Raw genomic sequence first — 72,089 nt, 5'->3', positions numbered from 1 at the left:
ATTCGCAAGCGAGACCTCCCCCCCTTTTTTTTGGGCGGAACCAGATCAGATGGGAGATGGGCCACATGTTTGTCGATATGGCCTCGTGCTTCCCCGCTATGGCGGCGTGGTCTCATCGGGTCGTGGTGATCGTGACTTGACAACATGATGTCAGCTTCGTGCATTTTGCCCCACGACGCATCGTGGCCGTGGTTTTCGAACCCGGCCGTTAGATCAAGTCGTGAGTTTTGGTTCGGGTTTAGGGCTTTGACCGGCCCGTTCCCTTTTCCAGTGGCTCTTCCGCAACTGTAGAACGAGTTGCGAAGGACAATCTGGGCCGTCGATTTCGATCGCGGCCACGTCTCTTGAACGCGAGTGTCTTGCTTTGCCGGTGCCATCGGGGTTACGCAAGCCCTTTCGCCTTTAAATAGGTTTCGTCCTTTCCCTCTTTTTGAAAGCTACTGTGTGCGAAAATCTCCCAAAAGAGAAATAATTCCCACTTCGTATCAATGGCGCCGAAATCCAAGAGGTGTAAAGTGAGGGGAAAGGGTCCCGGACGCTACTCCGACCGCCTGTCCGCCGGTGCGACCGCCGACGTGCCTGAGGCGCGCTCGGGTAAGTTGAGAAAGTTTGCTTTAACGTTCTCGTGTTGGTCACCACTGTCGTGCCAGGAAGATGAGCACTGCTCATTTTGCCTTGGTGGGTTAGGTCGTCTTTTAGCAATCCCCGTGATTTTGGTAAAACTGCCCCTTTTTGGGCGGATTTTACCTTCATCCGCGTTGGGCGATTCCAACCTTTATAGGCGAGATTGGCCTTTATCAGGCGAAGGTGAACTCGTTTTTTGACAGGCGAGTTCGACTTTCATCTTGTAAAGGCGAATGTGGCTTATGAAAGCGGATCTCGTCATGTCGGGCGAATTTCGCTCCCTGACAGGCGGGTCTGTATCTGCCTCCTGATTTTTCTTGACTTTGTTTTGCAGCGACCTTTTTCGACCAAGCCCTCCCAAAGGGTGTGGCCACCGGCCTTGCCGGGGGTGCGGGTAATCCAGCGCCTCCCCGATTTCCTTCCTTGGGTCCGGTGCCCGTGTTCTCCGCCGATAAGCCGGTCGGCTCGACAAGGAGAGTCACCGATGGGTATCACTTAACGCTGCGCGAGTTGATTACTGATGCGGTGTTGACAGACGAGGACAGGGTGGAACTGCCGAAGCCCCAGTTTTTGTTTGGCGATTCTGTCACTGATCCTTCCGCTCTGTTGCTCAAGGAGAGCAGGTGGTTGCGTATAGTGGAGGGGACTCGCTATTACCTTCCCGTCATGCCAAGGGGGTTCTCAATCGTCGAGCTACAGCCTCTCGTGGTCCCTCGAGTGATGAACTGGGACCTGACCCCCACTCAGGACGGGGTCACCTGTGGCGTCTTTACAGGCTCCACGGCGGGATATGGGGTGGAGGGCTCGTGTAAGCGCGTGACGGGTCTGCGCCCTGGCCTATTGTCTAATGAGCCGCCTGTAGGGGAGTCGACGGCAGTAGCAGAGACCTTCCGTCACCGTTTCTTTCAAGTAGGTGGGAGTTTTCCCCCAAAGGACTTCAGAGCCCCTGGGTGGGTATACTCTACGCCGGGCAGCGATACTTGGTGGTCCAAAATTACCGACTACATCCTGGCCGAGAATTCTGACCTCAAGGATTCGGAGTTGTATGTGGCCATTCAAGCCACTCGACATGGTTTGAGGATTAATGCCTCTCAGTTCCACAGCATCCTGGAACTGTACTGTGCGGAAAGCGGCACCTTCTTCACCCCCAACGGTGAACTCGGTATGTCTCCCCACGAGATGTACGACGTGTCAGGGCTGCCCCTGGGGGACTTTCCTTACGAGGAGTACGTCCCAGACCAAGACGAGATCGACCAGCTTTCCGACTGTTCCCCCTTGGTAGTGGAAACTCTGTGGGAGTTGCTCTGCCATTATCACATCTGCCTCAACACTTTGGGGGCTAGGGATCACAAGGGAAAGAAGAAGAGGACTCCGGGAATCAGTCACAAGAATTGGGCGGACTATCTGTTCCCTGGGAACGATGTCAAAGGGAATCCTGCTCTTCCTCTAGGCGGGTGCGACCAGGCCGAAGTGGAAAGGAGGATGGCTGAAGAGGAAGCCACCATAGCTCTCGATCATGACGAGGGCGGGTTCAAATCTGGAACGGTCTTCCATTCGTTCCACCACCAGGCCATGTCCCCTATCTCTGGGAAGGCTCTGCTTGCAGGGTATCTCATGTTGTGGCTCAAGAGGTGCGTAATCCCCACTCACTCTTTTGAGGCTATTCCCGTAGAGGTCGTGTATCCTGCGGTTTGTTTAGCCCACGGGAAGTCCTATTCCCTGGTATCGGCGATGATAGCGTGTATTCACCGGGGGCTCCGCACTCTGACGGCCCAATTCTGTCGTGTGTCGACTACCGACGAGGGGAATGGAGAGGTCATCAGGACTCCTAATCCCAGAGTGGGGCTTCCATACACCTACTTGATGGCGTGGTTTGTCTATCACTGCGAGTGTTTGATGAGCGTCCCCGCGACTCTTCAAGGAGATAGGTTCGTTCCGTTCCTTGAGCGTTTGGAGAGGTGCTCCTGGAATTGTAAAGACATTCCCGATGCGCGGAAGACGCTCTCCCATTTTGTCCACTACAATTTTCGTCGTTTCTTTCCTTACTTCAGCGGAGGAAGATACGGCGAGTCTCTTAGGGACGTGCCGACGGCGGACCGCTCCACAGCTCTCTCGCGTGGTGCTTTTCGATGGTTGGTGAATATTCGGCCGGGGTATCACATTCTACGCATAGGCTCTGTGTGCTATCTCGAGCCGTATATCCCCTGCAGGTTCGCCCGTCAGTTTGGGTACGACCAATTGTACGTGGGCAACGCCAATCCCCGCCTACACTTCGAAGGAGGACTGGTGGATGGAGCTCGGGGATGGTTCTGGACCCATGCCAGTGGTACCCAGGCTCGTTTTGAGTTACTCATGAAGGATCGCGATTTGCATCACACGCTTCTATACTGCCGGTGGTATCGGGGCGCCAGTGCTAGCCCTGCTGGTTTCTGGTTCCAGAGCTCATGTCTGGCGGAGCGCGATCGTCCTCTCAGGGGGGCTCTCCGTTCTTCAAGGCGAATGGGCTACCAAACTGCTAGGGAGCTATTCTCAGAGGATCCAGTGGAGGACACCGAGAGTTTTGACGCTGGTTTAGACGAATCTGAGGCTCCCAAGGTTCGAGTTCCTCCTCTTGGTCCTTCGTTGGATGCCCCTGGTGAACCACGAGAATCTGAACAGCCAAGACAGGTCCAGAGTCCGCCAATTGGACAGATGGGGACACCTCTTCTATCTTCGAGTAGCTCGCTTCTCTCGAAGCATCAGCGGGAGGCAGCGACCGAGAGTTCCCGAGCGGAGGCGGCCAAGAAGGCCCGTCGCGATGAGACAGCGGAGACCGTCCGAGCGGCGGAAGGCCAGGATGATGTAAGCGTCCCTGGAGTGGCGACGTCTGGGTCTGGAGCCGTGCTGCCCGCCTCTTCTGCCGTATCGGGGGCAGTTCCGGCGACTTCGAAGGATGCTCCTCCGCAATCTGTCGTGAGCCCACAGGCGGAAATTCCAGCGACTTCTGTGTCCGCATCAGGAGGTAATCTTCGCAACAGTACCCTTGATCGCAATCGTTGGTCTTACACCTTTCTGACACTTGTATTGGGTCTATGCAGGTGCGGTTGAGAAAGTGATCTCCATTCCTTCCGACGAAGAGGAGGAAGTTGGAGATGACGAGGGGACTACAGGCTCAGGTAAGCGTAGGTTTTTAGCATTGCTTATCCTTCCGTGCCCAACTGTCAATAGGGTCCCTTTCGAGGGGCCTTTGTTAATCCTCTTCGTGCATTCGTAGCTGATCGCGCCCCCGAAATTGCTGGCAAAGAGGATCCTCTTTCTTGGGCGGGTCGCTCGTCTGGGGAGACGGGCGAATCTGAGGAGGATGACGACGTCTCGATTCATGAGACGTTATCCAGTGAGGAAGAGGTGTTGGCTCGTGAGGATGCGCCCGGCCAAATAGAGGGATCTCCTGCTCCTGCGGCAGCGTCGGCTGGGGATCTTTCATCAGCGCGAGAGTCTCCGCTTCAAAGGGAGACTCCTACTCTGCAAGTGACCACTTCCTTGTCGGCGGCGGCCGTTGATGCTGTGACCGCTGCTCCGAGGGCGTCATTGGTCACACCGGCTTTGGCGGCGCCAATCCTTGCTTCTACGGTTACGACCATAGGCGCTCCAACTGGGATTTCTTTCACGGTGGAGGAGGCTGCCCTCTCTCCCTTGGAGCGTGAGCGAAGAAGGAGTGCGGCACGGTCTGTGGCTGATTTCTAAGACACTCTAGCCGACTGCATCAAGCTCACTTTAGACGAGAGTTGTCCCTTCGAGAGTTTTGAAGAGGATCTCGACTACATCGTGGGCTTCTTAATCAAGAGGCTTGGCCATACCGTGACGAAACCCTACTTCCAGCGTAAGGAGGAAGTGAAGGAAGCGGTTCAACGGTTGCTCGCTCTTCGCGCGAAGAGCTCCACTCTCGTGGATCTTGCAATCGGCGAAGTCCGAGCAGCGGTGGAAGAACGCGATCGCCGTCTGGACGAGACCATGTCGCTGCCAAGGCTGAGGATGAACGAATGGCCTTCGAGCGACAGAAGGCCGATAACCGCGTTTCTCGCTTGTCTTCAGAGGTAGAGAATCTGAAGTAGGTTATAGCTAAGGCACAAGCTTCATTGGCCGTTCAGGAGAAGGCTTGTGAAAAGGCGGTCAAGGAGTTGGAAAGCATTGAATCTCGCCAGCAACTGACGGCTAATTTTGTCGAGGAAAAGGCTCGAGCCTATAGGGAGGTTAAAGAGACCGTCCAAGACTTGGCCTCACGCACTGAGGAAGATCTTCGCCAGGAGATTCTGAGGAGGCTAGAGCATCGCCATGCTAGGGAGATTCGTGAGGCGGAACTACGGTTGAAAGCCTTGTAATTCGCCCCTTTTGTCTTTGATTGTCAGTTGTACTAGGATTCCTTTCCATGAATGAAATTATCCTTTTGTTTTCGGTTGCCAGTTGTACTAGGATTTCTTTCTATGAATGAAATTATCCTTTTGTTTCTGGTTACCGTTACTTCTGTGCGCGCTCCATTCCTCCTCTAACATGCGTTAGCTAGAGTGTAAATTGCAAGGGCGATCTTCAGCTGTCGGCGAATTTCGGCCGTAAGCTAGTCTCCTCTGCGAGCGAATTTCGTCCACAGGAGGGTTTGGAATTTACTCAAATTCCGGAAGGGTAATCAATTTCGACCTGCGGGAATCCCAGCGGCGAATTCGCCTCTGGATGGGCTCCACTTTCGGTGGGCCACGTATCGGTTCGTGCTTACGTCAGCCGAGAGGACGTGGGCACGTCGCTCCATATTGAATGTGGCGTAGTGGGGCTCTTCGTCCCTCGCGCCCGATTCGGGCCCTTACTGAAGATCGTGCCCTCAACTGTTTTAGCCTTGAACGGTCTAATCAAGTATTGAGTAACCGCCTAGGGTTCTTAGGGTATTTAACACCCTTAATCTCTATCAGGAGGATCTACAGCCTTTTCGTTGTCTTCCCCAGAGTAAACCCAGATTTCATCTTCCTCATACCCCCGATGGCACCGAAGGTGAAGAGGGTCGCTTCTAAGAAAAGGAAAGAATCGTCTTCTTCGGGCGCTGCTGAGGATGCCGCGGCTGAAGGTATCTTTTCGTTCAGACTCTCGTGTGGGCTGAACAGGTACTCTCCCCTTGACTCCTCTCTGTGTTGTTATGTTTTGCAGATCGAGGGGAGGCGCCGGCTGCCAAGGAGCATGCGGCCGAGCCTATCCTGATCTCGGACGACGAATCCGAAGGTTCTGAGAACTCCGCCGCCTCAGATTCTGCCCCCCAGCCGGGACCTGAACCCTGCCTCGAGATCCCGCCCATCATGGCGCTCGCTCCAGGCCAAGAGCCTGCTCCCTCCGAGTCCTTGTCCTGGCAGGCTCGCATCGAAGAGTTCGAGAGCACTGTGAGACAGGTGATTTCCCTTGTCGAACTCGGCATGGGCAGTTTTGACAGCTTCAGGCAGTCTCTCTATGATCGCGTGGCTGATTTGCGGCGATCGGGTGAAAATCGACTCGCTACCCATTACATGCGTGAACTCCGTCTCTTGGAGCCACGCCTGATAGGGTTAGAGACCTTGCTACGGGAAGGTCCAGAAGCCAACATGGAGTCTTGCTTGGCTCATGTCAGGCGTCAGGAAGCCCTGGAGCAGGAGATCCGTTCCAAGGAAATAGCGGATTCGGAGTCCGTCGCCAACTTCTGGGTAGGTCAGCAACATTTGCTAGAGGAGCAAATCATTGACCTCAATCGCACTATGGCTCGCCTGAGGACCGAATTGGGACAGGCGGAGGCGAAGTGGAAGGGGCTCCAGTCCGACGTTGTGAAGGTTAGTAATGCCGAGGCGGAAACTCGACGCCTGCTAGCCTTGCGCCAGGCAGATGCTGCTGCCAAGTCGAACCGCGAGGACCGGATTCAGAAGGCTGCTGAAAACAAGGCTCGGGAAGACCACGCGAGCCAGGTGGAGACGGCCAAGGAAGAGATCTCCACTTTTAGCGTGTTCGACTGAGACTTCTGCCTCATGATTGTGTTAAGACATTTTGTTTATGACTTGTTTGCTTATGCAATCATAACTTTGTTCAAATGTATTGCCTTAAACACTGGGTGCATGTTTCGCTTCTTCAGGCAATATGCCGTATAGGACATAGTCGATGATCGGTAGACGCCAGTCTTCTTGATCAGGCTGATCTGGTGTTTGATGAGTGGCGTTCGCCTCTGGGACGTCTCTTAGTTGAAAAAGTTTTCGGCTGGCGACAGTGACTCGTTGGGTCGTTCCCAAAGGTTGAGCTAAGTTAGCCGCCAAGGATGCGAGAGCATCCGCATGGGTGTTCTTTGAGCGGAGCACGTGCTCAATGCGGAAACTCTCGAATAACTCCACTAGTCTGACAGCCGCTTTGTGGAGTGGGACGAGATCGTCATTCATGACTTCATACTCACCAGTCATTTGTTTAACGATGAGTTGGGAGTCGCCGTAAGCCTCCAGATGCTTGATCCCTAACTCTTTGGCCAACTCGAGCCCTATGAGCAACGCGTTGTACTCAGCCACGTTGTTGGTGCATGGTTCCGTCAAGGAAAAGGCCCGGGGTAACACATGACCATGCGGAGAGGTAAGGACCACCCCCACTCCTGCAGAGATAGAGCCGCTCACACCTACGCGAGACGCGCCGTCGAAGAACATCTGCCACACCTCTGGCGATGAAGTCACATTGGCTTCGGGAGGTTCATCTGGCAGATCTTCGAATAGATCGGTCTTCACCCCCAGCGGGTGACTAGCCATGAGATCGCAGATGGCTTGTCCCTTGACTGATTTCTGCGGCATGAAGTGGGTGTCGTATTGAGAGAGCAGAAGTGCCCACCTGGCCAGGCGCCAGTTTAACGCTGCAGGTTGTGTCATGAAGATCCGAATGGGGTTCATCCGGGAGATGACATGGATGGTTTGGCCAACCAAGTAGTGTCGCATCTTTTGGATGACGAACACCAAGGCTAAGCATTCCTTCTCGACCATTGGGTACCGTTGTTCGGCTCCTTGCAAGGTTCTGCTCAGGTAGTAGATGCCTTGCTCGTGGCCTGCATCGTCGTTTTGAGCCAAGAGGGCACCTAGAGAATGTTCCATGACCCGTATATATATGAGGAATGGCCTCCCTGAGATTGGCGCCGCAAGGACAGGTGGGTTTGAGAGATAAGCTTTGATCTCTTCAAAGGCCTTTTGGCATGGCTCATCCCATACGAAGGAGGTACCTTTCTTCATCAGCTTAGAGAAGGGTTGACATTTGCCCGAGAGATTCGAGATGAATCTTCGGATATAAGCCAGTCGTCCCTGAAGGCCTCTTAGCTCTTTAAGATTTCGGGGCGGTTGGAGCTCTTGAATAGCTCGCACCTTGTCTGGATCAATCCGGATTCCTTTCGTTGTGACGACGAAACCGAGGAATTTACCGCTAGACATCCCCAAGAATGACTTGGTAGGATTCATCTTGAGTTGATGAGCCCTCATGAGTTCGAACATCACCTTCAAGTCTTGGAGGTGATCCTCCTTATGGCGACTCTTCACGACCAGGTCGTCTATATAGCATTCGACCGTCTTTCGCAAATGATCTCGAAAGATTGTGCTCATGGCGCGCTGGTAGGTTGCGCCAGCGTTCTTGAGTCCGAAAGGCATGATAGTGTAACAGTACACCCCCATGGGAGTTCTGAATGCAGTGTGCTTCTCGTCCTCGGGGTGCATTTTGATCTGATTGTACCCCGAGAAGCCATCCATGAAGGACATCCTCTCGAATCCGCACGTGTTGTCGATGATAACATCCGTGATGGGTAGAGGGAATTCGTCTTTAGGGCACGCGGCGTTGAGGTTCCTAAAGTCGATGCAGATCCGGATCTTACCGTTTTTCTTCAGGACCGGAACAATATTTGCCACCCAGTCGGGGTGTTGCTCCTCTCTGATGAAACCGGATTCGATCAGTTTCTTTACTTCGGTTTCGATCGCCTCCATGATTTAGGGGCGAAACCGTCTCTGCTGTTGTTTGATCGGCTTGGCGTCAGGGCTGATGTTGAGGCGATGCGTGGCGACCCACGGGTCCAGACCAGGCATGTCCTCGTAATTCCAGGCGAAGACGTCAATGTATTCCCGTATGAGGGCGATGAGATCCTCTTTTTCCTGAGGAGGTAGACTGCCGCTGATGAATATGGGTTTGGGGTTCGCCTCGGTACCCATGTTCACCTGGAGGACTTCGTCTTCGGTTGGTGGTTCGCGCTGTTCGAAGCGACTGTTCCACTGGGCGTTAACATGGCGATCCCATGTCTCGTCATAGAGCGGGAGTTGTTCGTCCTCCGCCATTTCGGCGGGGTCTATTGTAGCCATGTTGACGCTGACGTCCGAGTCCCATGCTGAGGTCGTCGACGATTGGTCCCCCGAACATGCATAGTCGGAGTCCTCGTTGACGTAAAAACACAAATCCGACGAGGAGGAGGAGTAGCCTAAGCCTCTTCTCGTCCTGTTGAAGTAATTTGACGGCTTCCCTTTGGGAACGTAGGCGGGTTTGATGACCGTCTTACGTCATCGGCCGTAATTTAGGCCCTCTAAACGAGTGAGGTCATACCCCATGTCGCTCATCATTCGTTTCGTAACTCGACTGTACTGCGAAAACTGGGGCGCTGGGTCCTCGTCCTCGGATTCATCCCATAGCGTGCGCAGGGGATGATCGATCCACAAATAAGCAAAGTCGGATTTCTCATTCACGATACATTTTTCCGCCTGAACAGCGTTGGTTACATGGTGACTCTCGTAACCAATTACAATTGACTCAAAGTCATTCAGAATTAAGCTGTCACCGTATTCAGGCTCGCTATCCGCCTCGTTGCCGCTTTCTGGCTCCTTCGCTGGCGGGGCGTCGGGGTCTTGGTACAGCAGAGAGTCCGTGAAGTTGTTTTCGACGCCTTTGAAGGGCTGTTTATCGGCCACTACTGTCCTGACTCGCTCATAGTTGTCCACATACTTCAAGCACTGGTGTAACGTGGACGGGACTATTCTGTTGCCATGGATCCACGGACGCCCTAGGAGTATGTTGTACGAGGGTTCGGCGTCGATGACGTAGCATGTCACCTCCGTCTTCATGTCGCCTATCCGACATTTCAGGCGGATTTTGCCGAGCGGCCGAGTCCCTGTGGCGTTAAAGCCGAAGATGGTAGTCGAAGTCGCGGAGAGACTCTTTGGTGGTATCCCCAAGTGTTTGATCAACTTCAGAGGCACGATGCTCATCGCAGACCCTGGATCGACTTGAATCCGATCTACTTTCGAAGACCCGACGTATCCCGTGAAGTACAGCGGACGGTCGTGAGATGTGCTCTTGTTGAGCATATCTTCAGGGGTGAAAGTGATGCACGGGACTCGTCTTTCAGAGACTTGGCAGCAAGTTGCACATCCCTGTTCTGCCTCCGTTTCCTTCGAGAAATGGGTATAGAACGCCTCTGAGTCGGCCAGCGCCTCTTGGAGGGCCTCTCGGGTGGACCTGGACAACCGGAGGAGGTCATACATAGTAATTCGCGCGGGAATGCTTTTCAGTTGCGCGAGCACGTTGAACCGGAAAGGCTGGCGGCTTGTGCTTGGTCCGTCCGGATTGGGAGGGGTTGCTGCGACTGGCCTCGCGGGAGGTCCTGCCGGGTTTTCCGCCCTCGCGGGATATTCTTTCGCAAATTCTTTCCCTGCCCTCGTGGCGAAGACGTTGGTGTCTTCTTCAGAATCGGTCAGGGCAGTCATCGCCGTGTCATCTCTACCTAGGATGGCGGAGACAACGTTGCAGTGCTTCCTCTTAGCCTCCTTGGAAGGCTGTGCAGTCTACTGCTCGTCATGGAGGAGGTCTGGATGGACCCACATCACCTGTCCATCTGGCAGAGTTTGTGGGACCAAACCCTTTTCCCGCTGGTTGTGAGGATCGTCGTTAGTGATCTTCAAGACCGCCTTGGGGATAGGGATTACCCCCGCTGGGGCTTGAACCTCTGGGAGATTTGTCCCGAAGCTTAAAGTGATCATGTTCGTAGTCACTTGCTTCTGGACTTTCTCTTTCTTCAAAACCCCCGCGTCGTAGAGGGCCTGGAGCTTGTCCTTGAGGACGTAGCACTTGGTTGTGTGATGGCCAAGGAATCTGTGATATGCACAGTAACTTGGGTCACCGGTTTTGTCCGCCTCCTCAGGCTTGGCGGCTTCTGGCAACTTAATTCGCCCACTCTTGAGTAGAGTGTCGAAAGTCGCCACCACCTGGTCTTCTTTGAAATCATATTGCCGCTGGGGGCGTGGTTCAAACTGCCTGGGTTTAGGCTTTTGGGCAGCCTTTGGTGCCGGGGCGGAGTCGACCGCCATGATTTCTTTTCCTCTCGACCGAGGAGGGTTCTTTGGCGCAGCTCAAGATATGGATCGACAGGTTGTTGCGACACATCTCAATCAGTGTCGACTCGGAAACTTGGTCCCGACAATGGACTGATCGATTCCGAAATCTCTTCACGAAGTCGTTGACCGACTCCGACTTCCGCTGCTTCTCAGCGAGGAGAGTGGCCATTGACACTTCCGTGTCATCGTCGAAGAAGCGGGCGAGGAAGAGTTTTTCAACGTCGGCCCATGCCTTGATAGAGCCGGGCTCCAGTTTGCGGAACCATTCAAAGGCTACCCCCTTGAGGGTACCTATGAATAGTCGAGTAAGAATGGCGTCATTCCCTGTAAGGAATCCGATCTGCGCCATGAAGTAGTAGATGTGCTGCGAGGGTGACCCCTTGCCATCAAACTGTACCAAGCTGATTGGCTTGAACTTCGATGGGTATGGGACTGTGTCCCATTCGATGGGGTAGGGACGCACCACCCCCAGCTTGTTCATGTTTTGCTGAAGCTTCAGCGCGTTGAGTTGGTCCTGGAACTCGTCGAATCTTTTATCACGGGTGCTATCCCCAATGTGCGACGTTCCTATCGACGTTTTGGAGGAGTAATCGGAATGCTGATTATCCTCCGTCTCAGCATCCTCTGTCTCAGCCACTGGTCGGTGAGGAGGTACCCACTCCTTGTCCCTGGTTTTTTGCCGGGGTAAGGGACGTTGGGTCCTCTTCTTCTTCTTCTTGTTCAGCAGTTGCTCCATCATCTCTCTTAGAGAGTCGATGGTTGCCTGCTGTTCTTCCAGCTTTTGAGCCATCGACTGCTCGGTATTGAGTTTGGTCATGTGCACTCTCGCCTGTGCGTCTTGACTTGAGCGCGAGGTCTGAGATGTAGCCGCCGCCGAATGAACCTCGTCTTCGCCGCAGGAAGGGGGAACCAGGGTAGAGTAATCAAACCCGATGCTTGCCCCCCTGCGACTACGTGTCCGCTGGAATATGCCGTCCTGCCGGCGTCGAGCGAACCGAGTGTTAGGTCTCAGGATGGAATCTGAGTCTGGCGAGTCGAAGAGTACCGCCTTCCCCTTATCCGTCATGTTGACTGTGGCGGATGCGAGCTCTAGGTCGTCGGCCGCGCGTCCCTTTTGGTGACGACGCCTTTGACGGGAGGGCCTTGGTCGAGAGGACTGTCGAGAAAGCCTCTCGAACACCGAGGGTTTCGCCATTCCAACGCATTAGCAGTCAGCGAGGACCGTGTGGATAAGTCTCTCGCAGTGGCACTGAGGATTCGCCTCATGTATAGTGCGTTTGCGAGTTAAGTATTCCCTGAGGTCTTCTGTGGGCGGTTGGTGACAACCCCCAGCTTCAGAAGAGTCGCTCAGGTGGGTGCATGAGAGATTTTTGGATGCGCTCTCTGGTGCGCGTTGGGTGGAATGCTTTGGTGCTGGAGTTGGGCGATCTCGCCTTGACTGGCGAGTCTTCGCGTTTGAGCGAACTCCAGTACGCCAGCGCGGCCGTTTCAAAACCCTTTCGTTTAGGAAGAGCGGTGTTCGCCGAGAGCTCGCCGTCCCTCTACCTTTGCGTTTATCCGCCAAGATGGGCGAGGCTCGTCAGCCTTCGAGGATTCGCCTACTTGGGTAGGCTCGCTCCGCCGAGGAGATCTATTCGCATCAGGGATGTGACCTGAGAAGCAAGTCCTCCCGGCGCGGACTGCTCTGCCGTCCTCGGTTGCGCGCTCCTGATTTGGCAGGGCCTTCCGAGGTCGGGCAGTTTGCCTTCTCGTCTAGCGTTTCTCGGGCCTGTATGATGGTTCAGGCCATTGTGAGAAACGGAGGTTGGGGCCTCCTTTCTGACGAGCGTTTGCCCGCTGCTGCTGGCTAGCTCTCCCAGCGAGGAAGCGTCACCGTGTGGCTGGGCAGTGCAGTTTGTGTCGGAGTAAAACGGCGTTTCCTCTGAGGCAGGTGTCTGTGTGGACTGCCTTGGCGACCCATTGTGTAGACCTTTGTCTCTTGTGCTCGATCTCTGCGTTTGGCCTTGATCCATTGCGAGGGACGCTCGCATGAGAGACTCGGGGGAACCGCACGTGCAGAAGGCTTTGACCGTCTGAGGTGGCCCGCGGCGCACGACTCTGTGGCGTTTGCGGGACGCATCGCCACCAGAGGATGAGGAAGACAAGTACTCTTCGTACTTGGCCTGGTCGAACTCAATCTCCAGGGACTCTACAGTCGTCCCGACAGCAACTTCGTCAAATTGAGCCACCACCATTTCGTTCGATGAAACAACTTCTCCCACTGTGGTCGCCATCTTCTGTATGGTGAAAATTTGATTTCCCGAAAACAGGGAGTTTCGTTTGTATTAATAAGAAAGCTTATTATAAACTAATAATCAAATGATTACAACAGAAGCAGAGGGAATGCCCTCTTTGTTTTGTGTGGGGACTTTAGGTGGCTATAGGACGCTTCGCTCGACGCTCGGGTCGAGTCTGCTTCCCTTGGACCGTTCGATCGAGGTTGCTGGAGAGCTTCAGTTCGCAGTAGAAGCTCGAATCGATGGGGTTCGGGTCTGCTTAGTTCGCCGGCGATCAGAGCTCAGAACTAGGCAGTGGTGCTGTAATGCAAGGATCTGCTAACAGTTTGGTCTCAATTACTTTTCTCCAAGTTTTGCGACCTCTCCTCCAGTGTGCTGAAAGGGGCTTTTAAATGGAAGAAGGACAGCTTGACTTCTCCTTGAATCATGGGATGTGATCATACGTGGTTCGGAGACGTCCTGCTGTTCTTCGTACTGCCAGCGGTCATTCGAAGTGCTATGCTCTGCATCACGTTTCGTAAGAGTGGGAAGGCCCCTCCTCGTATGCGTGACAGCGGCTGTCAGATGCTTGCGTGGATCTGACCAACCACCGAGCGCCGGCGGCTCTCGTCCCCTCATTTGGACAACTGAGGTGAGCCGCATTTATGAGGGTGCAGGCTGTTTTGACACCTGTCTGCTCATTCGTACTGTAGACGGCTTGTTCGGTGGGCCTGGAGTGCCGTGCCTTCTCTCTTCAAGTCAGGAGAGGCGGGTAAGCATGTTCCTGGTACTCGAGTGGGTTGGGACAGTTCGCCGAACGCCGGCGGATTCGTCGCCCGACTTAGATAGCCGATGTGAGTCGCATTTATGACTGTTCAGGTCGACTCGACACCCGTCCAGTCCCTCACACTGCAAGTACTGTGAGCGGCCGCCTGGCGGTCTTGGAGTACTGTGCCCTCTCCCTTTGGGTCGAGAGAGAGAGATGGGAAGGCCCATCTTAGCACGTGGGGTAGCGGATACCCAGCTGTACTGACGGCCTGGAGGTTTGCAGGCAGATTCGACTTGACTTGGGCAGGCGAGTCGCGTGAAAGGCGAATTTCCGCTATTCCAACTGATCTCAACTCGTGCAGGCGAGTCGATTATTCAGGCGAATCTGGAACCGAGCACGTTTGACGACTATGCGGCTTCGGCAGGCGACTTCTTGAGGGCGAATTTCCTGTAGGCTTATCAGAGATATTTTTTACCGTCTATAGTGCGCGCATGATAAACCTGGTTCTTCGCCAAATAGATAGCTGACATGCTATCACAATATACCTGAATGATCTCCTGTGTAATCCCCAAGTCCTTCAATAATCCATGCAACCACAAAACCTCCTTCACAGCTTCAGTCACTGCCATATACTCCGCCTCTGTAGTAGAGAGAGCCACTGTGGACTGAAGTGTACATCGCCAACATACAGGTGCACTTGCTAATGTAAAATCATAACCTGAAGTGGATCGACGCTTGTCAAGATCTCCAGCATAATCTGAATTCACATAACAAATATAATCCTGCCCATTCTTCTCATCCTTCTGGAATACCAAACCACGGTACCTCGAACATACCGTAGAATCCACTTCACGGCCTCCCAATGACCCTTCCCGAGGTCGTGCATGTATCTCGATACCATGCTTATGGCCTGTGACAAATCTAACATCGTACACACCATCGTATACATCAAGCTAACTACTGCACTGGCATATTGGACCTTCGACTTGTAATCTCTATCCTCAACTGAAACAGGCAACATCAATACTGAAAGCTTGAAGTGGGGAGCCAATGGAGTGCTAACTGCTTTTATATTTTCATCAAAACTGAATTTCTTCAACATCTTCTGCAAATAGCTCTTCTGTGTAAGCTTCAAACTCCCCTTCACCCTATCTCTCAACATCTTCTGCAAATAGCTCTTCTGTGTAAGCTTCAAACTCCCCTTCACCCTATCTCTCTCGATCTTCATACCCAATATGCAAATAGCTCTTCTGTGTAAGCTTCAAACTCCCCTTCACCCTATCTCTCTCGATCTTCATACCCAATAACTTCTTTGCCTCTCCAAGATCCTTCATCTCGAATTCGGATGACAGCTCCTCCTTCAACTTTCGAATAGCCGAAGAATTCCTGAAAGCAATAAGCATATAGTCAATATATAAAAGTAAATATATATGCTCACCATCCTGTAGCTTATGCATATAAACACATGGGTCATATGGGCTCCTCGTGTACCCATGGCCAATTATAAAGTTGTCGAATCTCTTATACCACTGTCTTGACGATTGCTTCAAACCATAAAAAGACTTCTTCAGCTTGCAAACCAAATCTTTCTTTCCTGCATCTTTGAATCCCAAGGGTTGTGTCATGTAGATCTCTTCATCTAAATCTCCGTGTAGAAAGGTTGTCTTCATATCCATCTGGACCAAATCCAAATTCAACTGTGCCACTAACGCTAATAAAATCTGTATCGACGAATGCTTCACAACGGGTGAAAATACCTCGGTATAATTAATGCCCTCAAGCTGTGCATATCCCTTGGCAACCAATCTGGCTTTGAATTGAATGTCCCTAATAGAAGATCCCTCCTTCTTCGCATATACCCACTTGCAACCTATAGCTCTCTTACCCTTAGGTAGATGTGCAAGTGTCCAAGTGTCGTTCTTCTGAAGATTGCAACCTATAGCTCTCTTACCCTTAGGTAGATGTGCAAGTGTCCAAGTGTCGTTCTTCTGAAGAAACTACATCTCCTCCTCCATAGCTTCCCTCCACCTGATCGAATGGGAGCTAGAATCTGCCTCCCTGAATATGGATGGATCCATATTATCAACGACCTCCACTGATAATGCGTATGCGATCATGACATCACTATACCTAGCTGGCCGACGAATCACCCTCCTCGGCCTATCTGCTGCAATGGACCCCCTAAACATGACCCTATTCATGAGTCTCACCTTCTATTGTATCCTCAATCTTCCCGGCTGTCATCCTATCTCCTCCCAGTGTCACCTCTGTAGGAGATTCGATGGATACAATGTTCTCTAGAGTGGGTAAAGTCACATCATCCTCCACCTGCTATGATATCTTAACTGTCTGGTCTCCCTCCATCTGCTGAGGGACTCGAGGCCTCATCATGTATGCCTCATTGAATGTAACATCTCTGCTAATACTTATCTTCTTATCTTGTGGATCCCATAACTTGAAGCCTTTAACTCCATCTCTAAATCCCACAAAGACTTCTTTCCTCATCCTCGGATTTAATTTACCATCACTGACATGGTAATAAGCTGAACACCCAAATATCCAAAGCGACTCATAGTCACTAGACACCGAACCAAACCAACGCTCCAAAGGAGTCTTCCCGTCTATCGTAGTGCATGACAACCTATTCACAAGATGGCTCGCATAAACCAACGCCTCGGCCCAAAAGAATCTAGGCAACCCACTCTGCATCATCATACGTCGCACATTCTCCAGTAATGTATGGTTCAATCTCTCAGCCACCCCATTCTGTAACGGTGTCTCTCGCACTGTGAAGTGTCTTCTAATACCGTGATCCCAGCAAAACTATAAAAACGGATCACTCTTATACTCTCCACCGTTATCTGAACGTAGAGTCTTTACCTTTCTACCTGTCTTTTCTTTTTCCACTCCATAAAAATATCCAGGACCTGATGTTTATGCTTCATAGGGTATACCTAATTCCTCTTAGAATAGTCATCAATGAAAGTGATAAAGTAGTTGGCCCCATCAAGAGATGTGTTCTTGGAAGGACCCCAAACATCTGTGTGAATGTAATCCAATGTACCTCGAGTATTGTGAACAGCGGTGTTAAACTTCACTCTAGTCTTCTTCTCAAGTAAGCAATGCTCACACAACTCTATCTTGCAGGTCTTAGCACCTTTCAATAGCCCATGTTTCGCCAATGACTGTAGGGACTTATCACCTGTGTGTCCAAGTCTTATGTTATAAAGTGGTAGTGTCCTCCTCTGTAGTGATAGAAGCTGCTAGACCCCATGTAACTGTCTTGCCCTTCAAGTAGAATAGGTTGTTTTCCCTGACACCTCGCATCATCACCATAAAACCCTTCGTGACCTTCACTGTAGCATCATCTAAGATCACTCTATATCCAGCTGTCTCCAAAGTCCCAAGAGAAATAATGTTCTTCGTCAACTACGGCACGAACCTCACTTCCTTCAACTCCCTAATAACTCTGTCATGCATCTTAATCCGGACTGAACCAATACCACCAATAGGACATATGTGGTCATTACCCATAAGCACGACACCCCCTCTTTCCAGGTCCTCAAAGCTAAAGAACCAATCCCTCTTAGAGCATATGTGATATATAGCTTCCGAATCCATCATCCACTCCATGGAATCAGCATAGCAAATCGACGGTAGTGCAGGGCACGAGTAGCCCGAAGAATCTGAATCTGAACGCTCACCAATAGCTTTTGCAACATTCACTTCTGAAGCATGTGCAGCTTTCCCTTTGTTCTTCCCGGCTTTTTTTTCCACTTTGGGCAGTCAATCTTCCAATGTCCTTCTTTTTTACAATACCGATATTGATTTCTACCAACACTCTTATAGGCACTCTTATTCTTTAACTTTGAGTGGTTGATCTGATGATGGTTTGGCTCACGGCCTCGAATAGCTAATGCATCTCCCGATGCCTTCTCGGAGGGTTCACCATTACTCTTCCTCAAGTCATAATTCATCAAAGCTGAGGTCACCTCCTTATAGCAACCTGTAGTTCTTCCATTGATCATAGTTAGAACAAACATACCATAATCATCCTCGGACAATGAACACAAAAGTAGCAACGTCTTGTCTTCATCCTCAACTATGATGTCCACATTGGCCATATCTGAAAGTAGCTTCGTGAAATTATTGACATGCTCCCTGATGGAAACTCCCCTTTTTATCTTGAACTGGTAAAACCTTGTAGGCAATAAAAATTACCTTTAAATCCTTATCAGAGAAGTTCAGAACAAAACTGCTAAAACCTCACCCGAAATAGCAAAAGAGGGGAAAACGCAGATATCTCCCAAACCGTAAGGAATTTGGCGAAACGGAGGAAGCGAACCAAAGCCTTTGGCTTGGTTCGGATGACTCCATCTCGTCGAGATAGGCGATTTTCATATATAACTCGTCCAATTCCGACTTACGGTTTGAAAGTTACGGCTTATTCTTCAATCCATGCTCAGCAGCTCGCCTGCAGCTCGAAATTCGCCTGCAGTCTCAAATCCACCTGCAGACCCCAAGTTTGCCTGCGCATCTGAGCTCGCCTGCAGACCCAGTTCGCCTGCAAGCTCGCCTGCAGACCCAAGCTGCAGACTCGCCAGCTCACTGTCAACTGCCCACTTGGAGTATGGGAACAGTTACATCAGTGGTCAAATCCCACAAATCAAGGGAGAGGGCACAGTACCTCCGCCTGCAGACCCAAGTCTGCCTGCTCGCCTGCAGCTCGAATCTGCCTGCAGTCCCAAATCCGCCTGCAGACCCAAGTCTGCCTGCGCACCTGAGCTCGCCTGCAGACCCAGTTCGCCTGCAAGCTCACCTACAGCCCCAAGTCTGCCTGCAGTCCTAACCTCGCCTGCAGACTCAACTCGCCTGCAAGCTCGCCTGTAGACCCAAGTCTGCCTGCAGTCCTAAGCTCGCCTGCAGACCCAAGCTGCAGACTCGCCAGCTCACTGTCAACTGCCCCACTTGGAGTATGGGAATAGTTACATCAGTGGTCAAATCGCCGTCAAGTGGCCGCTCACAGTACAAGTGAGCAGACAGGTGCCAAATCAACCTGCACCCTCATAAATGCGACTCACCTCAGTTGTCCAAGCGAAGGGTGAAAGCCACCGGCGCTCGGTGGTTGGTCAGATCCATTCGAGTACCTGACAGCCGTTGTCACACGTACGAGGATAGGCCTTCCTATTCCTATGTGATATGACATAAAGCACAATCCCTCGAATGACCATTCATATTGCTAGGGCGGCCGGCTCTCTCACCTCCATCAGTGGTCAAATCCCACGAATCAAGGGATGGCACTCCTTTCTTCGGAAGAATCAAATTTTCACCCTACAGAAGATGGCGACCACAGTGGGAGAATCCGTTCATTCAGATGAATTGGTGGTGGCGCAGTCTGACGAAGTTGCTGCAGGGACTACTGTTGAGTCCCTTGTGATCAAATTCGAAGGGTACTTACAATCGTCCTCTTCTCGCAGCAATACATCTCGCGATGGTTGCAGAGTCGTGCGGGTGGCCCAGCCCCAAGAGGCTGAGGCAACCAAGCCTGAGGGATCTACCCAAGCCGAGGCAGGGGGTTCTTTTCCCCCCGAACCAGTTGAGGCCGAGCCGAGATTCGAGAATGCAGGTCTAGGGGCTGCTGAATGGGTCGATGAACGATCCTCGCAGACCCCTGTGCAAGAGGAATCAACCATTTGTGTCGACGCAGAATACGCCTCCGTCGTCGACATGAACGCTCCTCGTTCAAAAAGATCCAAACAGCGGCGACGAAAAGCTCTCGCTCGTCTCGAGGCACAATCCCTCATCCCCCACGACAGCCTGAATTATTATTCAGGCTTGAGGCGAATCAACCTCTTGAGCCAGGTTCCCATTTTTGGCGAACCGCTCAAATCAGGCGAGCTTAGCAGTTTAGGCGAGCCCATCTCTTTGAGCCAGGTTCCCGATTTTGGCAAACCGCTCAAATCGGGCAAGCCTAGCAGTTTAGGCGAGCCCAACCTCTTGAGCCAGGTTTCCATTTTTGGCGAACCGCTCAAATCGGGCGAGCCTAGCAGTTTAAGCGAGCCCCACTCTGTGAGCAAGGTGCTCAATTTTGGCGAACCAAGGGCACCTGGCGAACTCTGCAGTTTAAGAGGGCTTCGTCAAACAAGCGAACTTCACCAAGCTCGCCTGACGGCCCAAGATCGCCAGAAAGGCGAAGCAACAGCTCGCCAGACAGGCGCAGGCACACTGTGCCAATCTCGCCTGACGGGCGAACCTCGCCAGCATGAACCTCGCCAACACGCTCACGCCCAAATGGGGGTGGCCACCTCGTTTGCCTGCACGGGTCTGACGTCCGTCTCTGACGACGACGACGATTGCTCAGCAGTGGCAATGTCGGAGACTTCAAGCTCAGTTCAGGGCAAGCACACAAATGTGCACATGACTGACATCCCTGAGGAGATGTCTAGGAGGCTCGACGAGCAACAAGCAACCATCGACTCCCTGAAGGAGATGTTGGAGCAGCTCCTGAGCGAGAAGAAGAGGAAGAGAGAGAGGACTTCGCGGGCTTCGCATAAATCCTTGAAGCACAAAGAGCGGGTGCCTACTCCTTCTCACTCCTCATCCGAGTCATCTAGAGGAGCGTCATCTTCGGGCCATAACCCAAGAGACAAGAGGTTTGACGATCTCCAAAGTCAACTCGACGCCTTGAAGCTCCAGAAGCATGCGAACAAGCTGGGGGTTGTCAGACCGTATCCAATTGAATGGGATGCGGTCTCCTACCCGGCAAAGTTCGAGCCGCTGGACCTCCTGCAGTTCAATGGCAAGGGTTCTCCTACCCAGCACATCTACTACTTCCAGGCGCAAACTGGACACATAGTGGGAAACGATCCCATTATGACTCGACTGTTCATTGGTACCCTCAAGGGGGTCGCTTTTGAATGGTTTCGCAGATTGGAGCCTGGGTCCATCACCTGCTGGAAGGACATGGAAAGGCTCTTCGTGGCCAGATTCTTCGATGATGACACAGAAGTATCTATGGCCACCCTGCTAACTGTGAAGCAGAGGAAGACAGAGTCTGTAAGCAGCTTTGTCAAGAGATTCAGAAACCGATCGTTGCATTCCCGCGATCGAGTTTCCGAGGCCACGCTCATCGAGATGTGCCGGAACAATCTCTCCATCAGCGTTCTGTCCAATATGGGCGCTGTTGAAGCTCGCTCATGGAAAGACTTACTCCGCCAAGGAGAACAAGTCGAGAGCATGCTCAAGCATATGGGTGACGAAGACCCGCATGAATTTCGAGGGGATGATGACCAAGATGCCTTGGTAGTGGAGACCGATCCCTCATATCCTCCAAATTTCCCCCGTTGATCCTCTTCAACAGGACGGCGGGCCCACATAGTCGCTCTAATCGCGACAATCTTGTCAAGTTAACACTACACCTCTGACAATCTCTCAATAGGACGGCGGGCCCACAAAACTATCAAGTTAACTGTTACCTCTGATAGTCATTTCTCCATCAGTCTCATTTAACTTGACGATGGATCTTTTAAAACTATCAAGTTAACTATTACCTCTGATAGTCTCCTCCAAATTTCCCCCGTTAGTCCTCTTCAATAGGACGGCGGGCCCACAAAGCTATCACGTTAACAATCACCTCTGATAGTCCCCTCATACACTCCGACAAGTACACGAGTATAAACTGCTTCTTCTGATCCTCCAACTGGTATAAGAGGTTAAACTATTCCCCACACTTCCATCTTCTTGAGCCAGGTTCCCAGTTTCGGCGAACCGCTCAAATCAGGCGAGCTTAACAGCTTAGGCGAGCCCCATCTCTTTGAGCCAGGTTCCCAGTTTCGGCGAACCGCTCAAATCAGGCGAGCTTAACAGTTGAGACGAGCTCATCTCTTTGAGCCAGGTTCCCAGTTTCGGCGAACCGCTCAAATCAGGTGAGCCTAATAGTTAGTCGAGCCTCACTTCTTGAGCCAGGTTTCCATTTGTGGCGAACCGCTCAAAACAGGGGTGACTAGCAGTTCGGGTGGGCTGCATCAAACTCCCACTTGGTCAAACCTTCAGATAGTTAGGACCAAAGCCACAATCCCCCGCCAATCCTCTTCAATAGGATGGCGGGACCCCCACTGTCACGTTAACAGTTACCTCTGACAAATCAACTTACCAGTCCTCTTCAATAGGATGGTAGGTCCATAGAGTTGCTCAAATCGCAATAAACTCCCACTGTCATGTTAACACTACACCTCTGACAAAATCAACTTACCAATCCTCTTCAAAAGGATGGTAGGTCCTCAAAGTCGCTCCGATCGCGGCAATTCCTATCACGTTAACGATTACCTCTGATAGCCGACACCGTCATTCCCGCAAATGACGTTGTCCGATCAGTCGTCATACTCATACGTCCCTGAACGATTTGATTCTCCCAGCACCGTCTTTCCCATAAAAGGCGTTGTTGTTTGATAGTGGCCTACTATGCGATGTGCTGCTATTTCAGGGTTCGTCTTTGCCCCAAGAGAAGACAAATCAGGGTTCGTCTTCATCTTTGCCCTATGCTATTTCAGGGTTAGTCTTTGCCCCAAGAGAAGACAAATCAGGGTTCGTCTTCATCTTTGCCCTAAGAGAAGACAAGTTTCCCCCTTATCCTCCAACCGGTGCATGAGGCTAAACTGTTCCCTTATACTCCGACTGGTGCATGAGTCTAAACTGCCCCCTTATACTCCAACTGGTGCATGAGTCTAAACTGCTCCCTACACTCTTAATCCAAATGCCTCGAAAGGCTAAGGATAGAGGAGAAATTTTAGCATTGAGCCTAAGAGAAACTCCTCGACAACTTACCATGCTAAGGGCAAGAGCATGGCTAGTCCAACTCAAACGGCAGTTGGTAAAGACAAATCAAGTCCGTTGATAGCTGAGGGTTTGCTCAAAATCCTAGAAGGCGATCATCAGCTGCGAGTGAAGAGCAGGGATCACTTTACGGGACTTCATATCCAAAGTGTTCCAGACCCCATGCGGCCTGATTCAGGTCTGAAAACTTTGGAGGGGGTTTTGTAGGCAATAAAAATTGCCTTTAAATCCTTATCAGAGAAGTTCAGAACAAAACTGCTAAAACCTCACCCGAAATAGCGAAAAAGGGGAAAACGCAGATATCTCCCAAACCGTAAGGAATTTGGCAAAACGGAGGAAGCGAACCGAAGCCTTCGGCTCGGTTCGGATGGCTCCATCTCGTCGAGATAGGCGATTTTCATATATAATTCGTCCAATTCCGACTTACGGTTTGAAAGTTACGGCCTATTCTTCAATCCATGCTCAGGAGCTCGCCTGCAACTCAAATTCGCCTGCAGTCCCAAATCCGCCTGCAGACCCAAGTCTGCCTGCGCACCTGAGCTCGCCTGCAAACCCAGTTCGCCTGCTAGCTCGCCTGCAGACCCAAGTCCGCCTGCAGTCCCAAACTCACCTGCAGACCCAGTTCGCCTGCAAGCTCGCCTGCAGACCCAAGCTGCAGACTCGCCAGCTCACTGTCAACTGCCCACTTGGAGTATGGGAACAGTTACATCAGTGGTCAAATCCCACAAATCAAGGGAGAGGGCACAATACTCCAGGCCCGTCAGATGGCCGTCCACAGTACGAATGAGCGGACAGGCGCCGAAACAGCCTGCACCCTCATAAATGCGGCTCACCTCAGTTGTCCAGGTGAAGGGACGAGAGCCGCCAACGCTCGGTGGTTGGTCAGATCCACGCAAGCATCTGACAGCCGTTGTCACGCATACGAGGAGGGGCTTTCCCACTCCTATGTAGCGTGATGCAGAGCACAGCTCTTCGAATGACCATTGACGGTACGAATGAACAGCAGGACGTCTCCGAACAACGTGTGGTCACATCCCATAATTCAAGGAGCAGTCAAGCTATCTCCCTCACCTCTATTAGTGGTCAAATCCCATGAATCAAGGGATAGCCCATGCCATCCCTTGCCTGTTAAAACCCATCTTCAGCAGCATGAAGAAGGGGGATTGGCCGTTGCATATTCTGCTGGCTAATCTCCCTGTTGCATATTCTGCGGGCTAATCTCCCAAAGGTTTAACCTGGACCTTTGCCAAAGGCTCCCTCATTTGAGAACCGAAGCTCCGGCAGCAACTTCGATCGGATCGTCCAAGGGAAGCAGACTCGGCACGAGCACCGAGCGAGACGACCTATCGCCACCGAGGAACCCACGTTAAACAAGGAGGGCCTTCCCTCCGCTTCTGTTGTAAACATTTGATTTATTAGTTTGTAATAAGCCTTCTTATCAATACAAACGAAGCTCCCTGTTTTCGGGAGATCAAAATTTACACCTACAAACCTCTTCTTCAAGTCAAGCTGATTCTCAATGCTCTTTGTAAGGTACTTCTCATTAAGTGTTTCCCACATCTTCTTCACCGACGTCTCGTTCATAACATCATAAATAAGATCCAGCGTCAAGCATGACCTAATAACACCACAAGCTCTACTGTTCGTCTTCCTCCAAACCTTATCCTCCATATCAGCGGGTTTCTCTTTTAACTCAAGAGTCCTTCAAATTCTGTGCATCCAAGGCATCCATCACCTGACACCTCCATAATCCGAAATTGATCTTGTCATCGAACTTCGGAACATCAATCTCCGTGTTATTAATGCTCAGACTCTGTATCGCCTTCGTAAGAGATGAACCTGATGTGCTTGCTTCTCTCATGTTGTCGATCTAACTCTTCAGATAGGAATCTTCACCGAATCATTCGAACAAGCCTGAATCTCTGATACCAATTATTGTGCGCGACGGAAGTTCTCGAAGTGACACGAACAATAACTTGAGATAAATCACAACCACTAAGCAAATCACAAACACAGCAAGAACAAACTATTTACATGGTTCGGTAAGTTGCCTACGTCCACGGGGCAAGGAGGGGGGAGTTCTTACTATTAGAAATCAAGAGAATACAAATAGAGTTATAAATCTCACCGATCAAACCCTAAAATAAAGCTCTAGATCTCTCACAAATCTCTCACAATTGAATACAGTAATTCTCTCCAAAAGACTGCTCAAAATCGTCCTTGCTTAACCCTAACTAATCAGGATTAGAGTTATATATTAGCTCCAAAACGAACCGGGTTGAAAACCCAAAGTCCAACCCAAATAGCCTACGGTTGACCACGCATGTATCGCGTCCGACCGCGACGATCGACCGAACACTCTCGACAGAGAACAAATCGGCTATAGGAAACTCACAGTCGACCGTGACGGTCGACCGAACCAAACGACAGAGCCCAAAAATCCTACAGGGTCCACGCGGTCGACCGTGACGGTCGACCGTCTTCAGCTCCCAGCTCTTCCTGACCCTTGTGCACGTTCGCGGTCAACCGCCGCTGAATCGCAGTCGACCGCCAGTCTGCATGGCTAAATTTCTGGGTTGTTTTTTTAGCTGTTTGCCAATTCTTCAGATGGCAAACAATGCAACAAGCTTAACTTTTATTATTCTTATTGTATTTACAGTACTTCTGCCATCAATTTGATATGTTCATTGTTGATAGCATAAATACTTAACAGATTCAGCTGGAAAGTTAACATGTTCAACCAAAAGTTAACAAACATCATAAAAGTTAACATGTTCAGCTGAAAGTTAACAGGAAATACAAAAAGTTAACGTGTTCAGCCAAAAATTAACAGGCAATGCCAAAAGTTAACACTTTCAGATGAAAGTTGACAAGAGACTTAAATAGTTGACAGTAAATGTAAATAGCTTACATATAAAATCATTGTACTGCAATACAATTAGTCTTACATTCTTATAGCTGATATTGCTTGAATACATAATTTGAATAGTATTATTATTCCTAGCTGAAGTATTTTTCGTCGTAGAATAGTATTGTAAAGCTAGTCTCAATTCTTTTATCATTTCAAATTGTTGACCCTTTTCAGTTAATGATGTGTTCTATCATTGAGGAATTATGAAAGTGTTCTTGATAATATCTTTTGATCTCACTACATTCTCACCATTGTCAGGAACAATTGTCAAGAAAGAATTCTATCATCTGAAAGTTAACAAGTAATGCCAAAAGTTAACATGTTCAGGCGGAAGTTAATAGGAAACGAAAAAACTAACATGTTCAGCTGAAAATTAACAAGCAACGCCAAAAGTTAACACGTTCAGATGAAAGTTATCAAGAGATTTAAATAAGTAATAGTAAATGTAAATAGCTTACATATAAAATTATTGTACTTCAATACGATTAGTCTTACATTCTTACAGCTGATATTGCTTGAATACACAATTTGAATAGTATTGTTATTTCCAGTTGAAGTATTTTTTTGCCATAGAATAGTATTGCAAAGTTAGTCTCAATTCTTTTACACTTTCAAATTGTTGACCCGTTTAAGTTAATGATGTGTTCCATCATTGAGGAATGATGGAAGTGTTATTGAGAATATCTTCTGATCTTACTACATTCTCACCATTGCCAGGAACAATTATCGAGAAAAAAAATTCCATCATCTGAAAGTTAACAAGGAACGCCAAAAGTTGACATGTTCAGTCGAAAATTAGCAGGAAACACCAAAAGTTAACAGCAGACTTAAATAGTTAACCATTACCAGGAACAATTGTGAAGAAAAAAATCCCATCATTTGAAAGTTAACAAGCAACACCAAAAGTTAACATGTTTAACCAAAAGTTAACAAGAAACGTCAAAAGTTAACATGTTTAACCAAAAGTTAACAAGAAATGTCAAAAGCTAACAACATACTTAAATTAGTTAACAATAAACATAAATAGCTTACATATAAAATCATTGTACTTCAAAACGATTAGTTTTACATTCTTACAGCTGATATTGCTTGAATACAAAATTTGAATAGTATTATTATTTCTAGTTGAAGTATTTTTCACCATAAAATAGTATTGCAAAGCTAGTCTCGATTCTTTTGCACTTTCAAATTGTTAACCTTCTTTCAATTAATGCTATGTATCACCATTATTTACGTTGTTAACTTCCATCATCTGAAAGTTAACAATGTAACTAATGTAGTGAGATCAGATGATATTCTCAACAACACTTTTATCATTTACTAATAATTTTCAATACTAATTTGAAAATGGTCAACAATTTGAAAGTGTAAAAAAATTGAGACTAGCTTTGCAATACTATTCTATGAAAAAATACTTTAGCTAGGAATAATAATTCTATTTAAACTATGCATTCAATCAATATCAGCTATAAGAATGTAACACTAATCGTATTGAAGTACAATGATTTTATATGTAAACTATTTACATTTATTGTTAACTATTTAAGTCTCTTGTTAACTTTCAATCGAACGTGTTAACTTTTGGCGTTGCCTGTTAATTTTCGGCTGAGCATGTTAACTTTTTGCATTTCCTGTTAACTTTCGGCTGAACATGTTAACTTATGACGATGCTTGTTAACTTTCAGCTGAACATGTTAACTTTCCAGTTGAACCTGTTAAATATTTGTGGTATCAACAATGAACGTATCAAATTGATGGCAAAAATATTGTAAATATAATAAGAATAATAAAAGTCAAGCTTGTTGCATTGTTTGTCACCCATATCTACTGTTAATACAACTAAAATTAGTAACACAATATAACCATGCACACAAGTTTTTACAATCAATCAATTTTTGAAACAAATCTCTCCATCCTTATTTAATAGCTCTGTTTGAGTCTTCTATCCCCATCCTTCTATTAGAAGCTGAGTTACAAGCCTGGCACATATGATACTAGATTCATCATCGGGAGTAGTTAAAATATTTCATATTTTCTCCAGTATATTATATTTAACTAAAATGTGATGACATTGATGTATATATATGAAAGATCAAACCCATACAATCACACCAACCACTAGTGATTTTGTCCGGTTTTCTAATTGCTGCTCATCAATTGATATTGACTTCCTCACATTCTCCACCATAAAGAACTCCTCAAGGACCAAATATACCAAATTAGCTCCTGCACCACTCCATTAAAACTCCCCGTACTTTATCACTTCACAGCCTCTGAACCAAATTCAGGATCAACGAACCCCAATCCCCTGATCTTCGACATCATGAACTCAGTATAATCGTCTCCCAAATGCGTCAATGACAAGATTCCTCCAAGTTAGTCTCCATCTCTCTTGGATCCGGCCCTTCGGTAACCCCAACAGATAACAAATTCTTGATACGGTGACAAAATCATAGACTTCGACGTCGAGTGAGACTGCGAACGGTGAAGTACAAATTTTATGAACATGAAAAAAAAAATATTTTTTTTATAGTGCACGATGAATATTTCTTCTTCAATTATACGCCAGAGCTTTATCCGCGATAGGTTACTTGAGCTATCTCAGCATACCATCTGTTCCATGACTCCAGGTAGTGTGCAAACATCTCACTCAAAACTGTCAACAGAAACAAATAACAGATTATTATAAAAGTTATACAAAGCCAACTAGAGATGAATTATTTCTTAGAGTTTTTATTGGCAATAATGCACATTGTCTCAATTGGCAGAGATAGCTCTTTAACAATAGAGTTTTGTTATTCAGACGTTTCAGCAGACATCGCTCTTGGGTAGATGCTCCGTAGATAAACGTTTGCACTTCAAAGTCAAAACAGAATTTCGAAGTTGAAAGGAACGCTAGTTTCTCGATAAAGTTTTTTTTTTAATTTGCATTTGTTGAAATTTTTAGATAAGGGTTCTTTTGAATATAGCATAAAGATAGAGGGGGTTTCTCATAATTCACCTTTTAGGATGTTTGTCCAAAGTGCGCGGACCGTGATTAATGTGCTTTCAAGAATGTAAAAATAGTGCTCATGTAGTAAGCGATAAAAAGAGCTAGCCATCATGGAGATCGGAAGGTACAATTTGGTTTGCAGCATATGCTATATTTCATTGATAGGACAAATTTTCAAAACCGACCCCTTTGGGTTTTTAATTGCAAAAAACGACCGGTTTTGAAAATATTTATAAAAACCGACCTGTTTTCAGCCAGGGGCTGAAAACAGGTCGGTTTTTTTAATTTTTTTTGGGAAACTTCACGGGAGTTAAACTCCCGTGAAGTTTTTCTCATAACAAAACTTCACGGGAGTTGAACTCCCGTGAAGTTTGGGAAAAAAAATTTCAAAAACCAACCCAGTTTCAACCAACTGAGTCGGTTTTTATAAATAAGATTGAAATGGGTCGTTTTTTGCAATTAAAAACCCAAAGGGGTCGGTTTTGAAAATTTGTCCTTCATTGATATCTTACTAGCGAAAAGTGAAATTTAGATAGTTGAATGCGTACATTCACAACGTCATGCAGAGGAGATTGAACAAAAGATGTTAAAATATGTGATATTCGAAGCATAAAAGATATCCCTATTTCGAATTGGATTAACAAAAGAAGCCTGATCTAGTGAAGTTCGCTAAATGGATCTTAATGGAAACTTCATCAGACATGAAGATATACGTAAGCTCTTTCTTGTGCAATATTTTAAGTAGTATGCAACTGGTTATCATTTAGTAGCCTTTTTAATGAGCAATACCCAGTTTTGCCTTGAATTAATAAAAGTAATAAAAAATAGGGCAAAATTTACTTTGAACCAAAGATACAAGCTAGTCCACAATGCAAAAAGACAACTGATAATTAGTTATTACAAAATTGACACATTTTAATTCATGAAAAATAATAATCTAGACAAAGTTGGTGCCACGCTCTAGGCCCAAGAGCCCGTTGGTGTGTTGTAAACCATGAGACTCAAGAGTGTAGCGAATTGTTTAGCTTAAACCAACGTCAAAATCGAATAGTCGATGCTACACTTGAACCTCATGCTTATCTACTTAAACATTCTAATTCTTTTGTGAACTCCTGATCTGAGACTAAATATAGGGATGTCACAATCATCCCAGCTTACAAAGGCGATGTTCTTGTTGTGACATGATAATTGACACACCCTAGTAACACCGTAAAATAATGTAGACTATATATGTGGCTCCTAAGGGCTTTAAAGCCAGCTATGTGATGTGGGGGCCACGAGCACCACATGTGTGAAGAGCAAAGCAAAAGCCAGCGGACAAAAGAGAGCGCAAGGCTATCTCGTGTAGAGCAAGTGGGGACCACAAATCTGTTTGTGTGAGAGAATCAGCAGGACACGGGTTTTGATGTGATTTATTTCCGCATGAGCCCACAAACCGCATGACCTGATAGAAACTCAGCTATATATAAACCCTATTGATTAGCCTAGGGTTTTGTGCAAGGGCTGGGAAAAGGATTCTTGCGGCTGTGCCTAGGGTTGCGGGCTGTACAAAGATTTGTTGCTGCAGAGAGCAAGGGTGTGCGAGGAGTCTTGGTTTGTGCGGCTGTTTCTTCGGCAGAGCTGATTTTGTTTTTGGTTGCGGGAGAAAAACGCAGAAGTGTTGAGGAGATTTTGAGCAGTCCCTTTTAGGGTTTTGTGCATCCTTTTGTAGAGAGATATTATGAGGGATTTGAGAGTTTGTTTGAGGGTTTAGATTGTGAGTGATTGTAAACCCCAATTGTATCTCTCCCTCTAATAGTAGATCTCCCCCCTCCTTGTCCCGTGGACGTAAGCTATTTGCCGAACCACGTAAAAGTTGTGTTTTTTGCCGTGATTTGTAATAGCTTGTAGGATCCCTCGACAGGTCAGTCCTAGAACTGATGAGAGGAAGAGCCGATATCTCACTTTGTTGAGATATCCGCTTTAGATTCTTGTTTCCTTGGTGAGACAGAAATTCTTACGATCTAATCTCTTGTTGTGCACCTTGCGCACCGGAGGTGCTGCCGAAATTTCCGCTGCGCACAACATTTGGGTCCTCAAGTTTCATCAAATGACTAGTTCTTCAGGAAAAGGTTATGTTCTGCACACGAAGAACTTGTAAGAGGCCGGACTTGAGATCTCCGGTGGTTCCTTAGACGATACATAATTTGAGCATCAATAACATGAAGATTGATGTTCCGAAGTTCGACGACAAGATTAATTTCGGATTGTGGAGGTGTCAGGTGATGGACGCCTTAGACGCTCAGAATTTGGAGGAGACTCTTGAGTTACAAGAGAAACCTGCCGAGATGGAAGCTAAGGTTTGGAAGAAGATGAATAGTAGGGCGTGTGGAGTTATTCGGTCATGTTTGACGCCGGATCTTATTTATGACGTGATGAACGAGACGTCGGCGAAGAAGATGTGGGAAACACTCAATGAAAAGTATCTTACTAAGAGCATTGAGAATCGGTTTCACTTAAAGAAAAGGTTTTACCAGTTCAAGATGAAGAGGAGAGTTTCCATTAGGGAGCATGTTAATAACTTCACAAAGCTACTTTCAGACATGGCTAATATGGATATCATGGTTAAGGATGAAGACAAGGCGATGCTACTTTTGTGTTCGTTGTCCGATGATGATTATGGTACTTTTGTCCTAACTATGATTAATGGAAGAACTACTGTTAGTTACAAGGAGGTGACCTCAGCGTAGGTGAATTATGAGTTGAGGAAGAGTGTTGATGAGTCCTCCGAGAAGGCATCGGGAGATGCATTAGTAGTTCAAGGCCGTTGTTCAAACCGAAGCAGAAGGTCGCGGTCTAGAGGTGCACATCGTGGGATTCGTAGGAATCAGTGTGCCTTTTGTAAAGAGGATGGACATTGGAAAGCCAAATGCCCAAAGTTAGATCGAGCCGAGAAGAATAAGGGGAAAGCTGTACAAGCTTCAGAGGTGAATGTTGTCAAGACTAGTGGTAACAATTCAGATTCGGATTCTTTAGGCTATTCGTTGTCTGCACTACCGTCAGTTTGTGTTGCCAATTCTACAGAGTGGATGTTGGATTCGGGTGCTTCATACCACGTTTGCCCTAGGAGGGATTGGTTCTCCAGCTTTCAGAAGTTGGAAAGAGATGATGTTGTGCTCATGGGTAATGAACATGCATGCTCTATTGATGGTATTGGTACCGTTCGTATTCGGATGTATGACGGAGTGATTCAGGAGTTGGATGAAGTGAGGTTTGTTCCACAGTTATCGAAGAACACCATTTCACTAGGAGCTTTGGTGGCATCTGGCTATAAAGTGACCTTGGTGGATGCATGTTTGAAGGTCACATTGGGGTCCATGATTGTGATGAAGGACGTCAGAAGGAACAATTTATATTATTTGCTTGGAAGCACAGTGATTGATAGGGAGATGACGACTTCATCAGATTCGGCTAGACTGTGGTGTTGTTTGATGCTGGGTTATTTGATTGGTAATGCCGTACATAGGTTGTTGAGGAGTGCTATGACCTGCAGTTTGAAGTCCTGTGAACCTATTGGTATGAGCGAGAAGACCGAGGTGGAGTTTAGCACTTCTATTCATCATTCGAGGGGTCTTCTGAGGGGTGTTCATTCAGGCATTCGGGAGCCTTCCAAGGGAGCATTATTGGTAGGTAATAGTTATGTGGTTTCCGCAGTTGGGGATTGCTCTAGGCATTGGTGGGTTGCAACCAAATCCCGTTGGTGTGAAGTCCTAGAAGCCCGCAACAAATGGAGGAAGTGTATTGGCAGAAAGGTGAAGATACTTCAGTCTGATGTTAGAGGGACGTACAAGAGGGACCTATTTCTGCATTTGTGCCGAGCTCACGGCAATTGGAGACACTTCATTGGTGTGGAAACTTTAAGGCGACGTGATGAGATGGCAGATTTGAAGAGCTGTTCCTTTCTGGAGGAGGATCGGCGTTTGATGTCGAGCATTGGCATTGATGTGCGGGCTACGACATGTTTGGGCCATCTTATGTATAGGTTGCCGACTGCTGCATGTAGAGATTTTGGATCTGGTGGAGCAGCTTCAGATTTTGGGTTGCGTCGGATATTTGGCTATCCAACACTTGGTCACATCGTGGATGTGAGATTTGATCCGATAGAACATTTGGGAGTCAGAGGCGTGTTTGATTATCAGGTATTGGCTTCTGACTTTGTTCTGAGCAGATATGTCACGTTTGACTCTCGGCAGGTGAAGAGTGGTGATCAGATTTTTGGGACATCGCAGCGAGTGGAGAGTGATGCTACTCCACGTTGGGTGGAAACTCCAAATCATACTGCATTATTTGGGATTCCAGCTGATGTGACACAGATTAGGAATCGTATTGATTTGGATGCAGATGGTAGGTTGATTGATTCGAGTACAGTTGATAGATGTAGTCTGGATATGGCCATTGGTTCATCTCAGGTGGAGATGTTTGGATTATTTCAATTTGGGGCCATTGGAGGTGCTATCAGCCGTAGACTTGATCGTGATGTTGGAGAAGGGTTGTGAACTCTTCTAGTGAATTGAGGCCTTTGGAGGCCATTTGAGTAAACTACGTTCGGCTTGATTCCTTGGGCAAGAGGATACGTAGGCAGTCTTTCAGATGCAGCCGGTTTGGATTAGTTGATGAGGGTGAGATTATTTGGACTCTCGTTCGGGTCCTCGACTTGTTGTGGATTGAGTTCGTACTGGACACAACAAGTTGGAACATTTGGATGCTTTGGTGTCGGCTTAATTTTGAGAAACTTCGCCGAGGTGGAGAATTGTGATGTGGGGCCACGGGCACCACATGTGTGAAGAGCAAAGCAAAAGCCAGCGGACAAAAGAGAGCGCAAGGCTATCTCGTGTAGAGCAAGTGGGGACCACAAATCTGTTTGTGTGAGAGAATCAGCAGGACACGGGTTTTGATGTGATCTATTTCCGCGTGAGCCCACAAACCGCATGACCTGATAGAAACTCAACTATATATAAACCCTATTGATTAGCCTAGGGTTTTGTGCAAGGGCTGGGAAAAGGATTCTTACGGCTGTGCCTAGGGTTGCGGGCTGTACAAAGATTTGTTGCTGCAGAGAGCAAGGGTGTGCGAGGAGTCTTGGTTTGTGCGGCTGTTTCTTCGGCAGAGCTGATTTTGTTTTTGGTTGCGGGAGAAAAACGCAGAAGTGTTGAGGAGATTTTGAGCAGTCCCTTTTAGGGTTTTGTGCATCCTTTTGTAGAGAGATATTATGAGGGATTTGAGAGTTTGTTTGAGGGTTTAGATTGTGAGTGATTGTAAACCCCAATTGTATCTCTCCCTCTAATAGTAGATCTCCCCCCTCCTTGTCCCGTGGACGTAGGCTATTTACCGAACCACGTAAAAGTTGTGTTTTTTGCCGTGATTTGTAATAGCTTATAGGATCCCTCGACAGGTCAGTCTTAGAACTGATGAGAGGAAGAGCTGATATCTCACTTTGTTAAGATATCCGCTTCAGATTCTTGTTTCCTTGGTGAGACAGGAATTCTTACGATCTAATCTCTTGTTGTGCACCTTGCGCACCGGAGGTGCTGCCAAAATTTCCGCTACGCACAACAAGCTACCACTGAACTTAGCCTCATATAGCACGTAGTTCCACAATTCTGGTTAGCTAACTGCTCTGATACTATTTGTCATGCCCTAGGCCCACGAGCCCATTGGTGTGTACTAAGCCATGAGACCCACTTGAGTGTAGTGTATTGTTTGGTTTAAATCATTGTCACAATCGAGCAGCCAATGCTACACTTGAAACCTGTGCTTAGCTATTTAACTCTAATGACTAAAGATATGGATGTCAATTTTGGCAGTGGATTGAACCAAACTATATGTTGCACTTTGTAGGTCCCAAGGCATACATCGCGCCAATGGGCTCGTGGGCCCGAATTGTGACAAATGGTATTAGAGCAATTAGCCAGCTAGAAATGGAGAGCTAAATACTATGCGGAACTAAGTGTTGCACTGCATGAGTGCGGTGGGAGCCACCTCTAGAAGCCTATAAGAGACACCTTTAGAGTTCACATAGCCTAGTGGTGATACTGGGACTGACCAATTATCATGTTGCGATGAGGATGTCGCATAATTAAGGTAGAGTGATTGTAGTACCTCAAGATGTAGTCTCATATCGGATATTGATTGAGTGATCGAATGGTTTATAATATAAGTTTAAGCAGACAAGTCTAACATTAATTAGTCAATTTTAATAGTGGATTAAGCTAAATTATGTGTTGCACTCTATGGATCCCACGGCTTACATCGTGCCAACGAACTTGCGGGCCTTGGGCGTGACAGTTGGCATTTCCTTATGAGCATATATAAACCATTTTGTTTTGTAGGAATATTTATAAAGAAATATAATATTGCCAATAATATGTAACCAGCACAAATGTCAGCAGAATGAAAGCTTTCAACAAAAGACTGAAGATAAAACAGCAATATTCAGGAAAATATAGTCGGGCAGTTTTTGGTTCTGTCCGATCGACCGTGAGCTTTGGGACGGTCGACCGGAAATGTGCACAACCTTAAGGAGTTTTTGGATTTCTGTCCGGTCGACCGCGAAGACTTCGGCGGTCGACCGCAGACCCTGTAATTGGTTTATTGTGTTTTGGACGTTCTGTCCGGTCGACCGCGACGTCAAGTACGGTGGAACGCCAGTCGGGTTTGGGCCTGAGCTTTATTTCCTGTTCTGATTTGGTTTGTGTTTTTATATATATTAAAACACGATTTTAGGGTTTGATCATCAGAGAATAGAGAGTATTCTGAGCACTTTAGGAGGGAGAACTTGTGAGCAAGTTGAGAGATTATTGGTTAGGGTTTGTTCGAGTGTTTGAGTGGTTGTAACCCTTTTGTACTCTCCTCGAAATAGTGAAATCTCCCTATCCTCTCCCTGTAGACGTAGGCAAATTGCCGAACCACGTATATCTCTGTGTTTGCGATTGGTTTGTCGTATTTGTTTGGATTGTGCTCGAGTTTGGTTAGTTAATCTTCTCCAGTGGCTCGCGGACTCGTTTGGTTATCAAACACGCTTCCGTACGGCGCGCAACAAAGACAAGCAATAATGCACAAGTCATATGAAAATAGTTGAGGCAAGGAAAAACCTGGGTTTTGATATGTAGGGCGGAAGGAAGATGCCATAGTCTCCCAATTCTGAACATTTTTACTTTGCTTCTCCTCATTTTGTTCATCTCTCTTTGACATTGCAGAAGGAGAGAAAGGTCCAAAAACATACCCTTTAGAGGTCTGGAATTGTTTCTGAGCTGAGACATTGTATTCTTTCATGCCATCACTGTACACTCTGACAGGCTTCTTCTCAGCTAAAGAGATTGATTTGCTCCTTTTCGTCAATTCCACATTGGTGATATCAGCTCCAAAAGCTCTCTTACAACTTGCCATTGAACTGGGTTGTAGAGAAACTGTAACAGCACTTGGCTTCCTCTTTAGTCCCAGCCACCGGAATGCTGGCTTCCTTGTCTCGATATGGTGTGTCTAACAAAACAGATAAAATGACCAAAACAAAGAGAACCTGAGAAAATTTCTCTCTTTTTTTTTAACGTTTTACTTCATCTTTTCACATTGCAAAATGTATTAGTTTTCAAAAACATACCTTCTCAATGAGGTTGAGTGAAGAGAGAACGTTTGCTATATCATAGAGTCTGCGTACTTTGGCTGCACTATTGCCTTAAAAAAAAAAGAAATATGTTGGTTTGAGTTTTAAGAAAAAGAGAGGAAAATAAACTAAACCAGTGATGTCCAAGGAAAGAGATTGAAAAGGGTGAAGATTGAGGTTATACTTTTTGGTTGGGAAGGGTTATGTACATCACCAAGCAATAATTTTGCTGCTTCATCAAGTAAAACTGTGTCAACCTATAATATAAAAAAAAAATTGCTGGTGAAGGATCAATATTCAATTTTGCAAAATAGCACCAAGATACTGAGAGTTTCAAATTCTTTAACTGCAATTGGTGCCTACGCGATGTATGTATAACAATCTATCAGAGCAGATGGATAGAAAATCTACACACAAAGCAATTCCAGCAAGTACACTAATGAAGTAATGATACTCATCCCAATAGTCATATTTATTTTATATTGTAGATTTATAGCCAAAAAAGAAACAATCAAGTATATCACTATAAAGACTGCAATTGCTTACATCTGAAATTAGGAACATCTTTACAAAATTCTCAGTGAGTACACCAAGTGATTTCTCCCTCCTATTATCATTAACTGCACACAACACAATTCAGTAAGTATGACTACGGCGTATAACTTTCATTATTTAAAAGAAACTGAACAATAACAAAATTTGGCTATTTAATCATTACCAGATTTTCCCTTAGACGAATTTGGTTTCTCCACTCCATTATCTCCATTCTGATCTAAAGACTTGTCATCTCCATCATCCTCCAAATCCTTTTCGAAATTCAAAATCAAAGGTCTAGATTAATAAATGAAACAAATTAAGACCCACAATAAAAAAAAAGAGAAGTCATTGTGCAACAAAACCAACTTCAATTTTTGAAGATCTTGCTTCTATTGCATACCCAGAACATCCACTTATCAATGCCTCTTCCTAATTTAAGATTTTAAAAAAAAAATCTATGAGTAGAACAAAATAGAAAAAAAGGCGCAAACTTTAAAAGGGAAAGTATACCTTGAGCATCTCCAAGGCCATAGGGATCCCAGAAAACCCTATCCATGAGTACTTATTCTTTGCCTTCCTCGCTAAAATCTAAAGAATACCCACCAAAGAACATAAATCTTTTCCAAGAAGAAAATGATTGGATCTAAGTTCATTCTTGCACCCTAATTTATTTTTAAACCCACACACTTTCAAATTATTCATACACCTTTATGCTTAAACCCGAAATTATGTGTTAATCTGCTATATCATACGGAAAACTTCTATAATTTGACTGCTAAAATATTAGTTAAATTGATATAATAGAGGGGTCAAATACCAAATCCGAATTTAAAAATAAAGCAGGTTAGAAGTTTTGGATTTGGAAGTGGGTGAGTTGAAAAATAATTCAGGCCCTTCATGGTAAGAATAGGTCTAAAATAAAATAAAAAACCAAAAAATAACCAAGCCCCCCAAGTTTTTGAGAGGGAAGCAAGATCTCACCTCACTCTCCAAGACATCGAAACTTCCAAAATCGCCGAAGATTAACAAACACTAAAGCAGCCTAGATTGAATTGTAGCACCTACCAAATCTGAATTAAAAATTAAAGCAGCTTGGATGTTTTGGGTGTGAATGATTTTAGCAGTGTGAGGGTTTTAAAAACAATTCAGGGTAAAATATGGATTTAGAAAAAAAAATCCAAAAAAATAAATAATTATTCTTACCCCAACACTCTCCAATACATTGACGATATCATAGATCCGCCGCCTCTCCACCCCCAACCTCCTCGCGGCGTCATCCAAACACACCGATTCCACCTCCTTGCCTTCGTAGAGACTCACAAAACTGCACAGTTTTTTCGAAAACTACATAAAAATCACAAATTTACGGGTCAAAATGGAAATTGGACAAGAGGAAGATTTCCCTTACTTAGAACACAAGAGGCCGAGAGATTTCTGCTTCCTGCTGTAGGAGTGATGCGACGGGGCTTCGCATTCGAAGAAGGTCGAAGAGGACGACGACATTTTCCTGCCCTAATTCTGCTCTTTTCGATTTTGAAGAATTGAAGGAGTGGGGGAAAAAAAAGCTGAGGGTTTTAATTAAGAGGGGACGGTGGCGGGCGAGGGCAATTTGAGAATAAAATTTCAAAAAAAAAAACTTTAGCTTCGGTTTCCGATTTTGCCCCTGGCCGCGGCGGTTGGGGGTTTTCAAATTGCGCGAGAACGCGCGCGGATGGGTGAAAGACGGAAATGGGTACGGCGTGCTGCCGACCGAGCGTTGCCTGTTCCGTGAGGGTATTTTCGTAAATTGGGTGGGGCTGGGTGTAGATTCCGAGGAGTTTGACCCGTGGGGGATCACGTGATATGGTGGAGGATCCCCCGGCCGTTCTTTGCGCGCCATAAGTTAGGACAATTTTCAGAAAACACCTCTTATTATGTGATCGTCTTACAAATGGTCTTTGGAAGGGTAAATACGAGAAAAAACCCTTTAACTTTTGATGATGATCAGATAACCTCCCATAACTTTCAAAATTAAGGGTAATATTAACCACGGAAAGATTTTTTCGAACTCGTACTTTTAAAGATACTTTCTCTAAAGTAAAAAAAATTTAAAAATGATTTTCTGATAACGTCTAACTTAAAGGGAGTTTTCTGATATTTTAGAAGTTATGTGAGATTATCTAATAATCGTCCAAAGTTAAGAGAGGTTTCCCGATATTTAACCTTTAGATTTTGGATCTCTTATAAATCCAAAGTTCTTTGAAAATCTAAAAATTTTCAAACTTGTTTTCGTTGGCTAAACAACTGTATGGAAAGTTTTGATGTAGAGCACATTGTGAATGCATTTATGGAGAAACCGGATCTTCAGAAGTCCAAGAGGCGTACCCACCAAAAGAAATTGACTTGCAAAGAAGAATGAGTCATATTTTCTCAAACAATGCGTATTTGACGAGTAATGTATGAAAATCACGTATTTTTTGAGACAATGCCAAACAAACCAGTAGTTGTTCTATTTCTCACTGTCTGCTTCATGAAATTCCCTCTGAATTGAGAGATATCAGACATTTTATTCGTTTTTACTATTTTAGGTAATGTTTTGGGTGTCTGTGTTGATTAGAAAACAAATACAGTTTAATTTCAAATTTGACCAATTTATTTCCTCAATTGTAGGGAGTCTTTTAAGGATAGTTTTGTTATTTTTATTTTTGTTAATATTCAGGTCCTAGTAGGAGTCTAGTTTATTTTCTATATAAGCAGATGATTGTAAGCCCCAGAGACAAAACTTATCTTCAATAAACTTCTCTTTTATATTATATCGTGGATTTGAGGTTTTCTCTTTATAGATTCGAAGAACGCTCTTTGTTGGATTCAAAGAACGCTCTTTGGTGGATTCTAAGTTTCGTACTTGTTGCGTTAATTGGTATCAAAGGCCTATTTCTCCAATTTGATGGTAGAGGAAGCCACTATTTTTGAACTAAGTTCGATGAGTTGAAAACCGACGTTAATCAAAATATGACTACTATAGACCGACTTGTGTCCGCAATAGAGCATTTGAACATGATACGAGTTCGAAGTCGCATTTGTGGTCGCCAATGACATTGATCTAACTCGATCCAAAGAAGAATTCAATAGCGAGAGCAATGACTATGAAGCCCCACACCAATGTTATGATCACAGAGAACACTGACAACATAACAATTATGACGTTGTCTTGGAAGAACTCAACTAGCAAGTTCTTGTTGACTAGCTCGTATGTTTTCAATCACACGATGTACAGCAATTCTCTGTCCTGTAAGTTTAGGCAATGGAACCAGATCAAGATAACAGTTTAGGAGCCATCCATATACAATCACAAAGTTCTTGATGCGATACTTTGTTTATAGATTACGAATCCTATAAGAACAATCTACATGTGAATAGTCTATTCAAATCCATACGAGGAGATAACGAAAATCCTCAATCTTGCTGTCTATTTCGTTTTGTGTGAATCAAGACACACAGTACACACGCAAACTATTCGGACCGTGTTCACACTCCCAACAAATTATCATTAATCAACATCATAATTGAAAATGTTAAATCAGTCCTAGCTTTGCCTTTTAAAAAGCTATGGATTGTTTAACTAGAGGTACATTCAGATTACAAAAGGGAGGAAAATTAATTATTCAAGATAATATCGGTTAACATTGACCTCCAATCACTTCAACAACATACCAATTAAGAACTATTTATTCATTAAACAAGCAAAGTAACACACAAGCGAACTAAATAGGATAATCCTTTATTTAGTACCCCTCTCTCTCTCTCTCTTTTAAACTTACCCTTGCTCATAATCATAGACTTTTAAGCATAACCACCATTAATCCTAATCACTTGCCCATTAACCCACCCACCACCATCTCCGACCAAAAACCCCACCACCGGCGCCACATCCGCCGCACATCCGCCGCCCTCCCCAGCCTCCCCAACGGGCACTCCTCCACGGCCCGTCTTAACGCCGTATCGTCATCCCCCAGCTCCCGGAATATCTCCGTCTCTATCGCTCCCGGCGCCACGCAGTTCACCGTGATCCCCGTCCCCTTCAGCTCCCTCGCAAGAAACCTCGTCATCGTTTCTACCGCCGCCTTTGCCGCGGTTGAGGCCCCGAAGCCTGGCAGGGGTTTCACGTTCATCGACGATGAGAAATTTATGATCCTGTTGAGGCCCCGAAGCCTGGCAGGGGTTTCACGTTCATCGACGATGAGAAATTTATGATCCTGTTGGCAGGGATTAGATATTAATATTGCGGTATATTTGTTGTTGACGTAAAAAACAAAAACTTTGATATTAATTTGTCGTGCAGTCATCACCTGCCGCCGTGGGCGAGCCTACCGGCCGCTTCGCGACAGCAGAGGAACGTCCCCCGGGCATTGACATTGAACACCAGGTCCCACTCCTCGACCGAGGTCTGCGACAGCATCGGAGTTTTCGGAACCACAACCCCCGCGCAGTTCACAAGGATATGCGCCGGCCCACCAAAAGCAGACTCAGCGGCATCGAACACGGACTTAACAGCGTCCGGATCAGAAACATTAGCTTGGACAGCGACAGCAGAGGATCCGGAGGAGGAGGTGATGGAGGAGACGACGAGGGAGGCTGCGGCGGTGTTGGATGCGTAGGCGATGACCAAGGGTTGGACTACGAGGGAGGCGAAGGTGGAGGGCGTGGCGGCGGCCAATGCCTCCGGACCCTGCCAGTGACGGATGGCGTGCGGTTTTTGAGGGGGAAGGGAGGGGAGCGTGGCTGCTGTGGGGCTATGAAGCCATGGATTGGTTTGTTGGGTTTAGGCGAAGGGTGTTGAATATGTGTCGCAGGAAGAAGCGTTTGAGGTGCGGCTCGCGGCTCGTTATAATGTCACAACCGCAGCTTTGGACTCGTTAGTATACAGGTACAAAGGCAGCGGTTTCAGAGTTCTGCACGTAAAAAATACTTGCCAGAAACCGCAGGAATCTCAAACAGTTTACCTGAGCGTACAAGGGCTAAAAGTTCTCTTCGGACAAACACACGCCCTGGGAACAGCCAAGCTTCATCAAGTAGTTTTTTTTTCCACTATTGGATAAGTTTTGAAAAGCAACACATTTCCAAAAATAATTGTAAAAAACGACCTATTTGAAACTTATTTACCAAAAGCGACTCAGTTTCAGCCTGGCAGAAAAAAAACCAAACTTTAAGTCTCGTGAAGTTTTTTACGTAACAAAACTTGGTATTTTTTTCGCCAAAAACAACTAGCTGAAATTGGGTCGCTTTTGACAAATAAATTTCAAATATGTTGTTTTTGATGAATAAGTTTAAAAATGGGTTGCCTTTCAAAATTTGTCCCTTACTATTACAAAGCTGCATGATCTCAAGGTAAAATCCTACTGACTTACCAATCCACTGAACATAACACAACGTGTAATATAAAAAGGCATAGAGACATAGACATAGAGCCAGCTCCTTCATGAGGCTGAAGATACTTCAAACATGAAAAGAAAAAAAAAAGCTCTCTTCACAAAATCAGGCTTTGTGAAAGAAAGGCGCTGATATGCTTCGCTAGGAGCAAAGTTGCAAGTAGGTAAAAGCATGCAATACCATATGCATAAAACACCTCATGCAATGCCATACGCAGTACTAAATACCCATATATCAGTTCTAAGGGTGGTCAGATCGTGCACATACGAAAACTTCATTGTTCTACTTAATGATCAATAATCATGGGCCCAAGCACCACCACTCATTATTGCTTGTGATATTACAAGCTACAATAGTCCACATTTTAAAACACGTACTCAAATCATGCGCCCTTCTCTTAGAATACTCGTTCATCTTATTGCATGGCCTCAACTCCAACAAAACCCTTGCAATGCTGCTTACTATTTCTCATGGAAATGCAGGATGAATCAGCTACCTCCCTCTTGAAGAAAAAGAAGTTCACAGCTTGGGAGAGGGGTACCATCCCCATGGCTCATTCGATGTGTACTCAGTCACCTGCTTCACACTCAGATAGTTATCAAGACCCCTGCAGAAAATGAATCACGGTTTATTAATATTAGGGTATTAATCAACTATTAGGTTAATTGCAGATACACCTCTTTGTATTGCGAGGGTGTGGCCACTTGTACCCTCTAAACTATTTTATTTGAATTCTGGAAAAAATTTGGTATCAGTGACAAACCACTGTATCACAGGGGTTGAATCTGGAATTAACTTTTTGATGATTTAGGCACTGGTTTTGCAAGAAATAAATATTCAAGACCCACCATTCTCCAAGTTCGCGCCCAAAACCACTGCGTTTCTTTCCTCCCCAAGGGGCTTGACAGAAGGTGGGCTGTGAGCAGTTTATCCACGTGATTCCAGCTTGAAATGCCTGCAGAGTAATAAGAGAACTCTTTTAACATTCTGTATTAGCAAACTGTGTTCAATTCTATTTCATACACTTCAACAGCAACGAAGAATACGTTCCACTTAAAAATTAACGGAATTTATATAGTAAAATTTTCATAAGCCTAAAGCTTCCGAACAGCGACTTCACTCCAATACTGGATGGCTTAGATAATCATTGCCAACCAACTAGGATTCAGTTATGAATGCCCCTGCTCTCTGTCAGTCAGAAATTAACATCAACTCAAAATGGTACTTCATATCAACTTGTTCACCATTTAATTTGAAGTATTAACTAATACAGAAAAGGGGTTCAAAGCTTGTCGGCATTTATCGCACCATACATTGACTAAGATGCATTCATTTTAGTTTCTACCTGATGTAACTTTCCATCCTCGCATTGCTTCTTCTGAGCTCCCTTCTTTTTGAATAAATAAACATTAATCGGCTAAATATTTAGCTTAAATGTGGGATAAAGGCTTTACTCCCTTCTTTTTGAATAAATAAACATTAATCGGCTAAATATTTAGCTTAAATGTGGGATAAAGGCTTTATTGTTGTTGCTGTTGATGATGATGATGGAATCGGCTAAATATTTAGCTTAAATGTGGGATAAAGGCTTTATTGTTGTTGCTGTTGATGATGATGATGATGGTAGCAATGGCTGAATATTAACTTGAAGAACTAGTAACAGTGATGTTCACTACATCAGTGCACTAAAGACCATGTTGATAGTCATTTATCATTGTTGTTACTAGTACTTCAATCATCCTTCCCACCATCAGTATCATCCAACCATTTTCCTTTATATATAGGTTGAATAAGAATCAGATAAAAATCCCTTAAAGTAGCCTTTTCATTTTCTTTCTGAACTTTTTTCCCCAATCCACAGAACTTCAGAAAGTTCCTACTATATCGCAAGAGCTTAAATCGCACCTATAAGGTAGCTTTAACCTATCCCATAACAGGCCTTCTTGATTTATGACTTTTTAAGGTTCTTATTGTCACTAGCCTGTTTTTAACAATAATTTCAATATTATGCCGGGTAAAAAGGCAGTTGTAAAGTCTGACATTTCGCTAAATTTTGCTTCAAGATAAGATCTTCTTAGGAAATGCTTTGATTATGGAGCAAAGCCGTAAGATTAAAAAAAGCACGATGCAATTGTTGGATTTAGTCTAATGCAGTGTACAAAATAAAAGATAATCATCTGAAATAATGCAAACTTTTAACCTGGAAACAAAGGAGCAAGAAAGGAACTTATAAAACCTCTCTAAGGCCAAGTTTGCAGGTACGAAACCAGCCCACTGATCATGCAATTTAAACAAATTTGACAAAGGAGATATCCTGTGGAGGAACCCTATACAAAAGAGTCTTAGATAAATGTGATATGTAGACTTTTATTATGGTAATTTTAATCTGTTGGTCTCATGTAAGCCTAAGGCCAAACTGATAAGTAATGGAAAACCCAGTAACTTCCATAGCATAAATTACTGAAGATATATTGACGAAAAGGCTCAATGCCAAATGCTTTGATAAAGATAGCCAATTCCTTGTCAAATACAGTAACAGAAATATGTGCAAGTTCAAGTGTACCTCAGTTATGCGCTTGCAGCGCTCAGGATCCTTTGAAATCACAGCACCAGCTAAACCATAACTGCGAGAAGTTAATGAATAAGAAGCAACAACAACAGAAAAATAGGAGAAGAAAAATAATAGGAAAAAAACACTATATAGCTTCAGCATTTGAAATCTCAGCAAATTTTTACGCTAGGGTGAAATAACATACGCTGTATCATTTGCAAGTTCTACAGCTTCATCTTCAGACTTGAATGTTTTAACACAAAGGACCGGCCCAAAAACCTCCTCTCTCCAAATTTGCATAGACGTATCAACATTGGTTATGATTGTTGGTTCAATAAAGTACCCTTTCTCGAGATGCTGTCATTTTAACAGTATCAGCCGATTTCACGACATAAATCCTGTTACAAACACTAAAGAGTGTGGATGAACAAAAGAATAATTTATTTACCTTTGGGCGTTCACCTCCACACAGAATTGTTGCACCTTCACTCCTTGCTGTTGAAATAAATTTCTTTACCTTCTCATACTGAATTCAAATCACCCAATCTTAGTCACCAATTAGAAAGTATGCGAAGGACTTACTAAATTCAATTAGTCAATAACACTGCATTCTCATATGCTTTTCAAAAAACATTAAGCAGACTAGAAAAGAAAAACTCCGTACACGAAATTGCAAAATGCAAACTTTTACTGCAGGCAGATGAATAGCATACACATTTAAACTGAAAAAAGATGAGAGCAGAGTAGGAGTATGCATCACAGCAAAATGGTAGAGTAACAGTTTGATGGAATATCTGGTCAGAAACATAGGCAGATAAAAGTGCTACTCAAATTAAACATCTCAACAATTGATTTAGAAGCTAGAATTGGTTGCCATTTGTTTCACTGCAGCTGCATCTCTTTGCAACTGCAGATGCAAATTGAACCACTTTTTGCAAAAAATAGCTTTGCAATCAGTTTGATATTAAGTCATTTCTGCCAAAACTGGTCCCTTTTTTGCAAAAAATAACTAGCCAACTTTGTATTGTTATTTTTTCATCCGGAAGTTCATTAGTGAAATAATCAAAGATGCAAATAGTCATAGCAACACACTGCATATGTAACAATATTGTATAAATTTTTTTGGAGAACTTTATGTTTATGTTGGTCGATGGCTTCCTGAAATAAACCAATTATATGCAGAAGTTACAAATTATTTGAGGTTATCTTCAAAAAAAGAGAGGCATTCTAAAGCACTAAGAACAACTATAAATTTGCAAATACAAGAGCACAGAAAATTTTAAGAATAAGCATATCCAGGGCTATGCAAAAACATCTCTGAGGTTGCATTTAATACCGTCGCAAAGTCTCGTGTTTTATTCACCAGTCTAGTTTCAACACGTTACACTAAAGGCCAAATATCTACGGTGTATAACTTTTGCTAATTGCCTGAAAGGAATACCACTCTCACCTGTCCTGCATTGACAAGAGGACCAAGCCTGCAACCTTCTTCTAGAGGATCTGCCACCTTGATGCTTTTAGCCCAGCTAACTAGTTTCTCCATGAATTCTTTTTCAATGCTTTCCTGTATTTCCACAATGCCATAACATCACAATGTTCAATGTACATTAGGAACCACATTAAAAGAAGAGGTAGTAGGTATTCAGTTAATTCCTAGAGGCAATTAAGGAAAAGTTGCAATAATGTATTCAAAACAAAATAGTCACATGCTAGCAGACACTCTAATCCATTTAACTGTAAGGAGCCTAAAAGAATGATTCAAAGAATATAACTAATTCCAGTGGCTATTATTAAAAAGCTCCATCTTTATTTCTATAGAAAATAATTAATGTGCTACTGCCTTCAACTTGAACAATACTTTCGTTTCAAGTACATATGTAAGATAGTGCTGAAGGAAGATACCCAATTCCAGCATTTTAAAAGAAAAAGGCCAGGTCAAAGCGATGAGGTCCTATATTGCCCTAGGTGAGAGGAGCTAAAAAAGGCGATAACCTGAGTGAACCAAGCGATAAATATTCAAAAAATTCACAAACGTTGCAAATAATATGCAAATATCAATAAATAGCAACAAGACAAATTAATCACAACCCAATTTCCAAAGTCACAAATTTAATAGGTCATAAACCATCTAAATAAAGTAATAAGTAACAAATATTGAATAGTAATATTAACTAGTAACTTTTAACACAGATAATTAAGTAACAACCTCTGAACATTAAGGTTCAAATTATGACATGTCCACAAAATGATATAGATAATAAAGTATATTTCAAAAAAAAAGTAGTAACAAATCTATAATGAAAAAAGAAACACAAAAATTCAGTAACAACAACAAACTTTACTTTATCGGACACCTTACGCGCCCTCAAAATTTTGAAATAGAGACAAGTACCTCGCGCCTTGCATCAAATGCCTTAGACGAGCGACTAAGGTGCCAATGCAAGGCCACAAGGTGCCAAGGCAAGCTAATGAGGCGCCAAAAGGCGATCGACTTAGTAGCAATACGCAAAGCGCTAAGTTACAAGATTGCCTTGCCTGAGCGCTTGCGGCGCTAAGGTGCATCGCCTTTAAAACACTGCCCAATTCTATCCAGTTCTTGAATTCCAACTTAAGATGTGTTAAAAAAATTAGTTGTCTTACAAAATGAGCTACCGAGAAAAGAAATGATCGGGTCAACTTCCTGTGATGTGACTATCAGGGTGAGTCTTGCTACTATATCTTGGTTGCTCATTAGTAAATGATTTGCCACCTCATACCCATCCACCCTCATCCCCCACCCCTCACAACACAGCCTAAGATGACTGTTTACAATAGATTATGGAAAACTTTTACAAAACATACTTACATGTAGAAGAAGACGAGAAGTCGCACTGCACATCTGCCCATTTGTCCAAAAGCACCCGAAAAGAGTCCACTCAACGGCTGAATAATTGAACATATATGAGATTGAGAATCTGGTCTTTACATTATGGACTAATTACAAAGTCACAATCAAGATACAAAAATTAACTATTTTCATTAAATGAATAACCTGGCCTATTTATGTTACAAATGAGGAAATCTTTGGCAAACTAGCTCACTGGGTTTATACGCCAACAATAGTGGAATGCACAAGCAATCATTTCTTTGATAGAATTTACGAAAAGAGAGATTTTAGGTAAGCAAGTTTCAGGACTGTTGGCTGACTGACCTTTCTCAATGTCCACATCTTCAAATACAACAATTGGGCTTTTCCCACCAAGCTCCAATGAAATTGGCTGAAAAGGTGGAAGGAATTTAATAACAGGCTCTTCTCAAGCTCAAATTTTTAACTGGAAGCTGCTCCGCATATTTCTAACTAATGGATAGGATGATAAATTCTTCACATCAAACAAAACAAGTTCGAAAAGCACAAAACATGATCCAATCATGACAATGGAAAATTCAAAATTTGTACTTCTAACGAACCTTCACCAATTGTGCAGCAGCCGTCATGACATTTCTCCCAGTTGCCGAGCTACCAGTAAAAGCAATCTATAAGACAAAATCAATTCATTTCCACCAAACACAACTGTAAATTCAAAATAACGAAACAGGACTAGGACCAAGAACAACGATTTACCTTGTCAACATGCGGATGAGATGCCAAAGGAGCACCAGCTTCAGGCCCTAATCCTGTTACTATGTTTAAGACGCCAGCAGGTAGTCCTACTTCCATGCATGCTTCAGCAAGTTCTAAGCAAGCCCTGGTGACAAAAATGTGACAGGGAGTCCAAAATTTTCAAAAAGGTAAAGTAAGCTATTCACAAGTCTTACACTGATGCATGTTCAGAGGGTTTTAGTACAGCTGCACATCCAGCAGCCAAGGCAGGAGCAACCTTCCACGTGGCCATTACAGCCAAGGCAGGAGCAACCTTCCACGTGGCCATTAATAAAGGATAGTTCCTGCAATGAAATTAAAAAAATGTTAAATTCCAATGTAAGTATATGCATGAATTAAGAAAAGCAAACTTAGAGCATATACCAGGGAGTAATTAACCCAACAACTCCAATTGGTTCTCGAAGAACATAGGACTTAAATGTATCCATGGGAAGGGAAACAGGACTTCTTTGCTTCACGTCCAAGGCTTCAGCAAGATCTGCATAGTACTCAAAGCAGTCAACAACGTCATCCTGGACAAGGCACGCAGAAGTTTAGATTCACAGGTATTGACACTTGATTTAGATTGTGAAAACCAGCAGACATACTATGTCCCATGCTGCTTCATCCAGAGGCTTCCCACAATCAAGTGCCTCTAGCTTAGCCAGTTCAGACTTCCTCTCTGTTATCTGAACCCAAAGAAAGCAGAAAGAGCGCACCTCAAAAGATAGTAAACAATTCGAAGTAAAAGAAAAAAAAGATCCACTTTTAATAGGAAGTAAACAATGGGAAGTAGACAAGTGGAAATAAAACATCCTTACTGTAGATACTGTCTACAATATTTTAAACAAAATCAAATTGAATACATACATATTGACGAAAAAACCACTTTTTTGGACATAGTATTACATGACTTCGGTTATGTTGTTCATCAAAATATGAATGTGATTTTGTATTGAAAATCATATCATTGCCTTCTTTATGACAGGCTATTGATACCAAGTCAAAAGGCAAACATAAAAAAATTTCTAACCATCACTGGAACCTTGTGCTCCATAGGTGACCACATATTTTGAGGAATGGTTTAGATAACATTGTTGATAAACCAATTTTGTATTGATAGTCAGCACTGGTGAGATATTAGTGCCTCTTAACGAATAAGTATTTATATTAGTTACATTTACAAATTACAGGATAAGGAAACTCAGCTAAAAGTTAATTCTACAAAGTAAACAACTTGAGTTGTCCTTTATTATTTTTCTGAGAGAAAGACAGTTCCCCATGTAATGTACAAGGAAACAAAATGCAGTGCATAGCTATTTTCAATTGTAAAAAAGTCCAATATCTTATATTTGCTGCTCTGTAGAGAAGATCTACCTTTCAATATTTTGATTAAAGCTTCTATGAGCAGCCAAGTAAATAACCAGAATTCCTAGATCTATGACCCAACTACAGGGTGAGATGGAATAGTAATTAGTAAACGGTTACCTCCTTAAAGTAATAAAATTACAATATCCCCTTTTCACCTATAGCTAGTGCTATCCTACAGGAAGTGTAATGTCCCTTATCCCATTTCCTCATTGCTAAATGCCTCAAACTTATGCATCAGCACTGTTTTCTCTTTCGATGCTACAATTATCCATTTTTTGATTGCCACCCAAAGCGGCAAAGCTATATGAGATGTCAAGATACAAATACACAACATGTAATATGTTTCAAACCCTTGGCAAATGCTTCCTTTTCAAAAAGTGATAATACAAGGTGCTAATATTCACCATTTACGGAACCTACTGCCTGTATGAAAACAGTAGCATGCTATGTGACTATGTCCAATGCTCTATTCAATTGTTCTGCAAGGTCCAATTAAGTATGAACACCCTTATATGTATAAACTCTAATTATAATCATCACACCACAAAAATCCAACTTGATGATTCTTGAAGACTAAGAAGTGGAAAAGGTTCATATAAGATATCAAGACTTCATAATAAAGATTAAAGTAGAAGAATCTAAGTTCTCGATTCTTGGAACAAGAACAGAACTAAGTGCACCACTCTTCCAATAAGTGCATCTTTGATTAGTAGTAGTAGCAAATGCATTTACAAGTTACAACATAATATATTTTCAATTCTTACTGTTGGAACACACACATCTGAATGCATCACTAACTCTCCAATTTTAAATTATTTTGTTTTTACAAGTCACAACTTTTTGTAGTCATAACACCACTCAACTCACCAAACATATTTCTTGGATTTTGGATGAAGTTTGAACAACATGAGGTTCCAACCAACTCCTATGACCCAAACACATTAAAAATATCGTTTTCAAATTATTCAGCCATCAGCCATGTCTTAAGGCATACATGCGAATTCCAGAAAATTTTGACAAGTTAACTATACATTTCACGAAATTGTCATGAACTCAGGGGAAGGGGTCTCACAAAACCACCATAAACTTTTTCCCAAAGAGAATAATTATCATGAATTTTCAAAACTACGGAAAAATACCATGTCGCTACTAATGATGTTAATAGGACAAATTTTCAAAACCAACCTTTTGGGGTTTTTAATTGCAAAAAACGACCGGTTTTGAAAATATTTATAAAAACCGACCTGTTTTCAGCCCCCTGGCTGAAAACAGGTCGGTTTTTGAAAAAAAATTTCCCAAACTTCACGGGAGTTCAACTCCCGTGAAGTTTTGTTATGAGAAAAACTTCACGGGAGTTGAACTCCCGTGAAGTTTGGGAAAAAAATTTTCAAAAACCGACCCAGTTTCAACCAACTGGGTCGGTTTTTATAAATAATAGTAAAATGGGTCGTTTTTTGCAATTAAAAACCCAAAAGGGTTGGTTTTGAAAATTTGTCCGATGTTAATAACTAGGAAAAAAGGACAAAAAAACCCATTTGCAAGGAGAACAGGAGAGGTAATATAGTATACATATAAAGCACACAAGGACAAAAAATTATTCAATACATGTCACATGTGAAGATGACCAACTTTCCTACCTATAGTCAGTTAATAGTTTTCACTTTTCTCTGATAAAAATTTTAATGGTGCCTTTTGCAAATCCACCCTAAAGTCAAGTGATAGTTCTCTGTGGAATTTACTCTTTTTAAGTTTCTCCAAAGGAGATATCAAAGACCTGAGATCCATAACCATCACTACACCAATCAATGAAAAAAATTTGAAAAACAGGAACATTTAAATCTCTACCTTAGCAGCAATTGCCCGGAGATACTTAGCACGAAAAGCTCCCGTAGCACGAGCCCATTCCTTACCGCCGTTCCTCTTCAGCGCTATCCTCGCCGCCTCCACCGCCAGATTCACATCCTCCTCAGTCGCTGCCGGTATATCTCCTGCAATCAAACGAAAACAACAACCCCAACCGTCAAGAAACCCCTAAACTTAACTAAATAACACAGGAAAAGGAAAAAAAAAGGAAGGACTTTTGTCAAAACCCCAACTTCACGGTCTTCATTCCCTACTTAATTTTACTGAAGTCGCTTTTCTTTTCAAATTCTTTCCTAATTTCCCCAAAACCTTCAAGAGCTAATCATACTATGGCCAGAATCCAAGCAAAAAAGTGTTATTTAAAACATAAATTAGTAATTTTGGGCTGTAACGAAGTCGACAACGCCGATCATCAAGAAAACCCTAATGTTGCTTTAAAAAGGGGCAAAAATCGAACCGATGGCGGCCTCGGTGGCCGGGTTGCCCGCCACTCGCCGCCGATGAAGAGTTGCCGGTGAGGGACTGCGATCGACATGATTGAGCTCAAAGTTTGCCCTTAGAGTGAGCAAAGTAGAGTGAGCAAAGGGAAGCAGCTTTCTTGCTTTGTCTTTGTGTGTTTTTTTCCCATAATAGCCCGTTGCATTTTTAATATTACGAATTGGTTCCTCGAATCATTAAAATTGGTATTAGGTCTCCCATTCTTGTGAGGGTGCTCGAGCAGTTTTATTTTTTAGTCAAACTAGCTTTTAAGCTAGTTTTTTTTATTTTTATCTGATTGATAAAATATCTAATAAGCTAGTTTATAAGCCCAATTTTAAAAAGCTGGTGCACCCTAGCTTTTAAAAAACTAACTTATAATCTCATTTTAAAAAGTTAGGTTTGACCAAACAAATTAACATTCTACTCAAATAATTTTTATATCATTTTTATAAAAAAAGTTAAAATCCAGTAAAATCTAGATAACTTAACAACAACAAAAATAAGCTTTCCCAAACACCCTCTATATATCGTTGATGATGCTACTCCAGGCTCCTATCATGATTGGGGGATTAAATTGAAATAAGTTTTATGAATTGGATTTGATGATAATTTTAATAATTAAAGGGACTGGTTTTAAGATAACTTATAAGAACTAGATAACTTGATAATAATGTGGACAAGATGATTATTTTCCAAGTATCAGTCAACTTTCAAGTTGCTTTCTAGATTATCATTTTGTCTATTTTCCCCTATTAAGCTATGTGTATGTGTTTAATATGATTATATTACAAGTATGCAATTAAATATTCAACCAATTAATGACGTCATAACGTTTTTACTTTCATTCCTTGTATTTCTTACGATCTAAAAAAATATGTTTTTAATTCGCACAAAGGGTTGAAGGGTATGTTGAATCCTGTGTGCAATGCTCAAAGCACTAGAAGGGAGGTGAATATTGCTTTTAAAAATTTCTTACTAAATTGAAAATAACTATGCAGCGGAATAAGATTATATCAACATTAATAATCACAGCAGATATAAAATACTCAAACCAGAAAAGCACAATCGTAAACACGAGGATTTGTCCTGGTTTGGTCCACCAGACCTATATCCAGTCCCCAAGCAACCCGCTTGAGATTTTCCACTATTGTTGAATCCCCTTACAAGAATAACACCTGCACCTTGACAATCTCCTTACCAAAAATGCAAACACCTTCTCAAACCAGAGAAGAACCTTCCCTCAAACTTGAGAGAATAACTTGAAGAAGATTACAATACTTTACCATATAAGCCTTGATGAAGAAGTGATCTTAGTGGCTAATAGGATCTCTTTTTAGATGCCCAACAACAATTTGATACTTTCAGTGGTTAGTGAGATGTTAGTTTCTTACAGAATTATTCCATAGTACAAACTAATAATTAGTCACTTTGAAGCGAGTGGACCACATTGTTTATATCTCTTGATACTTTCGGTAGTGGTTAGTGAGATGTTAGTTTCTTAAAAGGTAAGAAAAAGAGATTGAAACAACAAAATGACAATGTAGAATTCACTTTTTTTTATTTTTAATCTCATTTCAGTGCTTTTTGATAGGAATTGGGTTTCTAGGTTTTTGGGGTCTACTTACCTATTTACATATCTATATAACTATGAAATCTACATTGCTTTTACTTTTTTTTCATTTGAACCAAACAAGAAAATCGTAAACAAATTTAAGAATGATTTCCTAAAATTATTTTATGCAAATTCTATCACATGCAAACAGGCCCAAAGTCGATAGTATAAAATGAGAAAGTTATAACTCTGTAATCTTCGAGATCTTTTAACCAAATGCTAATCAGGCTGACTAAATTTCAAAACACACACAGTTATAGTATTCCTACTCTTGGACATACGTCTTGCCCCGCTCAAAGGGATGGCCCAGATCCCCTATAGTCTGACTCAGCCGATTCGTTTAGTCGACATTCTTCTATGCTGACACGAAAGGCAGTGTTAGTCGGTCTTCTCATCTTGGACGGCTCGCCAAGAGTCTACTTGACTACTCATTCAGAACACCTCTTGAAACCGTCTCGAAACGACGTTACTTCTCGACAAAGCTACTATGACGTCCCTGTTTCCACACATGGCTGCAGTCCAAGGTAAACCCAGAGATGTTAAAACTACCATGCACCCATACTGTGCAATAACACGTTTCACCAATCACAGTAATATCCTCTAGTGGAATCAAAAGAAGTGTAGGTAAAAAAATAGGTAAAATAAAGAAATGAACGTAATAGACATGATATAAAAAATGATATCTCATAAATAAAAATCATGTCTCAACTGAAATACATCTGATATATGGAATAAAGAAAATGTCTCGATATCTCATAAATAAAAATCATGTCTCAACTGAAATACATCTGATATATGGAATAAAGAAAATGTCTCGACATGAATCAACTAAAAATCGATGTCTCAACTGAAATACATCTGATATATGGAATAAAGAAAATGTCTCGACATGAATCAACTAAAAATCGTACTAAGACACGTTGTCTTTACAAAATTAAAATAAAACTCTAAAATCTGAATAAAATTATAGTAAAATCTATTGTGGAGCTTCTACTAATAACTCATGTGACGGTGACAATGCAAGAACTCTGTCATCCTGCGGTTCTCTGAACCTCTGTATTGCCTGAAAGAAAAGAAAATAATAAAAAAACCACATAAAGAGCGTCAGAGCGCTACAGCAAGATCACCTCCAACCTCCCCCAGGGGAAGAGCTACCAGATGGAGTAGAGACTCTATCTATTAAGCATAGTCTACCTAGATCATTATCCATGTATCTAAGTGGAATTAACATTTAGAAACCTATATACGAGACGCAGTACGTCGAGCGAAATAATCCAAATAAGGAAACTCTCATGTGTATATCATTGTCTCAAATTATAGATATCTAAACATTAATACCGAACTAAGAATAAACAACATATATAAAATTAAAAATTAGAAACCCACAACCCGAGACTGGTACATAGAGCGAAATAATCCAAACAAGGAAACCCTCATGTATATACCATATGTCTCAAATTTGGAATCGCTAATCATTGATCTCAACTAAGACTTAAAGAAAGCAATAAAGAAAATAAAGACATCATTACATCATATTTATATTATCCTCCTCTATTATTGTGGAGATAAAATAAATACTTTCAAGAGCAAAGTATCCTGGTCATATATCTCAATGATGAATCACATCCATAACTGACATCCACTAAAGACTCAGACTATCAATTAGCTATCTCAGTGTAACTCTTTGCAAGATTTAAAACTTAGCATCGTCATGTGCAACGGACTACCCTGTAGGTATCCTAAACAGTGTACACGGCTTATTAGTCTCATCACGATCTCAGTGCGTAACATGAGTGCGAGATGGCCTACCATATAGGTATATAAAAAGATGGCTCGTAAGCCTCATCACACCCTCGTACGGACGGACTGCTAGACAAATCATCCAAACCCGACTCAATGGCCTGCACAAATGGAATATTGATGCACTACCCTACGTAGTACTAAACTAAGCTCATCAACGATATCCATCTCATGCATAAACTATGTAAATCTGGTATATCGACACACTATCCTATATAGTACTGATTTGCGCTTATCAACGATATCCAATGAGTGTGTGAACAATAAACAACTCAACCCTTAACATAATCCCCTCTGGGACACACATGTGTGTGCACCAACACTGTACTTATATATTCGTGGGTCTACGTGTAAAGAAGTACGGCTCGAACCCCACAAACACATCTCAAACATGTTGGCCTTCTTGTTTTGATGATGTTTAACAAACAATTTACTTCTAATGTTGTTTGTCTAGTATTTGTGTTTTCTTATTTATTATAGACAAACAACGTTGTTGGAGGATGGATGGAATGGAGCTTCAACGATTATATCCAAAGGAGGTTGGCGGAATGTCGGTGAAGCCTTGCAAATTCAAGTTAAAGATTAAGTTCAAGCTTCATCCGCGAGATTACCAAGTCGAGCTTATTGAAGATCAAGATCAAGCTTGGGTATATCTAGTTTAGATTCTATATTATGTGTGTTAGATACTCTAAGCTCAATATCTTATACACACACATTTATTGGTTTCTTCGTATATATATAATTATATATATACATAAGTTTTGGTTTTTATGCATATATATAGTTATATATATACATACATGTGTTTTGAGTTTTTATGATTATATATATGAAATTATATATTTTATATTTTCTATTGTGTCTTTGAAAACATTGCATAGAATATGCAATTTTGTGAAAATATTATACTCTTAGTTTGTAGACTTCAATATCAGTTTATACATGTTTTACTAAGTCTATAAAAATATTTCACAAAGTTTCAAAAGTTGGTTTATGTCAAAACATCAAAATTCAAGTATCTCATATTTTTATGTTTTGGACTATTTTGTAAAATGATGATATTTTTTATTTGGGAGGTCCTTTCTGATAACCAGTCACTGTAGCATGTTTATTATCATGTCTACTATCATTCCCCAAAGTTTTACATTTTTTAGAATTTGTTTGATACTTTTAAACAGTGTTTTAAATTCAGAAAAACAACTTTCAGAATCAGTTTTCTGTTATATCAGTTTTCGGTCGACCGCTCATTTGTCCTTTCGTCAGCATGCAGCAGAGAGTTGATTGGTCGACCGAGAGCTCCATCGGTCGACTGATATTTCCGCCGGTCGACCGACAATAGATCCGTTGCTTTTCCAACGGCTATTTCCTAAGCTGTTTGCTGGGGCTGTTTTTGTCTTTTGTTAGGGGTTTTGACTGAGATTTAGAGTGGGTATAAATACCCTATTGCTGCTCTCTTTCAAGCAAGCTAAGAAGTTTTTAAACAAGGTTTTAAAACAAGGGTTTAAGGTTTTTACTGTTTGTTTAAGTTTGGGTTTCTGTTTACAAAGGAGGAAGTTTTCACTGCAGATTGAGGGATTCATTCTCAATCCTCTTCATCCTCTTCTTTGTGTTCATAGAGAAGTTTTCTAACTCTTTTCTCTAGCAATTTCATTATTGATTTTCATATCCTTATTATTGCTAGTTTGCTATTTGAGTTAGATTTTATTTTTACTCATTGTTACACACATCCACATTGAGCTTTTAGTATTTACATACATAGTATATTAGGGTTGTGAGAGATTGTAACTTTGAATTGTGCTTTCATTGTGTTCTCATCCATAGTTGAGTTATAGAGAACAAATTTATATTTGTTACATTGAGAGTTGTGTAAGGTTTTCGGTGAGCTAGAAAACCGAGTGTGTTGTGAAGTTTTCGGTGAACTAGAAAACCGATTGTGAGGAGTGACGTTGTTCGGTGAGCGTTAAAAATCAACACTATGAGGTGTAAACGTTATTCGGGTGAGCGTAGAAAACCCGGTTGTGATAGTGAATTTCTCCCCGGGAGTGGGGAGCGGAGACGTAGGACGGAAGGTCCGAACTCCGTGATCATATCTTGTGTTTGAGTGTGCTTTGGCGTTTATTTATACTTGTGCTTATATTTCTTGTCGCCATTGTCATTAGCTCATTATTTATATGATCCACTATCTAGTTCATTTTATTTACCCCTTGTGTTAGTTTTTATATCTTTGCATATCCTTACATATTTCATATTGCTTATCCTAGCTTATATAGTTGTTGTTTTTTCACACTTGCTAGGATAACTTATTAATTAGTTTTTAATTGGTATTTAATCGGATTAGATTAGCATAAGACCCTAATCACCACCCCTCTAGGGTCTAACAAAACAAATACAAAACACATACTCAGAAAACAACATTAGTAGTCGACTACTACGCTTAGTAGTTGACTACTCTGAGTCTATCCAGAATTTAGAAAAATTAGACTGAGAGCGAGTAGTCGACTAATATGAACATTAGTCGACTACTCTGCTATGAAAAAGTTTCCGTGAGTTATGCCAAGAAAGGAGTAGTCGACTACACATGTTATTAGTCGACTACTATGCGTTATACAGATTTCTATTCTCTCGGGTTTTGATGTTTTTATGATATGTAACTTGTTCAAACACGACACTTTCTTATCATGAAGCATAGTACAACATTTAAATTTTGTTAATTACTTTACAGAATTTATCTTGAAAATAATTCACACTCTTGGGTTAATCTAATTAGGGTTTAACAACTTAATTAACCAAATTCCTCGATTAAAACATGATCTCTTAACATGATTAACATAAGCATGCTTGCAAAAAAACTCATAGAACAAATATAATTTGATTCAAGTTCGTTCATATCTCTAGGTATCACAAACCTAGGGTTTAAGCTTGATTAATTAACATGATAACTCAATTAATTGCTACATTAGGGTTTAAGCATGATTAATAACTTAAAAATGAAATTAAGAGCAACCCTAATGATCATGATCATGTTACTAATTTAAACAGTGAGAAAAACATATAGATCTAACATTGGTTTAAATTTAATCATTAAAAGTCTCATCTTTTTCACATCGGTTTAAGCCTAAACATGTAAAACATTGATTTAAGTATTTTAAACCATTTATTAACTAAGGGTGTAGGTTTGGATGAAGATGGTCTTGCCTTAATATCGTGTGCAAGACTCTAAAATGAACAATAAGCAATCCAAAAGTGCAAACAACCCATTCTTCCTTGCCACACGTCAATGATCTCGTCTTCGTGTCGGTATTTTGCTTCACAAAGCTCACAAAACTCACAAGAAATTGATCTAGGGTTTTTGAGGGGAGAGGGTGGCTTCTAGGATTCAGAGATATCATAAAAGAGAAGAATTTTTGTGAAAAACACATGTATTTATAGAGGCAAATCCGAAACAAAATCCGTTTGACCCGAACTAGGAAACTTAGTCTGACTGGAAAAATCACATTCGATTTTTTGGCTGTAACTTTCTCATCCGACCTCAGAATAAGGTGATTTAAGATTTATTAGAAATCTGTTGAAGAGACCTATAACTTTTGTCTTTTGAGGTTTTTTAGATTCGAACTGAATCAGTATGTAAAATACATATACTCTTAACTGGTCGTTTTTCCAGATTTCAGGCTTGTGTATATAGTGCATGATTTTACTCCTATATTCACATATATACATTGAATTGATCTCAAATCAATTTCTAGTATATTAAAATATCAATAAATATTATTTATCACCATATAACATATTTATTACCATTTATCACAATTTATTCAATTTTTTGGGGTTTTACATTCTTTCCGTCTTAAAAGAATTTCGTCCCTGAAATTTCGTAATCGTATCTTAGGGATTAATAATATAAGAAAAACACCAAGAGGGGATAATCCAGACAATGAAACCCCAAAGGACCTACAACAACACATAGGAACGTCAAAATTTAAAAGTACATGCTGAAGTTTTAGATGAAACTATATTTAAAAATGGGCAAGAAAGTTATCCTTTCAACAAATTGTCTGGCTGTAGTGATCGAACGTAGCCAATCTCTTAAGCATACAGTGTGAAAAGCTTTACTGCAAATTTAATTCTCACAGGTATAATCAGGAGATCCTCCACTGTTAACTCCAATTAAGTTCATCATCTGCAGAAGCGATATGATCAATAGAAAATATTATGCGGTTTCTCATTCTGCAAACTGCAAAATGGACTCACCATTAGGCAGATACTGATCGAGCGTAACATATTCCACAACCAGTTGTTTCTTCATCCTTATTGCCCAGAGTAGGAGCTTTTCTCATGTATGCTACATTCTATTTTATTTCTATATAGTTGTATAAATGAAAATCATTAGCATCTACATATGCTTTCCTTATGCATATATTGTGAAAATTGAGTTCAGTACATATTTATTTTCCTTATAGAATGCTTTTGATATTCTAATGGATATTTATTTTCACTTAATTTAACCAACTATTTTAATTTCAAACATACTCAAATTTATGAAATATATTGACTGATTATGTAATAAACTAATTTTGAGTGATTAGAAAAATAAGTCTATGTGGAGGAGATGGAGACTATGGTTGTAATAGTGTAGCAAGAGATGGTGATTATGCTGGAGTTGATTTTGGTAAGGAATCATTTCTAAATTTGTGTTTGCAATGTGTGATATTGGGGGAGGAAATGGTGGTTGCAATGTTCGTTTGGAGGAGATGATAGAACTTCAAGGAGTCAAAGTTCAAAAAGAAAAAAAAATGAAACTTTGGGCTACTAAACTGCATATAAGCCTTTTTTTTTAACATGCTTCATACTTGTGTTTAGAATGAAAGAGTTGATTCTAAGAGCCACCAACGTAAAACAGAAATCACGAGAACTAACATAATAATATGTGAACAGTGAACTCATCAAAAGAGCAAAAAAAGTTTTGTGACGTAAATTCAATCACGTAAATTCAATCGACATTAGGGTTTTAAAGCCATTAGCATAATTCAATTCAACTGGCGGTCAATGTGTCATTCAAATCCTTCTGCTTGGGGCCTTTCCATGGCACAAACAGCACTAGTAATATATTATGGCCAGGAAGTGTAAACCCCCTACGACTTTGATTGCAAAGAAATCCTACAAATATATTGCGCATACATTAAAATCTCTTTCCTATGTGGGCCCATGAAAGACATTTTTTGTTGCATGATTTACTATTTGCCAAGTGATAATACGTAGGGGTGAGCATAAATAGGTGCAAACCGATCAAACCTACCGAACCGATGGTGAGCATAAATAGGTGCAAACCGATTAAACGGACCAAACCGATCAAAATTTGACAGAGAATGTGTGGTTCGGTTTAAGAAAACTTGAAATTGAAATAATTGAACAGGACTGCTTTCTATATATTTGTCTATAACGCGTATTCTTATAGTTTAAATGTAACTTTTAACTAATATTCTTATCTATCTTTGTCGATGAAAATTCAACTTTAGTTGTAAAAAGCCATTGTTTTGACAAGTTTGCTCTTTAAATTAGAATACAAGATGAATGATGAAGGAGAAAGAGTATTCATTTTTAGCTAAAATTGTTCTAACTTTACATGTCTAGGCTCAAACCAAACAAACCGAACTGAATCGCACTGAACCGATTTGGAACAAATTGCTTATATTTTGAATTTAGTTCGGTTTAGAAAAAATAATCAGAATTGATTAATTAAACAGACCGTTTGCTTACCCCTAATAATAGGTTATAATTTACGGTCAGGCATATAGAAAGCATATTTGTGGATTATAATCCAAGTTCGGATTATAATCCACTTGGTTTATAAACCATTTGACACTTGGCTTATTATCCATTTGTGGATTATAATCCAAGTGGACTATAAGCCAAATTGTTTGGTAAACTTAGCAGATTATAATCCATTATTTATAGTAGAGTATTTGATGAACGTGTATCTTATAAGCCATCATTGTTGTTAAAATGACCGAGAAACATTCAATTGGGTATATTGGTCTTTTACTCGGTCAAACCTTGTTGCTTATAACCCAAAATAAATCATTTGCCAAACATGTCAAAATGACTTACAAGCCATAGGAGTGGCTTATAAGCCACTTTAACCCCTAGCCAAACAATGCTCCGTGGCTGGGATTCTCAGAGCATTCTTAGTTACAAAGGAATCCCAAACTTGCTTATTTACACAAACTAGTGTGCACCCCGTGGCACGACCCCCCTTTTTTTATTTCCGCTACAGTATTTTTTTTAAATGTCACAATAATTTTTTAAAAATGCTATAGCATTCTGTTTGAGCTACAGTAATAATACTACAATAATTCACTGTGGTTTTTACTGTGGCATGAATAGTGAATCTTTGGTCCCTCCTATAAGTATAGAGGAGTAGATAACATTGTAACTAAATGTAGGATTTCTCTACAATCAAGAATGTATAGAACCTACAACTATTATCGTTTCCATAATGTAAAGAAGATTTAGAATAAATAAACTATAATTAATCTATAATTTGGAGGGAATTGTCATGAGCATTATTCATATAAACACAAACTTGTTTAGTTTCTTCAAATATATCGATTTTTGTTAAGTTCAAGTTACATTAGTCCAGGTTCTCTACAATTTTAATTATAGAAAATTTCTATAATTATTTATGCGGGTAAATAAAGTTGATTCAGTTGGGCTTACAATTAAAAGTTCTTTTTTATACAGTTGGACTTAATATTTCACTTAAAAAACTTATACAGCACCTAATTAAAGCCAAAAAAGACAGCCATAAATAAACATAATATACAAATACTCCATGGCCCCCATTCCAAGATGAAAGCCAGGAGCATTCAGCGAATCTTTTGAGAGCCGGGCCGGGAGCTTTGCTATAGGGACCCAAAATATAGGATCAACAAGGGGACATGTGAGGTGTCCCCCTCCTATTGCATAATGAGCTGGCTATAATAATGATGACCATCTCATTATGCAATAGGAGGGGGATACCTCACATGTTCCTCCTGTTGGTCTCATATTTTGGGTCCTTAGGAATTTTTCTTGGGCCGGGCCAGCTGCCTGCACTCCATCATTATGTGGGGGCCACTCTACCATGCCGTATAACCTGCAAAAGGAGAGAGGGCGCCTTCATCCACAAATATTAAATTACTACCCATGAAAGGAGGAGAGGCTGTTACTTTAACCAGTGCGCACCCGTTCAAATCACTAACTCTTTTTTTTTTGTTTTCGCTATAGTAGTTTTTTTAAATGTTATAGTATTTTTTTATAAATGTTACAATATATTTTTAAAATGCCACTGTATTCTGTTTGTGCTACAATAATAACGCTGCGTTGTGCATCTTTACTGTAGCACGAATAGTGAATTTTTATATCATCATATAAGTACAGAGGAGTAGATTAGAGCTATTAATTTGTAACCCTTACAAATTACACTGTTCCCTCTACTACTCATGCAAGCAGGCAAACAGTTTAGAACCCTTACAGAGAATTTCCAAACGGACGCCCGCATAAAAGAGCAGTGAGCGAGGGGCTGTTCCTTGGTACTTATTAAATTCTGACCGGGCGTCCGTCTCCGCAACCGCGGCCGGTTGCGGGTCCGAAGCTTTCCCCCCCTTCCTCCCTCCCTCTCCTCGCACCAAAAATCCTCCCCCACTCCTCTCGCGGACCGAGCCTCGTCGCCGCGGCGATCGTCGGCATCTTTTCCCCGGAGAATTTGGCGCAGCGTGCCAGCCGGTTTCGATTACAAAACGGGGATCTTGCGTTGCCTTGGATCGGGTCCTAGGGTTTCGCGCTCTGGTGTCGCTGTAGACGGTTTCTCGGTGGTCTACCCCCTTCTTTAGCTGAATTGGCGAGTCAAATGAGCGGACTTTGACTTTTCTGTACTGAAATCGTTGTTTTTAATTCGATGTGTTCTGTTAGGGGTAGATTCGTTGCGGGTCTGTTGTAGGGAGCAGCTGGACTAGCGAGTAATTCTGCGCCCCGTTCCAATTCTACGCCGCCATTGACAACTTCTCCTCCTCCATATTAAAACCCTCCCCTCTCCCCCTCGTACCCACCTTGCTCATTCCATCTCTCTCTCTCTCTCTAGATCTCCATTTCTCTCTCTCTCTCTATAGATCTCTCTTTCTCTCTAGAACATGGTGAGGTTACCGTACGTTACGGCGCTCACAACCCTCTTCAGCTATGGCCTCCTCTTCGCCTTCGGCCAGATGAGGGATTTCATCAGGAAAATCCTTGATTTCCCCAAATCTAAGAATCTAGGGGTAATATTTCCTTCTTATTGAGCAAAACCCAATCGGGCTTTTTTTTTGTTTGGTCTAAATTTTTTTTCTTGGATTTGGTGCTTGATTAAAAACACGAGTTTAGAAAAATCTTCCGGTAGACAAAAATACCCTTGAAATTCAAATATTATTCTATCAAGTAAGAGTAAGTTGATAAATTGATGAATTCTTATTGGATATACATAGTATAAAGATAAGGATACAATTTAAATTGAAATATAAATCTAAATAAAATTATTAAATGCCAAATTTACAAATATCTACAAAATGAAGGGCGTATGTGCAAAAACCAAATATATTAATGAGACAAATAATGTCTACCCCAAATGACAAACTCAGGAATAACGTAGACCTACAAATATACATAATGTGGATGGGATATTTATAAAATTCACCAAACAAATTAAAGAGATAAAAATCATTCTCAAAATTATAAAAAAGAAAAATTAAGGAAAATAAAAATCATACTCCCTTTAAAAGCACGAGCTCGGGAAAAACTTTCCATAGTCAAAATTATCCTGTACTATTTTAAATATTTAATTTAAATTATAATCTATCCTAATCATACTTATATCCTATCCTAAGACCCCATGAACTATCTATAGCTCAATAATTTAAATAAGATTAATAAAATATATAAAACAACTCCGTAGAACTTGACAAAGAAAAGAGTAATTGTGTGATATTATTTCATTAAGATATATAAATATAACTTATAATTTAAGGTATAATATCCCTTTTCAGAATCTGAAAATAGTCAAGTTGATACTGGTAAAAAATACTAATAATAACAGATTAAAATTATCCAGTTAAAGAATAAAAATTAAAAAAATATGATTGATTAAAAATTAATGTTATTGTATAAATTAAAGTAACTACATATAATTTTACCAATATGTTAGAGCAGTAAAAATACATAAGTTTTATTAATTGATAGAAGACTAAATCATAAAAAACTGATAAAAGACTATAATATAATAGCTTAACATTAATTGATTATAATTTATAAATATTAATCTCTAATAATAATAATATTTATAAGGAAAAAATTATAAAGATTTATGCATGGAGAACTATTAGAAAATTTAGAGATATCATTCAAAAGAATCAAGCGGTTTTTATTTCAAATAGAATTCGGAGCGTCTATGAGTCACTTCAATTAACACTCAGTGTTTTTAAAGGTGCTCTCGGGCGCTGTGGCGTAGTGAAATAGCGCCCCGCATGAGGTGCGGGGCGCTACACTTAAGCCAAACGCGTGCCCCAGAGCACCCGAGAGCGCTTCGCTTGTGCAGGGAATGCGATCGCCTCCGTTTTTAGCGCGATTGGCTTAAGAAATTGCGGGCTATCGGGTAGAAACCCGACTCAAGCTTAAACCCAAAAGGGCCAAAACAAATCTAACTTGTTACAACAAAGAATTAGGGCTCGTGGTTCGTTTTTCAGCGTGATTGGCTTCTCCGACAGTCAGTTCCTCGGGTCTTCGTTTTTGTGTTTGGTCTCTCCCTTTCGACTTCATGTTCGGTCTCTCCCTTTCGATTATAGTTCGGCGACTTCCTGGGAGTGACGAGAAGCCAGCGACAAGCAGCCGACGGTGAGAAGTAAACTGCAGCAGGTAAATTTTTCCTTTTTTTTCTTTTCTTTTCTTCGGTGACTTGAGTCTTCCGTTCTTCTTTTTTTTTGACTTTGGGTCTTCCGTTCTCCTTTATCTTCGGTCTTTTCACTTTTTTTTTTATTTTCTTGTTACCTGCTATAGTTTTTTCTTTTTTCTTCTTCTCACGTGAATGTTTGACTATTAATGATTGAGAAAGTAAGCCAGTAAACTGATTTTTAATTGATAATAGATAATTATTAAAGTTTGGTTTGTGGACGATTTTGATTAATAATAGGCTAATGATCAATTGATGTTTGATCACTTGATTAATAATAGGCTAATGATTAATAATAGGCTAATTGATATTAGGTAATTATTAAAGTTCTGTTAAGAGTCTTAAGACGAGGTTGATCACTTGATTGATTGATTAAAGTTCGGTTGAAATGCACAGTCATGAAATTATGAAATTGCAACAACATTGTTCTTATTAATACATATCAGTCATAATTGTTGAAAATATGCTACAATTTGATTTCCAGTGCGAGATTGCGAGTATTGATTCTTGCTATTTGAGCTAGGTGTAGTGCTACGAGTTGACTTGAAAGTTGAAATTTGAAACTTGATTTGTCATTTGTAACCTGTAAAGAGAAAAATAAAATTTAGCAATATAATTGTTAGTGATGCAATATATTAGTATGAAAATTTGAATAATTTGCAAGCTTGAATGAAAATTAACGTACATGTTTAATACTTTAATTCACTAAATCTATTTTCATTGTTTTGATGTAAATATGTCTTCATCAGCGGGTAGTGGAAGAAGACAAGATCCTACATGGAAATATACTTTATTGGTTGACGAAGGGAATGCTAATGAACATAAGTGCATATTTTATAACAAAATCACAAATGACGACATATCTCGACAAAAAGAGCATCTAATCGGGACGGATAGGAAACGCAAAAATATGAGTCTTTGTCAAAACATATCTCGACAAAAAGAGCATCTAATCGGGACGGATAGGAAACGCAAAAATATGAGTCTTTGTCAAAAAGTCCCTCCCGATGTGGTTGAAGAGCTTAAAGATTATGAAGAAAGACAAAAGATAGCTAAAAGACAACAAGCTATAGATGAATATCTTCCCAAACTTGGAGATGAGAACATGATGGAAATTAATGAGGATGATGATGAAGATGAACAAGTACAAGAACGTAGAGATAGAGGAAAAGGCCCGACAGTTCCTAGGTCATCTTCGGTAACGGCAAGAGGAAGAGGGAGTCTTGGCATGCACAGTGCGGGATCTTCTACAGGCCCAAAGAGGAAGGGGCCGATGGATGCATTTCTTACATTCAATCCCGCTCTAGAGGTCGCCAAGGATGAAAGAAGGCCCAAGTTGAGGCAATCGTGTATTGAAGAAAGCCTCAACAAAGATGCAGTGGCTAAAGTGCATCAAGACATAGCTTGGTGGTGGTATCAAGCTGGCATTCTCTTTAATGCCGCTCGTCTTAGATCTTTCAAAATCATGTTAAAGTTCGTGGCGGCTTTTGAGCCTAACTTACCTCCTCCGATATTACACTATTTGAGAGAGCCTTTGCTTAGGAAGGAGAAAAAAATACACCGATGATCTGATACAACCTCATAAAGAGGTGTGGGCTACAAAAGATTGTTCTTTTAATGTCAGATGGTTGGAGTGACAGAAAAGGGAGGACATTGATCAACTTTCTTGTGAACTCTCATCATAGTACGGTGTTTCTTTCCTCTATTGATGCTTCTGATGAGATCAAGACGGGAGACAGAATGTTTGAGATACTTAGTGAGCAGATTAAGCTCATAGGACCTCAGAATGTTGTTCAGATCGTCACGGATAACCATTCTAGTCTCAAATATGCATGTAAATTTTAAGCAATTAATTTTATTTTGGTTATGAATCCTTTGCTAATGCTATGTTAGGATGCTCAGATATTGATCTTTTTTTATTCTTTTATTTATAGGAGCGGAATTGGAAAAATGGTATCCTCATTTATATTGGACTCCTTGTGCTGCTCATTGTATTAATCTCATGCTCAAGCATATTGGTAAACTACCATCTGTGAAGCTAACATTGAGTCGAGCTATGGAGTTGACTGGATTCATCTACTCACATGCGTGGGTTTTGAAGCTGATGAGAGGTCAAACTAACGACAGAGAGCTTCTTAGACCGGCGGTGACACGATTTGCCACATCATTTATGACTTTGTCAAGCATCCATCGACAGAAAAATAACCTCAGAAAGATGTTTAATTTGGAGACATGGAGGCAAAGTAAGTGGGCAAGAGATTCAAAGGGAAAATTAGCTGAAAGGATAGTTCATATGCCATCTTTCTGGAATAACATTGTTCGTATTCTCAAGCTGACGGCTCCTCTCGTTGGTGTTCTGAAACTTGTTGATGGTGACAAGAAGCCTGCTATGGGATATATTTATGAGACTATGGATAGAGCTAAGGAGGTTATTGCTAAAGCCTTTAGTGATGATTCAACAAAATATTCTGAGGTATTTGATATCATTGATAAGAGGTGGCAGGATCAGCTTCATCGGTCTTTGCATGCTGTAGGATATTACCTCAATCCTGTATTTTTCTATGACCATCCAAACATCTAAGGGGATGACGAAGTTATGAGAGATCTTTATCAAGTTATTGAGAAGATGGTGCCCATACAAGACTAAGACAAGGTTGATAGACAGTTGGATATATATAGACATGTTGGAGGTCTTTTTCGTATGGAGATAGCTAAGAGAAACAGAAAGAAAAAGTCTCCAGGTAAATATGCATAATATAAACCCTTAATTGACTAGATTTCTTATAAGAAATACACTACTAATCACGGTTTATTTAAATTGACAGCTGATTGGTGTGAGTATTATGGTGCATCGGCACCAGAGTTGCAGAAGCTTACTGTTAGAGTCCTTAGCCTTACTTGTAGTTCCTCTGGCTGTGAAAGAAATTGGAGTATTTTTGAGCAAGTATGATTAGTTTTATTTTATTCAACAAAATATATTTTATTCCCTTAGAGATATGAATATTGATTTGATTGATTTGTATAAAATTATAAATTACAGATACACACCAAGAAGAGGAATAAATTGGATCATAAAAGGTTGCAAGATCTAGTTTACTACAAGTACAACCAAGCTTTGAAGGAGAGATATGACTACAGAGATACTATTGATCTGATTAAGCTGGCTGATGTAGATAAAAGCAATGAGTGGTTGTTAGGGCAGTTCGGTGAAGGTGAAAATGTAAAGAATGACCTGGTGAAGGGCGATGACAACCTTACATATGGTGTCGTAGGAGATGTGATGGGAGCTGAAGAAGATGATGCTATGTATCTAAGATCGACTAGTAGGTTTCGAGGATCTTCGAGTGGTATTGGTTCATCGTCGAGGAGGGAGCCAATTTCTGAGTCGGAAGATGAAGAGGAGTTTAATGATGAGGAGGAGAATAAAGAGGAGGATATACCCTTAGAAGAGGATGATGATGAAGTTAATGAGGACGATTAGTCATTTGAGTCATTAGGCTATTATTTTGCTACTTATTTGCTTTGTTTAATTAGATTGCTTGCTTTGCTTTAATGTTAGTGAACTCCTTAAGTGTTCTAGTTGCTTTGTTTTTTTGTGTTGTTGGACAACTTGATTTGTTTTAATGATTAAAACTTTATCTTGTGATCTGATAGTATATATTTTATATATTTCGAGTCATTGACATTTTTTATGTGAAATTTCACAAATATATATATTTTTCATTCTGTAAGGTGGAAAATTTGAAGTAAAAAGAATGAAAGAAAAATTGATTTGTATTCTCTCGATCTTAATTATAATTTGAATTCCGATTACAAAAGAGAAGAGAATTAATCTGAATTCTCTCCTTTGTTTAATTCTGAGTTCTTCACGGTGACGATGGAGTGCCTCCTTCGAATGTTCGCGTCGAATTTGCTCTTCGTTGACGATCCGAATATCTCAATTCGCTGGAATAGCTGACTTGTGTGGTTGAACTAATCAAGAACTCTTGACGAGCTTTATAACTCAGAACGAGTGACAAACTCTGGTGAAAAAGAGTTGTTTAAACCGAAAATAATTCGGTTGAGAAGTCAAGTATCTAGTATCTGGAAATCTTCAATTGTTGAAGATTGTTACCTCCTGATTTTCTCCTCTCCAGAATCCGATCTCCAGAATCCCCTTTTTCAGCTCTGTTGAGTTTGTTGATATTTATAGGGGTATTAGGGGTGTAACTATCCCCATAATTCACTCTTAAGTGGGTCTGAATGGGGTGTAACCGCCTCCTTAATCCGCTCCTAAGTGGGGGCGAAAATCCCTCAGATCATGGGGAGCCGCTCCTAAGTGGGGGCGAAAATCCCTCAGATCATGGGGAGAAAACGGTTTCTGGAACCGTTCAACTCGTGTTTGAACGAGTCAAACATGGGGAGAAAACGGTTTCTGGAACCGTTCAACTCGTGTTTGAACGAGTCAAACGCAGGTCCTGTATTTTGAAATCTGCGTTTGAACACAGTGTTTACGAGCTACGTTGGGCAACAGATGTAACATGCGTTGGTAGCTGTTAGAAACTGCGTTTGGCAGCGGATGGAAGCTGCGTTTGGCAACGGATGGAAGCTGCGTTTGGCAGCGGATGGAAGCTGCGTTTGACAGCATTTAGGAGCTGCGTTTGCAGCATTTAGGAGCTGCGTTTGCATAGCTTTGACTCTGGAATGAGGCCACTTGTGCTTCACCTCTGGGATGCAGGGATGTGTCCTGCGTCTTGGATTGAAGAGATCGTTGGCTTGTAATCTCTTCTGTCAGAGCGTCGCGACGATCGTTGTTTAGTAATCTTCGCTTTAGCTCTTTGAAATGTGAGAATCGTTAGATTGCAACTCTCGTTATTGGTTGTGAAGACCATTGATCAGAGCTTTCATTGGTTGTCGTGAAGGTCGTTAATTTGTAACATTCATCGATCTACGTGAAAGTCTTCAAATTATAGCTTTCTGGAAATCGTCGAATTGTAACCTTCATTGTTGATGTTTGATGGGGATAAACTATCTGTTGTGATTTTTAGACAGTCTACACATTCATCTCGTATGTCTTAAAATTTTTGTGGTATGGACTGCGCCTCGCATCGCTCGGGCGCGCGCCTCGCATTGCGCCTTGCGCATGTGCGCGTAAACTGACTTTGCGCCCCACATTGCGCCTCGCGCATAGAAAACACTGTTAACACTAACATAAGTTATATTTATCAAAGAAATACCGACTGAATATCCCTTGAAGAATATATTGAACAACTTTGTTCCAATCAAAGAAGCATTCTTCATGGAAGATAAAAGAAAAATTACTATATCATGACTCTGCGTAAGTAAAAAAAATATAAAATCGCCCTTTTTCTTATTCTTATATAGTATCACAACCCTGCGTGTGACTTTATTTAGGGATATGACTACTAACGAATGATCAATTCTTGAAGACACGATCAAAGATAATGATGTAATAGTGCACATTATTAGAATTCGAGATCTCTAAATATGAAGGTAGTATATTTCATTACTAAAATTCTTATTAAAAGCCACTAAATATAAAATTTACCTTATATCTGTCTTAATTTTATAGAGATATGCATGTCATCGTAAATTACATTAATAATATATATCAATTCAAAGATACAACTTACTAAAGAAATAAGAGAATAGTAAGTAAACCAAGCAAACATCCATATAACACCGTAAAGAAAAAATATTACATTTTAAAGCTAATATGTTGTACTCTTTTAGAGTAAGTTGCCAAGACAAACGCATTTCCATTAAGGTTCCTTATAAATACAACAGAAATTTAAATTACTAATATATACAACCATTATAACATTCGAAAGAGGTATGATCTTGAAAAACTTTCTCTAAAATTCATACAATTAAACCTAAGAATAATTTACCAATATACAGATATACTATTCACCTTTAAGGTAACGATAACTACCCTTTATAATAGAGTTGAGCAGTGGTTCTATGTTTCCAAAGATTACAATAAGTGGATAGAGATGTTAATAATAAGTGTCGAGATAATAAATGTTGTAGAATCGCAATGATGTATTACCAAGGTTAAGTGATATCCCTTCATGAAATAAATATATCAAAATTAAATATTAATATTATAATATAAAGCAAATTGACAATGAAAAATGTAATGTATTTAGTTCAGATCATCATGGAAAATGACACAGATAGATTAAAGGTAACATTATTACACAACATAAATTCTTATTGGATGCACAACAGAAAAATTTATTACAGAGAAAAAAAGATAGCTCCTTACCTTATTTAAGTAATAAATTAGAAGCACAAAAAATTTCATATGTATGAAATTAACATTTATTATTATTGAAATAGGAAAAAATCAAAGTTCGTATTGTCAGAAGTTTGTGTTGAACATAAGAATTATATTTAACATCTTTGTGAATTTAGACGAGAAGACAAGATGAATGAGCCCAAGATAACATGCTTCAGTCTCATATCACAATCGATGTAGATGATGAAGACTCTACTCTAGAATT

The 72,089-nt window shown here is 42.1% G+C and overlaps 2 protein-coding genes and 1 pseudogene across 4 annotated transcripts; all 3 read right to left on the bottom strand.

Annotated features, from left to right (window-relative positions):
- Nucleotides 27,595-38,482, bottom strand: LOC109835693 (E2F transcription factor-like E2FE). 3 transcript variants are annotated; one of them, XM_020403689.1, is made up of 10 exons: nucleotides 38,332-38,482; nucleotides 38,127-38,247; nucleotides 37,434-37,511; nucleotides 37,290-37,352; nucleotides 37,105-37,192; nucleotides 36,933-37,006; nucleotides 36,571-36,643; nucleotides 36,384-36,457; nucleotides 35,878-36,265; nucleotides 27,596-28,411 (listed from the first exon to the last, which is right to left on the bottom strand). In XM_020403689.1, exons 1-10 carry the CDS (start codon nucleotides 38,424-38,426, stop codon nucleotides 28,329-28,331), a joined length of 1,137 nt encoding a protein of 378 aa, XP_020259278.1. In that variant the 5' UTR covers nucleotides 38,427-38,482; the 3' UTR covers nucleotides 27,596-28,328. The 3 variants fall into 3 exon arrangements, with proteins under 3 accessions (XP_020259279.1, XP_020259280.1, XP_020259278.1); XM_020403690.1 differs by lacking the exon at nucleotides 37,290-37,352 and having other exon boundaries at nucleotides 27,595-28,411; XM_020403691.1 differs by lacking the exons at nucleotides 37,290-37,352; nucleotides 37,434-37,511 and having other exon boundaries at nucleotides 27,595-28,411.
- On the bottom strand, nucleotides 40,604-42,543 carry LOC109835568 (annotated as a pseudogene).
- On the bottom strand, nucleotides 42,517-52,325 carry LOC109835692 (betaine aldehyde dehydrogenase 2, mitochondrial-like). Its single transcript, XM_020403688.1, is given in 17 exon segments — nucleotides 42,517-42,939; nucleotides 43,181-43,287; nucleotides 44,896-44,956; nucleotides 45,089-45,240; nucleotides 45,332-45,409; nucleotides 46,334-46,447; nucleotides 47,729-47,805; nucleotides 48,074-48,140; nucleotides 48,331-48,396; nucleotides 48,485-48,608; nucleotides 48,679-48,740; nucleotides 48,777-48,807; nucleotides 48,887-49,035; nucleotides 49,111-49,191; nucleotides 51,719-51,861; nucleotides 52,194-52,220; nucleotides 52,223-52,325. Coding segments are annotated over 17 exon segments (1,476 nt in total). The 5' UTR covers nucleotides 52,272-52,325; the 3' UTR covers nucleotides 42,517-42,851.

Source organism: Asparagus officinalis, chromosome 3 (genome assembly GCF_001876935.1).
Source record: "Asparagus officinalis chromosome 3, Aspof.V1, whole genome shotgun sequence".
NCBI classification, from domain to species: domain Eukaryota; kingdom Viridiplantae; phylum Streptophyta; class Magnoliopsida; order Asparagales; family Asparagaceae; genus Asparagus; species Asparagus officinalis.
The sequence above is the reverse complement of the archived record's forward strand: the minus strand, read 5'-3'. Positions and strand labels throughout refer to the sequence as shown.

Excerpts from the sequence above, each read along its gene's own strand:
- LOC109835693 (XM_020403689.1), bottom strand. The coding sequence starts at position 38,426 with ATGTCGTCGTCCTCTTCGACCTTCTTCGAATGCGAAGCCCCGTCGCAT. Across the intron at positions 37,353-37,433 it reads TGGCCTTGGAGATGCTCAAG|GAAGAGGCATTGATAAGTGG; the intron begins GTATACTTTCCC and ends ATCTTAAATTAG. Across the intron at positions 36,644-36,932 it reads AGATGTTCCTAATTTCAGAT|GTTGACACAGTTTTACTTGA; the intron begins GTAAGCAATTGC and ends TTTATATTATAG.